The following is a 72,089-nucleotide window of genomic DNA, read 5'->3' on the forward strand; positions in this document are numbered from 1 at the left end:
TCGCCGTTTAGGAACCTCACCTCCAAAGATTGCTGACTTTAGTTTTCCACGGCGGCTAGGGGACCGTTCCTGCACGTAACCGTGGCCCGGCTATGCAAATCGGGCATTGTACTGCGATGGGGAGCGTGACAGACATCTTGGCGACTCGCTGCGCAGGAAGTCGTCTATTTCCTGTGGCCATTCGCCAGGACGGGGTCGTGGGGCGTTGACAACGGAACCACGGAGGGCAATCCGCCCATACGGGCAGTGACGGAGGACATGTTCTGCTTCACCACAATGGAAGCAGAGTGGTCGATTGTTAGACGTCCTCCAGGCGTCACATTTCTTTGGCTTGGAAATTGGTAGTAGAGTTGGTGGGCGGGGGCCAAGGGAGAGATTTCGGGAGCAGGATGGTAGCGACGAGGGCTTCGGAGATCGCGTCGGGAAGCAGGACGACGTCTTCTCGGTGGAATCATTTTGTTTGCGTTAGAAATAAGGACAAGAACAGCACGAGACACCATGTGGGAACTTCGCTTTCTCTATTCACGTTGAAGATTTGTTTTATAACACTCCGCAGCCAGAAATAATTGATGCAATGCGCGACCTCACAGAAAACGGGGGCGCAATATAATTTCAAAAAGTCTGTGGATTGTCTATTAGCAGCTTTCTGGATTTACTTGCCTTTACCTAAGAGCAACAGTCGTGCGGATTAGAGATGATTGTTTTGTCCATAAGAAAGGAATATATATCGGTTCAAGTCTAGCTCCAATTCTGAGCGAATATTTTTAACACTCTATGACAAGCGGATTGTTGAGTGTTCAGATAGGAGTATTGTAAAATGTTTTAGATATGTCGATGATTATCTGGTGTTTGTTAAACTGAACAGCTGCCAGCAAAGCGGGTGTGTTATAACTTGTGTCATAGAGGCGTGTGATAGTTGCTCTGGGGGCTTCGATTCACGCATGAGCTTCCTACAAATGGCTGTATCCAGTTTTTAGAATTGTCCCTCTGCATCACGTAAGAGCGCACATGCTCGCCCTATAAACTGCGTTCCAAAAAACTGGTTTTAAACTATGCTGCGGCACGTTCGAAGTTAGTGCAGCGTGGCATAGTGATGAATGACCTACGTGCGGCATTGCAAGTTTTGCACGCATAACATGGAAGCCAGTGGTCTAGAGCAAGTTAACCGTTTCGCCAAGGCGTACTATCCCCATGAAACGATGACTGCAGTGGTGGAAGTATTGATAATAGAACTTACTTTCCCCCTTGGTGGTGCCAAAGCGAAGGCATCTGCTGAAAGGCAGAAGCGACAGGAGGCAATCCCTTTTATCGACCGCCTTTGCCACCACCTCCAAAGAAAAGTGGCGCAGAAGGGTGGTCTGGGGGTACAGTTCACGGCTCCCAATAAGCTGGTTCTGCTATGTTCCGCAGACACGGAAACGAAGAAGCCATGCTGAAGCAAAAATCACCAAACTAAATTTGTGACATGCAGAACGGGAGTTGTGTACGCAATCCCGCTTGCCTGTGGCAAAGTATATAATGGCCAAACTAGAAGGTGTGTGAATGACCGCATGAGAGAGCACCATAAGACTTTGAATCACTCGCCGGCGGGTTGGAATTGGTGAAACATTGCAAGAGTTGCAAAGAATCTTTTCCAGTATGTGATGCTACGCCTCTGATGTATATGTGGGGGCCCAGAAAAAGAAAGGTAAATTATTGAAGCCTATCAAATTGACAAGGCGGGCGACATGTGTTAGCACCCCTTCCCTTGCGTTGACAGGTAAAGAAATTATTTATCTTCGTAACCGCATGCCACAAAGGAAAGGGGTGGGAAAGGGGTGATATCACGTGTGAATGACGAGGCACCAGAGTGTGCTCACTGATTGTCATATATATATATATATATATATATATATATATATATATATATATATATATATATATATATATATAGATATATATATATATATATATATATAGATATATATAGATATATATATATATATATATATATATATATATATATATATATATATATATATATATATATATATATATATAATCATGTATTTGTACAGTAAAAACTTGTTGCAGTCTAGCGGGTGTCCCTTGGGTATCGTGTTCTTTGTGTCTGTGTTTTTACCGCAACAAAATGATTCTATCAAGAAATTACCAACAAGCCTAACTTGAAGTTTAACGAAGTCTTCTCGATGGTAGAGGCTTCGGTTTCAAATACCGACATAGGTTCTGGCGAATTTCGGACAAGACCTGCAAAAATCGACTCTTTAACGGCTCGCATTAAAAACTTCACTCTCTCAACTTCGGTCATGTTAGGGTCAGCGCGGCGAAAGAGGCGCTTCATCTCCTCAACGTAAACCAGGACAGGCTCATTTGGGAGTTGAAGTCTTGAATGAAGGAGGCCTAGGCTCGTTCCTTGCGGATGGCACGTGCAAAGGCCGTCAAAAATTCAGTCCTGAAAATCTCCCAATCTTTCAAAGCTACAGAGTTGAAACTTGGGTCAGTTGGTACATGTTCTTGAAAAAAAAAACAGTCAAAAGACGAAGAACAAATGTGTGTGCCTCCTCTTCCTCTCTGTCCTTCTTCTTTTGACTGCTTTTTTTTTTTTTTCGAAGCTGCCTCCTCATTTTCATACCATTTACGGGCAGATCCTTCAAGAACCAAATATACTTGCCTTAGCTTAGGTTCATCGTTCCAGACACATTGCCACGTGTTCGCACAGGTAGAGCCAGTCTCCTGCATCCTCCTCCGGTCGTCATTGGAAGCAGGGGGCTCACGGGGGTGGGAGAAAACCAAGGGTGCTTTCAGCTCGACGGGTGCCATCTTCGGGCTCCGTCACGGTGTCGGGATACAGTGCCCCTACCAGATGTAACGTAGTGGTGACAAGGCCGCAGACACAAAAAGAAGGCACAGGCTTGATAGTACTGAAAATACCTCTTTATTGGGCTGACACGCGCCCGCAGATAAACTAAGCAACTCGGCAGCGGTTATATCAACAAACGTGCTCATTTATCGTCGAACAAGGAATGCCTGTCGCTCACATCAACGCTCAATGTAAAGGCGGCTCAGAACCATCTAGATAAAGTCGAGAACTGTCACAAGCACAACCTGGAACATTGTAGAAACATACGCGTGTGGCCGGAATCTTCGAGACTGATCTCGGCGCATCTGGCACGACAAATATACTGATAAAGGTTCGTCTCGCGACATTGAGCATTAACAAACAAATACAGAATTGATACGCCTGCCAGAATCACAGTGATAAGGCTGCATGCCGGCGGCTGCAAAAAAAAAAAAAAAAAAAAAAACAAATACAGTTTGAAGTTTTCGCGGCAATATGTTTCATTTTATATATTTTGACTTCATGTTCTTTTATATCTAGGTTCTTACTTGTTTATTTCCCTCGACCTGCACGTTAAAGAACCCCAGGTGGTCGAAATTTCCGGAGTCCTCTACTACGGCGTCTCTCATAGCCTTAGTCGCTTCGGGACATAAAACGAACAGACCAACCTATTTCCCTCAACCCTTTCCACCCTCCTCGCGATAGACAAAATAAATTATGAACACGTTCGCAGCAAGTCAGTGTAGAGTAACCGTTCATAGTCAGAAGATTCCTTTCTGCTGAAGCCAATTCTTAACAGGAAAGGTGTTAGAATGCCTCTGGAATAAAAATTGTTAAACAGACGATCTCACGGGAATCATTTGGACTTGTTGCAGTACACCTTTTCTTGGACACCGCAATGCATCATAATATATGGTGTAAAATCACATAATTTACTGGGTCTGCATAAAACTTTGTCTTTGGTACTGAATTCAAATAGTCTAATGAAAAATATCCTATATTAATTTAAAGGCCATAATATCACGATAACCCGTTACTTCCCAGCTGATGACACTGGATGGAGATGCGATAAGTTCCGGAAGTGATTTTGTCATTCTTGCCGGAATTACCGTACGAAGGAATAGATTCCTTTCATGACGCAGGAATAAAACGCGTGATGCTATCTGTGTTATAAACTAGTGAGAAAGCCCAAGGCCTACCTCCAAAACCTGTGGGAATACTATATAAGAAATCAACAAACACGCTATGTAGCTTTTGAACCTTTACGGAAGACGTGAACGTTACTTGCAGCATATATAGCAAACATTGGAATTCAGAAAAACATTGCAAGGTGCAGCTCTGGCGAACACTCAAAGCTTTGTAAAAACTCGAAATATTTGAACATGCTTTCATCGATTGTTTTGATAGGGTATTCTCCAGCGTGCTCTCAAAAAGCACTTCCCATAACCACTTATGGATTTCGGTACCTATCGGCTGAAAGGAACGAGGGTATACGCTTTTAACGTTTATGATCCTTGGCCTTCATAGCTCCTGGAAGACGAGGATGGCTCTTCGTCATTGTAAAAGTAGGTACAGGACCTGATAGCTTCATTGACATTGCATCGTTTATTAGTTAAGTGTACCGAGCCCAAGTTGAATCCCCTGAATATGTGAGCACGTTTGATGACCCGATGATAGGAAATTGTATGTAATCATATACTCTTGTATGGCGTTTATATATTGTGCATATTGTAACTTGTATACTTCAGTTACACCGCTGTCCTGAGTGTACAAGACTGCCGTAGTCCGAAAGTGCTCTGAGCGCCAGCGCAGATAACCAGCTTAGTCTTCTAGGTTGACTACTCCTTGACTATATCAGCTTTGTCGTCGGGTGCTGTCTGCATTAGTGCTCCCCTCATCTGTAGCATAGATTCGATGCAGCATGTTTCTCAGAGAGAGAAGTCAGTGAAAGGGCCCATGAAAGTATCACAGCGTCGGACTGAGCGGTGGTTGACGAAAAGTTCGAGCACGCGAAATGGTACACAGAACTGTTACTAGGCGAGACCAAGCGGAGGTTAGCGAAAAACTCAGTGATGCACTTCATCCTAAAAGGGCTTCAGCCAAACCAAGTGCATGAGTTCATAATATTTCGATGACCGCGATGAAGGAGTTGGGGCCACAGGAGCAATGGCGTAGGTGAGATCACTGACGCGGCGGACAACCTTTTAAGCGCTGAAGTATCGGCGCATCAGCTTTTCAGGTAGGCCGCGGCAACAAACAGGTGTCCACACTCACACAAATTCGCCACGCTCGTGAGTGACAAATCTTCGGCCAAGGTTATACCTAGCGCCTTCAGTGGCTTGCTGTCGGTAGATTCGCAGGTTTGCCAGTTCCCGCGTTACCTCAGCCCGCTGAACAAAGATGTCGATATGAAGTTCAGCTTCAGAGCGGCAAGAAGGATCAAGTAACAGCATTGCATCGAACGGTGTACTCCCTTGACGACCGAAGGAAAACTAGAACTGGGTCTGTCGCGTTGGATCTCAAGTGATGGTATTATACGCGAAAGTTACAAAATGCAAAATCTCATTCCATGTGCGATGCTATGCGCCCATGTATCTAGAAATCAAGTCGGTGAGTGTGCGATCGAGGTGCTCTACCAACCAGTTGGTCTGAAGGTTATACGCCGTCTCATGCCTATGGCTACCGTGAGTTAGCGTCATTTGGTGGGCTCTCGTCACGTACCGCGCTTATCGAGCGTTACAAGAAGTCTTGCAGTTTGACCCTACCATGGTGGGCTCTCATGGCGTAGGACAATGTTTTATGGACAAAAAATTGCTCCACTTCGAGTGCAGTGACTTTGACAAGGGACACAAGGGACGCAGTCTCTGCGTACCGTGTTAGGTAGTCGGTTGCGACTACTAACTCTTCTCAGGCGAGGGCGTCAAACAAAGACCGAGGAGATTCGTGCCAATTTCATGGAAAGGGGTCTTCGTTGGGGCAACAGGCTGACAAAATCCGGCGGGATTCAATGACGCCGACTTCCTACGTTGGAAGTTACGGCATGGGCGTAAGTAGGCGTGCACCAATGGGAGGAACTTGAGCCGATAAGTACTTTTCCCGGATTCTGTTGAGTGTGTGACTAATGTTCGTATATCTAAGCATAAATTGCAGGACAGAAGGAGAAGCGTTTCCTCGTTGTTAGCAAAGTTTCGCTTGTAGAGCACTTTGTCACTCAGAATGAATGTCTGCAGCCCCCTAGTAAAAATTATAGGAAGACAGATGCCCGCGCCCTGCAGATAGCCGACGAACAGCGCTAATCTGAGCCCGTCCACTGAAGGGAAATCATCGGCGGTTTTCTTTGGATGTATAGCGATGGGCAAGCGCGACCGTCAGCATCCTTATGCTTACGTCTCGAGTTATACATTACCGCGCCATTCACGTCTTGCAATCCAAGAGTCTATCTAACGATCTCTCCAGAGGGTCCTTTGTGGCCCGCTAGCCAGCCTAATGTGTGGTAGTTGCTGAAAAGGTGGTACGGTCGCCCGTAGAGGCACGGTCGGAACTTAGGGCCCATATTATGGCCAGCATTCTTTCTCAGTTGTGGAACAGAGTTTTGGAGCGGGTGTGATTGGCTCACGTAAGCGATGACCCGTTCTGCTCCACCTTTAAATGAATAAGTAACGCGTCAACTGCAACGCTGCCGCCATCAGTCTCAGTGTGGACGCCAGTTGAAGCGTTTTCGTCAAAATGGCCGGGTACTGGGGTGCTCTCTAGATGGCTTAAAGCGCGAGGAAAGCAACCTATTGTTAACTTCTGCATACAAGCGGCATGTCACCCTGGGTCAGTGCAGGTAACGGTATGGCGTTGTGCGAAACGGCTTGTACCAAGCGCCTGCAACAGAAGCAGATATCCAAGAACGGTCGAGCATGCAGTTTTCTTGTCAGTAGGTCACGGAAAACTAGAAACGGCGGAGGTGTTTTCAGGCTCCGGGCGAACACCTTGTGCGCTGACCACGTGATCGAGGAAGCGCATTTTCTCAAAACCAAAAAGACGTCCCTCTCTACAAATAAAGGCAGAGTATTGTCGTTCTTTCTGACGAGCACCACCGGTGAGCTCCATGGGTTTCTAAAAGCATTGCGTTAAGCTCTATTTAATTTTATGTTCGTTTCGTTGGAGAAACACAGTAGGATGTTCGCAGAATGGAAAGACCCAGCCGTTGTCGACTACCGTAAGTATCAATATGGATCTTTATTTCTGTGCTATTCTCTAAGCAAGCAATAAAGAAAAAAAAAAAGACTTTCGGCATAGACTTTGTGATCATTGCACTTGGCTCAAAAGTGTAAAGATTGTGGTTTAATTTCTGGCGTGCAAGCGGTTCTTTTTCCTAAGCCTTGTTTTTTAAGGACACGCTTTCATGCAACACACTGATCTTTTTTGGCTCTTGTTGCGCTCATCAACGCGACATACCACACCGCCGGCTTCTGGACTGGCGCCTGCTCGTCGAGAGCGCAGCTGCGGGGCGTGCACTTGGGAGCCGGCGCGCGGTGCGTGCCTTTTCGTTCATTTCCCGTGACCCTGGATCGCGGAATGCCTGGCTGGCGCGGATTTCAAGTCGCCCACGCAACGCCGCCCGCAAGACGACTCCGGATATCCCGCGTCGGCAAGGCGAGCAGCACTATTCCGGACCGCAGATCATCCACGGTGTGTGTGTGTGTGTGTGTGTGTGTGTGTGTGTGTGTGTGTGTGTGTGTGTGTGTGTGTGTGTGTGTGTGTGTGTGTGTGTGTGTGTGTGTGTGTGTGTGTGTGTGTGTGTGTGTGTGTGTGTGTGTGTGTGTGTGTGTGTGTGTGTGTGTGTGTGTGTGTGTGTGTGTGTGTGTGTGTGTGTGTGTGTGTGTGTGTGTGTGTGTGTGTGTGTGTGTGTGTGTGTGTGTGTGTGTGTGTGTGTGTGTGTGTGTGTGTGTGTGTGTGTGTGTGTGTGTGTGTGTGTGTGTGTGTGTGTGTGTGTGTGTGTGTGTGTGTGTGTGTGTGTGTGTGTGTGTGTGTGTGTGTGTGTGTGTGTGTGTGTGTGTGTGTGTGTGTGTGTGTGTGTGTGTGTGTGTGTGTGTGCGCGCGCGCACGCGCGCTGGGCTCTTGTGTAAGGAGCAGCGGATGTCAGGAAGCTCATTCCCACGGGACTCTGGCTGTCCGGCACGGACGTACGTGACCACGGCAGCGGATTTGAACTCTGGAATGTGCACGCGTGATGTTGTGCGTACAGCGCTACGGGTGTGAGGAGGAACTATGCTGGAGCCTATTGGCCCCGCCCAGAGAGTTTACTTCGTCTCTATTGGCTTAGCGATATGGTCTTTGTTTAGCGAGTCTATTTACGAGCTGTCAGGGGTGATTTCGGGGGGAACAGACCATGTGCAATAAACATGCTGTAAGCTTGGTTCGACTCCCGAGTAGTTCTCCAAGGTGCTCAGCAGGTACACCTCAACAGACGGCCGGTCAGCGCAACCGAGCACGGCGAGTTAGAGGAGAACCCTTTCAAATGACAGCAGCTGAACAGACCGTCGCTCTCTGGACAACCGAGCACGGCGAGTTAGAGGAGAACCCTTTCAAATGACAGCAGCTGAACAGACCGTCGCTCTCTGGACGAGCACGGCGGGTGACAGCTTGGAGAGCGGCTTCGAAAATTAACTGTTCTCGTTTCCAGTTAATTTTCATGTGCGATGTTACGTTTACTTACCCCTCTCTTCTAAAAAACTCGTGCTGCACACATCAAAATATTTTTCCCGCCTGGCCGGAACTATTGACCTTTTCCTATCAACTGCATTTACCTTTGTATTCTCGTCTGCTTTTAGATTGCTGTGCTCTCTCGAACCAACCATAAAAATGTTTCTCGTGAGGCTGATCGTTCAAATTTGCACATACATTTATTCATTTACAAAATAGTGCCAGGCTCAGTTTTAAGCCTTTATCGTTTATAGACCCTTTCCCATTCTGGAACTGCTCCTCCGAAAGCGCCCGCGCTTTGAGCCGAGGCACTGAGGTGGCGCTGCGGTCGGAGTTTGCACCACGCTGGCCGCGCGCCGATACGGCAGCGCTGGCAACGCTGAAGCAGCTGCACGCACCTATTTCGTGTTCTTTAATTAAATATCTTGCTTTTTTTCTGTGAGTGTGCGTGCATTCTCACCAATATTGCAAAAGTTAACCTGGCATTGACCATGAATTATTAATCGACGACCTATGCGTAGCATGCGCTGCCGGACATTATTTCTCGAGCGAAAAATTTTCATGATTACTCTAGAAAGGTAGGTTGTGTCTTTCACTTATCATTTTGGAATATTTCAGGCTGGATAATCATGTTGTCACGCTGATGACGACGATGAAGGATGGTGATGGTGTGGCAGAAGAAGAAGAAGAAGCGTTGGTTTTCTGGGCGCTAGTAGGCTTCACCTTGTTCCGCTACATCAGCACTGTAAATAAACACCCCTTCTTATTTCATCGTAACAGCTTGGTGGAGGTGCTCCGTACGATCCCCTCGATCCCTACCTACTGCGCTGCAAGACCAACTGGAGCTTCGACGTAGTCGCCGCATCGCTGGACTGCCACCGCTCACGACCATTATGGACCACACCGACACAAATCATGCAAGCCGCGACGCTGCAAGCCAGGCTGGCGGCATGCCTGCCCACTCCAACCCAATTCCGTCCTAGCCTTACCGGGAACCACGACCTTTTGCCAGAGAAGAAAGTGAGGACGTTGAGAAGTGGCTACTTCATTATCAACGAGTTAGTCGGTACAACCGGTGGGATGCTCTTACCATGCTAACAAACGTCGTTTTCTTTCTCACTCACACGGCTATGACCTGGTTTGAGAATAACGAGGATAACTTAACGACTTGGGAACGATTCGCCACCGAGTTAAAACTGCGTTTTGGCGACTCTGTTCCCAGCAAAAAGCGGGCTGAGCAGACCCTTGCACAAAGGGCTCAATTGCCCGATGAAACTTGTACAACTTACACAGAAGAGATCCTCAAGTTATGCAAATGCGTCAATTCCAACATGCCCGAGGAAGACAGAGTCGGTCACCTTTTAAAAGGTATCGCGGCGGACGGGTACAACTTCTTAATCGCCAAAGACAGCCTTGACACTGTCTCCGATGTCATTAGACACATCCGCGCGTTTCAAGCTTTTAAAACACGTCGTATTGCGCCGAAATTTGGGCGGCTGGCCAACGTGCCTACCGTGGCTAGTTTTGATGACCATGCCCGACTAGATCTTCCGTCAACTATCCGGCAAATCGTGCGCGAAGAACTTCTACTGATCAACACGCTTCCCCTGCATGAATCTGCTGAGGTTTCTGTCCAGAGGGCCTCTAGACGGCCGGCTTCACCACCACAAGCGATTCAAGTGCAGCATTTCTCTCAAGCTCTTGAAATTGCAGCTTCTATTGACTACCCGCCAATGCATTTTGCCAACCCGACTGCGTCGATGCTTGAAGCCCCAAGGTATGACGTCACCTCAAGTGCACCTAGATCTTCTATTCGATCTACAAGGATTCCTGTGCAGTGTGAGCATTCAGCCAGACATACGATGCGCCCTGCTGTGCCTGGCTCGTATCCACAACAGCATTTTATACCTTCCCCACCGATATGCTACCGCTGCGGCGTCGAAGGTCACATCGCCAGGTATTGCCGCAGTAGGTTCCCGCCACGCTATAACCGCCCGTTGCCTCCAGCAGTACCCAACAATCGGCAATACGGCCCCGTTTTCCAACAATCCAATACTCCCCGTGGGTACTTCGGCAACATCCAGAACGGGAATCTCCGCGACCGTTCCCCAGCATCTGAGCGAAGTGTTACTCCTCCACCCGCCTTCCTTGCACGTCGTTCTCCATCACCGCGGCGGCGCCCCATGTCGCCCCATCCGGAAAACTAACCAGCGCGAGCGATGGGGGTGAGGCCGCTGGAAATGTGCTGTGTGCCAACATCCCTCCAACTGCAATGCTCAAAAACAAAATTCGTGTGTTCATTGATGGTGTGTGTACATTAGCTTTGGTAGATACGGGTGCGACTGTGTCTGTGATGAGTAATCAGTTTAGGCGCTTGTTGGGACGCAAAGTGATGTTTGAATATCACCGTGCTTCAACGTTTTGTGGTGTGAGTGGAGAGGCGTTGCGACCACTGGGTGTGTGTAGTGCGCAAGTGTCTGTTGGTGGTGCAAGTTTTCAAGCCGAATTCTTAGTCTTACCCCACTCTACGCATGACATCATTTTAGAAATGCACTTCTTGAAGTTTTGTGGCGCTACCGTGGACTGCCGAAGTCAAGAGGTTCATTTTGATGGCCCGCATCTGCCGACGCTTTTTGAAAGTGGCCGTGATGAAGAAACAGTTTTTAGTATTACCGCAGACACCGTAGTTCGACCCTTGTCTGCCATGTTCGTCCCCGTATCCGTTCCACTTCTTGAGAAGGTTTCATTCCAGGCCGTGGTGCACCCAGTTCACTCAGCATGCCTGAAGAAAAATGTAATTATCCCTCACTGTATGATCTCCGTGCGTCACGGTAGTGCCTCGTTATGGACCATCAATCCATCGTCCGAACTCGCAGTTTTACCAACTGGATTGAAGCTTGCCTCCTGTGGACCCGATGCGCCCCACGTCGTTGCTTTGGTCACAGATGCTACGAGTGCCACCGTACCTCTGCCTGCTGATGAAACTTCGATCATCCGCATGATCAGCGCCGATCTCAGCTCACCTCAACGCCGTACTCTTGTGGATATTCTTCTACCTTTTTCGCCTATGTTTGACTTTTCACAAAAAGATTGACCAACCTCTCGCCCTGCACATCGGACCCATCATAGCATCGACACTGGTTCGGCTCGTCCCATTCTTCAAAAGCCATATCGCGTGTCCCCATCTGAGCGCAAAGTCATTCATGAGCAAGTGGAGGACATGCTACGGAAGAAGGTGATACAGGAGTCATCTAGCCCCTGGGCTGCCCCTGTTATTCTTATTCGTAAGAAAGGCGGTTCGTGGCGATTCTGCGTCGATTATCGGCGTCTAAATTCTGTTAAGAAAAAGGACGTCTATCCTCTTCCTCGCATAGACGATGCCCTCGACTGCCTCTCTGGTGCGTCCTATTTTTCTTGTCTTGATCTCAGATCTGACTACTGGCAAATTCCAATGGACCCTGCGGATAAGAAAAAAACAGCCTTCGTAACGCCAGATGGGGTTTATGAGTTTAATGTTATGCCATTCGGGCTGTGTAATGCGCCAGCCACATTTGAACGCTTTACCCTACTGAAAAATCCTGTATAAAATTCGTACAGGAAATCGTATACAGGTTTATTGTACAGGATCTGGGATACAGGATTGGGGGCTATTTCGGCAAATTCCTGTACTGCCCTGGAAAGTCCGGAATGAAGCCGCGCGGAGCTCTGATACGGGAATGGCCTGTATGGTTGATGGCCCTCGTTCCCGGAAAGAAACGCGTCGCCAGGGTGGAAAAAGCATGCAACAATATAAAATAAAACGACTACATTTCAAATAATATATAAAATTAAAAAAAAAATGAAAACACTTTTACGTACTCAATGTGGAATCGAACCTCAGTCCTTATGATCTTCAGACAGGCACCTTAACCACTACACTACGGCGGCTTATAGTTACCGTGGTTGTTATTCAGTATATGTAGCTACTTTTGCTCTTTCGTACTTGTATATTTTCCTTGATAGTAGAATTTGTGGCCGTAATTCACCGATCGCCCTTTAAACACGCTGAATATCTTTGCAGGCTATCACGAGGGTTCACAAATGTAGCGTATCTTTATAATGCGTCGCTTTATTGAAGGCAAACCTCGAGATATCATAATTTACTAGTGCTGATGTGTTTTTCATCGTCTACGAACGCTTGTAAGTTTTCCTACATAGAGATATCCGCTGCACTAATACTTGTAATACTGGGCGTTTTAGCTTCACGTGCTACCAGCAGAGCATCGATGCCAATGAATACACTTCCGACTAAGCGGTTTCAATATGTAAACATTCGAGAACGCGTCGCGCGGTGTGCGGCTATCTGCGCATCTTTCGATGGTCAGCGATGTTTGTTTATTTTTTCTCGAACAGCTTTTTGTCATCGCTAGCGAAACGATACGTTCGTGCTTCTACTTTCGTGTTGTAGGCGGCAGATCTTCAGTCGCAGATATGAAGACGCACCGCAAGATCGTACGAGCCGCAGCGACTGTTGTACGCACAAAAGCGACGCGACGCGCGTATATGCTTGCTAGCGCACACTTCGACGGCTTAGCATTTTCGAGGTAATTGGGAAACGAAGCGCGCCCTTGATATACAGAACAGTTGTATAACATGTTTGGTATCATGCTGATTTAGTGCGCTGGCGTGTCGGCATGGTCATTCTGGTTGAGCTTCGTCGATCGGCCCGGCTTCTGTTCAGAAGCGGAATACTCTGCCCGGTATCAGTTCCAGAAATGACGCGTTCGTCCGGTTTATGGTTAATTGATACAGGCTGAATAATACATAACACTACTACATTTGAAAAAGAAAAGAAAAGAAAAAGAAACAAAGAAAAAATAGAAAAGGAAAAAAAAAATTCCATGTGATTCGAACTTCGGTCTTTCAGGCCGGCAAGCACGCACTTTAACCACTGCACTACGGCAGGACACAGTGATGGCGGTTATATATTTACTTATGTAGTCGAGATTGCTCTTTTGTAGTTTGTGTATTTTCGTAGGGTGTAGAATTTGTGGTCATAATTGAACGATCGCCCTTTAAACACGCTGCATCTTTTTCCTCGCTATCACGAAGGGTTATCCGTGTCCCGCATCTTTACAATGTATCGCTTTCTTGCAGACAAACCTCCGAATGTCACAATTTACTAGTGCTTATGTGTTTTGTGATCGTCTTCGAACAAATGCAATTTTTGCTACATATAGATATATGCGGTGCACCAACACTTGTAATACTGCTTGTTTTAGCTTCACCTGCTGCCAGCGGAGCCGCGACGTCAATGAATTTACTTCTGACCAAGTGTTTTGCATGCGTAAACACTCGAGAAAGCGACTCCCGATATTCGGCTGACCTGTGCATATTTCGATGGTCAGCGATGTTTCATTTATTCTCGAGCGCATTTTATCCGCGCTAACGAAACGCTACGTTCTTGCTTGCACTTTCGCGTTGAAGGTGGCAGATCTTCAGTCGCATATTATGAAGATGCACCGCAAGATCGTACAAGCTGCAGCGACTGTTGCACACGCAAAAACAAAACGCGATGCATGTGAGTTTGCTAGCGCACACATCCACGGCTTCATATCTTCTAGGTATGTACGAAACAACGCGTACTTCACATATACAGAAAAGTTTTAACGTATTTTATGTATGGTTTCATGCTTATTTCGCGTGAAGGCATATTCCGACATGGTCATCCTGGCTGAGCTTCACGATCCGCCCGAGTTGTACTGAGAAGCGGAAATACTCTGTCCCGTATCAGTTTCATTCATATCGGATTTGTCCGGTTTCTGTTAAACCGGACATGACCTGTCCTGTATATGAGCTCAATACAGGACTGGTCCGCCCTGTTTCATATCCATACCGGACTGGGATGTCGTGTATAAGTTGCATACGAGAAATGGTCTGCCCTGTATTATCTCGATACCGGACTGGATCGTCCGGATTGAGATTCATACCGGACATGACCTGTCCGATATAAACCCGTTTAAGCTTGATACAGGACTGGTCCGCCCTGTTTCACATCAATACCGGATTGGGATGTCATATATAAGATGTATACCGGAAATGGTCTGCCCTGTATTAACTCTATACCGGACTGGACCATCCGGATTAAGATTCATACCGGACATGACCTGTCCGATATAAACCCGTTTAAGCTTCATACAGGACTGGGCAAACCGGTATCAAATTTATACGGGGTAATACAGGACCGGTTCAAACCCGTTTGTCGCGATACGGGATTTTTCACTAGGGTATGGACACAGTTTTGCGCGGCTTAAAATGGGACATTTGTCTTTGCTATCTGGCGATGTCGTCATATTTGGGAAATCCTTCCAAGAACACAATGACCGTCTCGTACGTGTCTTGAATTTTCTGCACAACGCCGCCCTAATTCTGAACTCTAAAAAGTGCCGCTTTGGAGAGCGCCAAGCGCTGGTGCTAGGACACCTTGTCAATGGTGATGGTGTAATGCCGGATCCCCAGAAAACTGCCGCTGTTGAGTCTTTTAAACCCCGCAGACAGTGAAGGACTTGCGCAGTTTTCTAGGGTTGTGTTCCTATTTTAGACGCTTTATACATCGCTTTGCTGACGTTGTTTACCCATTGACGTGCCTTCTCCACAAAAACTCTACTTTTCACTGGCCACCAGACTGCGACGCGTCATTCCGTCAACTGATGTTTCTTTTATTATCGAAACCCATCCTACGTCACTTCGATCCTACTGCATTGACAGAAGTACACACGGACGCTAGTGGAATCGGTCTCGGTGCAGTCCTTGTCCAACGGCACGATGAACGAGAGCATGTTATCGCGTACGCAAGTCGTACCCTGAGCAAGCCGGAGCGAAACTACACAGTCACCGAACAGGAATGCCTAGCTGTAGTTTTCGCTGTGCAGCGTTTCCGTTCATATTTGTACGGACGTTCGTTTACTATCGTAACTGACCATTATTCACTCTGTTGGCTGCAGAACCTTCGAGACCCATGTGGTCGCCTCGCACGCTGGGTCCTCCGGTTACAGGAATATGACTTTGCCGTGGTGTACAAAAGCGGGAGGCGTCATGCAGACGCAGATTGTCTGTCTATGATGCCAATGGCCACGACTGGACCTGAAAGCGACGATTTCGACAATTATATATCGACCCTCGAGCCAGCGTTCCCCGACACGAATGTTTTCAAAACGGAACAGCAAAATGATAGCAGTCTGCAGCCTCTCTTTGTCCAAGCCAACGTACCTACAAGCCGGTTTTGTGTGCATGATGGCCTCCTATGGAAAAAGAGTTATTCGCCTGTCGGCCAGTAATACCTGCTCGTAGTTCCCAAGACGTTCTGCACAGACGTATAACGTACAATGCGTTATGAGCTGGAATATTTCAATATGCGCCGGCGTAACAGAGAGAAAAAACGCTCTCTCCGGCCCCCGATAGCTGTTTCTGTATTGGATGCGCGAGAGAAAGAAGCGCGCGTAGACAAAGTGTTGCGAACGGCATGGAGGGTGCGCAAAACGCATTTTCGGAAAGGGGATATTGTTAAATGTTAGAAACATATAATAACGATCGGAGAAGCGGTCAAAATCTAGTGAGGATCACGAAGTCCCTCAGTCGAGATGAGGAATACTGGATTGTACTTCTCTCTAAATCACGAATGGCAGTATTCTAGAAAAAATCAGCAAATATATACGTGGTACAGTATAATCTCATTTCAAGAGACATGGTTACAAGAGACATTCGGGTATAAGAGACACTTGAAAAATTGCTCGGTTGGTTTTCGTATGTTTGCTATGTTAACAACATTGCTATAAGAGACATTGTTACAAAAGACACTCTGTTACTAAAGACAACTTTTTCAGGTCCCTTGAATAAATTCTTCACTATTTAGAGGAGACATAAATCAGATACGCTCATGCAATGCAGCTGACTCATATCAACTTGTATAACTTGTATGTGTGACAGGTTACATTTCCTTGGCGCAATTCTCTCCCATATCAGTGTCCTTTTATTCTGCAGTATGTCAGGAACCAAGAATGAGTGCCTTCTCTTTACTGGGAAATCAAAATGTTCAGGTTGTTTCAACCACTGGTATCACATTCCTGTGTGGCTGAAACAAGAGCAAATTTGACGTCCCAGTCAAGATGAGGCACTCCTTTTCGGTTTCTAACATACTGCAACATAAAAGGACACTGATATGGAAGAGAATTTCACTAAGGAACTCTAAAGTACTGCACGTACTAGTTCGTATGAATTTTTGTTTACAAGAGATCTTTGTTAAAAGAGACACCTTTTTTGGGTCCCCTTGAGTGTATCTTGTAACGATGTTCTACTGTACAACGCAAAGCAACATGCGCAAGATACCGTGCAAATCAGCTAAGTGAATTCTAATCAGCTGGTGGAGAAAAAAGCACTTTATTTGTTACCGAACGTTGAGCGCTGTCGGGACCTGCAGCTAAAGAAAATGAAAATGGGCATCGACAATCTGTTTTTTGTTTTGAAGGTAGGCAGAGTGCCGGGGCTCCTGATGTCGTGAGTTGGAAAATATATCTGCCCGTGGACAATTGCTGTCGACGTTGTGCATATTAATCTAGCAATTACTTCGTTAAGAGATATGTAGTAGCGATTCTGCAGACTTTACAAACTATACCTGGCCTGTTGCACCTCTAGCAGTGACGAGACTGGCTACCAGAGCAAGTGAGAATTTATAGGAACAAAATGGGTTTAAATATTTGAGAACAGCGAAGGCCCTCAAAAGAAAAGGTGCACTATAAACCGATGAAGTGCGCCCTGCGGCACCTCATTTGATGTCTGGCTAAATCGTGCCCCTTAGGCCGCAGCAAAAACAAAAGGATTAGCCAAGTCAGGGGAGAGGGAAGAAAACGCCAAAGGTTTTTGTGAAGGCGCACAAAACCTGTCTTATTAGGATAGATGGCAATTTTGTCACGTTTACGAATTTATATTGCAGTTCGCAACATCGTCTCTAACTCGCACGCGCCATGGTACAACGCCCATATCAAAAAATTATTAAACAAGAAAAAACGGCTTTATCGCATCGCAAAATATTCACCAACTGACTCGCGCTGGGCTGCTTACAAAGCTGCCTCCAAAATTATACATAATGGCACTTAAAAATGCCAAAGGACCACTTTTTATATACACCCTACCGGACATGCTACAAACAAATCCCAGAAAATTCTGGCCAGTAATCAATCCCACATCCAGCAATCCTATCGCTTTATTAAACTCATGCGGTGATTCAGTTAATAATGATATCTGTGCTGAAGTAATAAATGAGGCTTTTGTTAATAATTTTAATCCAAAATCTGTACCAGTCTTCCTACTACATATCATCATGATTACCTGGTGATGCCATCAGTGATTGTTGACACAGCTGGTGTTGCTCACTTAATACTCTAAAAGACCATTCTAGTCCAGGATACAATTTTGTTAATGCAAAAGTTTAAAAAAGCATTTGTGCCTATAGCTCAGTTATTTTAACTCATATTTTGCAACAGTCACTGGACACTGGCACACTTCCTGAACAATGGAAAATTGGAAAGATCTTTCCACTTCACAAATCAGGTAGCAAGTCCTCTCCTGCTAATTATCGCCCCATATCCATTACTAGTACATGTTGTAAATTACTTGAACATAGCATATTCGCCACAGTCGTGAACTTTCTTGAGAGTAATTCATTTTTCTCATCTGCACAACATCGTTTCTGCAAAACGTATTCATGTGAGACTCAACTAATTCCTTTTACAAATAACTTACATCATATACTGGATAAGTCATCAGTCGTTGACTGCATCTTTTTAGACTTCTTGAAAGCATTTCATAAGGTTTGTCATCAGTTGCTTCTTCAAAAATTGCTTCCGCTAAATATTGACACCAATTTGTTCAAATGGATCGAATGCTTTCTCACCAATCGCTCACAATATGTCTGCGCTAACGGCTACAAACTCATCTTTTGCTAATGTACTGTCAGGTGTTCCACAGGTTTTCGTACTCGGACCGTTATTGTTCCTAATTTTGTATAAATGATCTTCCATCCTATGTGTCATCTAACGTACATTTATTCGATGATGACTGCGTTATTTTTAGTGAAATAAAAAGCGATAATGATAATAACATTCTACAGCGCGAACTCAAGGCTATAACTAATTGGTGTAATCAATGGCTAATGGAACTAAACTCTAACAAATGCAAGGTAATGCGTGTCACCCGTACTGCTAATTCGTCCCCTTTATACACTCTGCATGACATTGAACTTGATAGCGTCCATTCTTATAAATACCTAGGCATTCACATTTCATCCGACCTAACTTGGAGGCTTCATATAGATTACGTCATCAACAACGCTAGCCAAAAGCTAGGTTATCTGCGACGTAACTTTTCCCGCGCCCCGTCTACTTTGAAATAAGTCCTTTATAAAACTTTAATACTTCCAAAATTAGAATACTCAGCAGCAGTCTGGGATCCTAGCCATGACTACTTAATTACTGCACTTGAACACCTTCAGAATAACTCTACTTGTTTCATTCTTTCTAGCTATAACCGAGGAGCAAGTGTCACAGAAATGAAAACTATTTTGCTTTTTTTATCATTGGCTTCACGACGAAACGTTTGCAGGCTAACCCTATTCCACAAATTATATTATCATTCCGTCTTACACAGCAACTTTTTTAGAGACCCTATTACATACTGCCTCTCATTGATCATCCCTGCAAAGTAGCCATTCTCTTATGCAAAACAGATACTTTCTTACGCTCATTTGTTCCCCGCACTTCCAAAGAATGGAATGATCTTTCCAATGAAATTATATCGTAATAGATATAAATTCATTGGAAAGATCGCATATAAATAACTTTCGCAAATCTTTAACCTGCAGTGTATAAGTACTACTAGTTTTGTGTTTACTAATGCAATTATTGCCGATTTCATAGCTAATATTGTATACATGGGATCTATTATTTATGTACCCGCTTTTTACAGTGTTTTTTTCCTGTATTTCTTTTTACCCACTCCCCTCTGAAATGCCTGTACGGCCCTGAGGGTAATTACAAATAAATAAAAAATTAATTAAAGGCGTCCTTTTATAACGTCGAAAGCCCTTGACGACATTAACGGCCAGAGGCTTCACAGGTTGTACCCATTTTTTTTCGGGGTGGCGTGTCTATTACTGCTAAATTAATAATGATGAAGAAACGTTTATTTGGACTGAACGTGAAATGAGGGCGACCATAGCCAGCATGCGCTAGCTATGGTCGCACTTCGGAAAATTTAGCACTTCGGAAAATGACACTCCAGTTTTTTTGCCGTTTTTAATTTCATAACTTTTTATACGCCGGTTATAGATCTGCAAACATTGACTATCCATTCTCAGCAGTTTGACCCCTTTCAACGCAATTTTTATTTTTCTCAATTATTTAATTGATGAATTACATATTTTAAATTTTATTCATTAACACCATTAAGCATTACATTTTCATCCTCAGTAATTTGACTACTTTAAAATCAATATTTCAATTTTTTTTTATTATTCAGTAAATTACAGCAATTTTATTAACTCATCGACTATCGCAGACCAATCAGTCATCAATTCCTAGAACCATAAATTACCAAGTATAATAGAAGGAGGAGTGCTAGTTGGCGACTAGTATTAGAATGGATCTATGCAAAAAGACAAGGGACGAGGAAGAAACCAAGAGGACAAAACGCGGAACTTCAGCTTGTTCAATACAATGGTGCGTCGCATTTTATATATTCATCGAAACCACTCTGTAACCTAACAAACGATCATCCCATAACACTGGTGCGCAGGCGTGAACGGGACATCATACTATTCAGATGTACGAACTCTATCAGACAAGTTGAACGAGATCTTGCTGACCCACGAGTGCTAGTTTCCTTATTTATACAGTAGGCCTCGTACAGTTCTTACTTAGTTTAGACGCGAACATTTTCGAGACTGCTGTCTCGCGGAACCGAGGCGTGCAACCACGGCAGTGGCAACAATGGTCGGCCACATGCCCCCCCACCCCGCAAATGCGCCTACTCCTGCGTGGGGCTATAGAAGTCTGACATTCATACAACCTCCAGTTTGTTCAATGTAGCTTTTGCCTCAGGAGAGGGGTATTCTGTATACGATCTCACTTTTGCACGGGACAAATCTGTCTGCGTGCTTGATACTGCATTCTTCCTTATGCTTTCACTGCACCTTACGGCATAGGCCGGCCAGTTTTTGGGGAGAGGTGAAGACCACCGTCACGTCGCCTTTCAGTGCCACTTTTTTAGAGCGATGCGAGATCTGGTGCAAATTTGGGATGGTAACATGTCTCTTGTGTTGCGCCTCTTCCCTGTGGCGGTGCTGAGGTAGGCCCCTAACTTCACTGCAAGAGCCGCGAGCACCTTCACTGCAAGGGTCACTAGCACGTAGGGAATTAGCTCCAAGGGAACACCAGCACTGGTCAGCCTTTGTCGCTGTAAACCCGTGCTGTGTGACATTTCATCATTGCAGGAGTGGTCCAGAGCAGCACACGTGAAGGTTTTTGCAATAGCGTGGCGTTTGTATTGGTTCTTGCATATATAGCCCACTTTGTTGTGCGACATGTTTTTATCATACTGTGACAAGCGAATAGCTGAACGTCTTGATACAGCCTACTCAGCTAAGGTTTTTAGATACTTGACGATTACGCTATTTTCCTGAAAGAGGTTACTCAAGGGAGGGATGGGGGGGGGGGGGGTGTACGACTGCGTTGCACCGGGTTCTAGAAACCTTTACTGAGTGTGCTTTTGGTCTTTGCTTCGCCCACGTGGTGGCAACGCAAGGATTCTTGCAATTCCTGGATATTTGTATTGTTGTCCGCGAAAACCAAGCGTGCTTGAGGTATCAGCCTCACTCACAAAAAGAGTTTTTAAGCCACCAGTCAGCTCATTCCAAGCTTGTAAAGAAGAATACTGCAAACAACCACTTGCGTTTGATGAACAATAATGAGATGTGGGGCACCAAAGGAACATAATGAATCATTTAATGAACACAAACACATTGTTCAGCGTTGTAAATACCTTTTCAAAGAGAGTATGATGATTGATGCTAGTTAAAAATGCGGTAAGGAATTACATTATTTACAGGTTCTTATAAAATACGATTGTGAACATGTCACCGTATTGCAATGGCGCACTGAAATTTTCGGTCGTGGTTACGGCGATAAAAGATGAAGGGTGGTGGTTGCTGCGCGTGCAGACAATGCACAGTGCCTCGTTCGTTTAAATTATTTTAAAACGTATACATTTTTTTACCTAACCAGTTCCTTACTTTTGCGCCGTCGGAATAGGTCAAGATTTTGTACACCAAAGGCTTGTTATGTTGACAGAAGCGCCGGCGGCGGCAGCCTAATCGGTAAGCTAGGCAGCGTGTCTACTCGCTTCGTCATTACTTGCATGTATACAACCCTGAGAAGATGTCTAAAGGGGGCTATTAGATTTGGGGTCCGGGTGCCGCTTGACGGATCCTCGGCCGCATCGACGCATGCTCCCCCCAGGTAAGAAGTGCTGGCGAGCGAAGGTGGTACGGAGGTGAAGGACAATGAAAACTGGGTTTATTTACATCTTTGATGCATGAGAAAAGAACCAAGAACGAGAACAAGAACAAGAAACAGAATAAGAACAAGGAACAAGAACACCAATGCGCGGACACACTCATAGTTTTATAGCCTTTGTCTTCCGTAGTCTCCCTTGGTGAAAGGCAGGCCTGTAATCCAGGAAGTGTCTTTATCAATGCCTTATTGAGCACTTACACGCACTCTCACTCCTGGTGACACGCCCTCCGGAAATTTTTGGACTTGGTGGCGCTCGCCAAAGGTGCTGAGGTGCGCCGTCGGCAATAGGAGGGGCCAACGTAGACCGAAGGGATCTTTTAATCCCATCGCTTGGCTACCCATGACGGGGAATGCCCCCGTGGCCGCCTTGAGGGGAAGCCACCCGTGTGAAGCCACTTGAGCTTTTTTTGTTTCCGATGGTCCGCTCGTTGACCGCTGTTGATGACCAGCCGAACATCGCCGCGTTCTTTTCCGACTCCTTTCTCATGGCTGATTCAAGTCGCTTCTGGCCGTCGCCGTTCTTGACTGCTCCACCTCTTTCGGTCGGGATTTCTTGCCACGATGGTGCAAAGTGGCAGCTCCGGTGCCCGACTCGTTGCCGCCATTATTAACGGGGCATGGCGGGCGCAATTGGTTACGCGTTTTGATGATCGTGCAATCGTTCGTGCAAAAATTCATGGCTGTTGTGCTCGCTTGAGGCAAAAAAAACTCAAATAGCGGTAACATTTGTTTCGGTTTTCGTACACGTAACTTGTCCGCACATTTGTTTCCTTGCTTATCTCATTCGTCCACTCGGTCGTTTGCACGTTAGTTAACGGTAGGGGCGCTGTCGCATTAGATTCGTTGAAAAATTTTCCGAAATCACTGCAGTATCTGCACTCTCTCGCACTCTCGCACAAACTGCTCTCCAGGCAGTTGACGCAACGAAGAATCTAGTTTATTTCACAGTTTGACTGTAAAAGGAAAGAGAGCTTAAAGCAATAAAAAAAACGGTATAAACTGTGATTGACTCGGGCGGAAGAAATAGAGAAGAAAAAGAGGGCGTCAACAAAAATTTGTTGTTAATGATGTTGCGAAGAACAATAATGCGTTCACACATGCATCTGTTTTGAAGTGCGTGAAGTTATAAATGCGAGCATAAGAAGAGAGTGAGAAGTGGCGTTATACCTCTGATATATAAACTTATCGCTTTTTGGATGTTTTCAAGCTTACCAATATCTTTAACAAAGTACGCCAACCATACTGCCGAAGTATGTTCAAGCGCAGGCCTTATTAATCATTTGTATGCTGTCAGCTGGCAGTTTTTGGTTGCAACTTTTAGTCTACGTATGTTTCTTGAGTGTTTTGGAGCATGTTAGATTTACGGGTCCCGATCGTTTCGGATTATAACAAAAAGTTACACCGAGATATTTGAATTATTTTACGTGTTCTACTAATGGATGTTTATCGTTAGCAAAAAAAAAACGGAAAGGAAGTTTTCTATTAATAAAAGTAATGGACACTGTTTTGCTAAAACGTATCTCTATTTGTAAAGTATTACTCCAATCACAGAAGAAAAAAGAACACTTTGTTAAGAGTGTGCGGGTTCCATGTGCTATTGTGTTTGGTTGTGTTCGGTTTAATGGCTCATAAGCAACTGAGGCTTTCATGCGCCAAGCTAAAGGTGTGCATACTTTATTAATATTTGAATACAGGACCCGGTCACCTGCATAGAAACGGAATTTAACTGATGTGTTTAGTAATCTCAACGACCTCGTCAATATAAACGAGAAATAAAACAGGCCCTAAAACTGATCTTCGTGGGAAGCAAGATGTTAGATGGACAGACGATGAGGATGAAAGTTGACAGGGCACCTTCGAGACAAGTCTAGAAAAAACTACAACAATCTGGAACAATGTTGAAGCAATTTCTCGAACTTCGATCACTCCAAATATAGGCTCCGCTCTACGTGCGCGAAAACGGAGCTAAGCGATGAGGCGGAGCGGCGAAGGTGGTCGTCTCTCACTTCGTCCCTTAAAGAGAAACTTCTGGTTTAGTTTCTAGAGTTTACCATCCCAAAGCGACTCAGGCTATGAGAGACGCAAAGGGAAGCGTCTGTGCAAATGAAGCCGACAACGACATCCATAGCAGTTCCGATGTCACTCCGCACATTCGTAAACAGAACCATAACCTGTTCTCTGTTCTCTGTTCTCTCTTTAAACGTTTGCATGCCTCCCTATTAGCTAAGGCAAACCAAATACTTTCCCTCCTGAAGCGGTGTGGCTACAGCGGTGATGCACATGCAGGCGTGCTTCCGCGGAGGCTGACAGATCCTGGATTCGCGGGGACGGTGCACTACCATGCCGTGCCAGAGAGCTCCAGCTTAGTAAACATACACGTTAAGGGTTCCTCGATCTGGTTGTGAGACACGAAACTATGCACGCAAGTATATGCACCGGAAAAGATTCTTCACCTACAGCTGTAGCACAGTCGGGAATCTAGCATTCGTACGGCGTTGACTCGAATGCTCACAGGTGTAATTTTCCAAACTTGCAGCCCGCCGTTGGCGACAAGCAGATTGTTTCCTTTATTTCATTAGTATGGCCGCCTCACAGACAATGCAAACTGTGTACGGCACTGATGCCACAGCAAAGACGATGGTGAAGGCAACGCGCCTAATTCAGGTGAAGACAGATCTCAGGCCAGAACCTTTGCCGCAACTGGATAAGGCCAGCGAAAGTCAGGTTGACTATAATCGCGAGTCGCAAAGTAACGAAGCCGGGTACCGGCTGATTCAAGCCCAAGTTACCTTTAGGCATTTCAAGCTACAGAGATGCAGGTTCCTTCTTCACTTAGAAAACATGGTGTCGGGCGACAACTATGTCTTAGCTAAACGTACGTTAGGGGAATCAAATGCGAAGCCACTAAGTTCTTGCGGATAGCACGTTTCTATTTCTGTTGTAGCCCTACGTGAGTAGGGGGAAGAAAAAAATTGCCGACGATTACGTTACGGCCTAATGCGAAATTTGAGTGCAGCTCATGCGCCATTTCAGCATTTCAATAGATTTAGGCAAAAAATTCGAACAAGACAGCTATGTACAATTACAACTTCTAGGCTCTGGCGGTGCACGTATCGATATTCGCCGCCTGATTGCCGCCGCACAGCGGTGTCATTGGAGGAGGAGCGAACAGAGCAACTAAGTTATCAGAAGGCAGTGCGTGGACCCATAAGAACGTTGCGCGACGAACAGATAGCAGCGACTGACTGATGCCGCTGACGCCGCTAGCGAGTGAAGTCAACGTGGCTATTTCGGCTTGGCATGCACGCACCGTGATCCGGTGTTGCAGAGCTGACGCTTCGGCAACCGGAGAACACCGTCGTTGCCTCGCGAGAAGAGAGGGGAGGTACTCGCAGCGGCGAACGGTGGCGCTAGGAGCACGCGTAGCAATCGGAGAACAAGCGCGGTTGCCGCCACGGAGGAAGAGGGAGGGTGCTACAAGCAGCGGCAGGACCGCGCGCTTCCTCGGCGGCGGAGCTGGTTAAGCGGCATTAACCAACACCACCTAGACTTTTCTAGTCTAGGTGGTGTTGCATTAACACGAGGGGCGTCATCAAGAGCAAGATTGAGAAAAAAGACGCAGGCAGACCGAGAAATAATATTCCAAAAATTAGAAAGCTTGATTTGAGGAAGGCACTCCAGTAGAGCCTGGAAAGTGTCAATCTTGTTCTTTGCTTCTTCCTCCTGGTGTGTCTCGAGTGACATGGCGATGGCGTCTCGTAAAGAAGCTGCTTCAAGGCGCATCCTCTTTTCAGCGGGTGTCTCTCAGGACGTAGTGGCGGGCACGGAAAGAGGTACGCGGGACAGTTCGGGAATACACTGGGAACGGCGTCGGAGCTAAGACGTGCGATCTTCAATTTTGCCTCGACGACATTGCCCGTTTTTGAGTCCACATACCTAGAAGTAGTCAGAATGTCTGACTCTCAGAAGTGCCGTTCGCAGACCTCTAAAGCCAAACGCAAATAAGTTCAGCATATTTAAGACGGTCAATTCCATGAGTGAAACAGCAAATTCAATACTGACTAGCGTAGTGCAATATGTCAACATAGCAACGTCGCGGAATAAATATCACGCTATTTCGACTTGCCACTGAGCGCTTTCCGGGTTCAAAATCAGCACGTGGAATGGCTTTCAACCACCGCCTCCTTCTGTCAGGATCAGCTGGGAAAGTGAAGACACGTACAGTCTTCTCTCCGTCGTAATTCCCGCGGCAGCCGGGAACACAACAGTGTCCTGGAATTTTTACAAATGGCTCAGGAACTCTCACACGCACATATCACTTTCACAAACCTTTCCCAGGATTGCCCTATGCGTATTCGCAGCCGGCAACGAAGCTTCAGCAAATGACAAAGAACGACGAAAGAACAGCAGGTAACGCACATGTAGCAAATGTGCGAACAGGACAATGGTGATGTCTATAGCAATGACGATGGCCTTGCTAAAATGATTGCTTTCAAGAGTTTACAAGAAAAGTCCACAAATGTAACTTTTATAAATTGTACAATTTAAAAACAATGCGAACGAAGATTTCTACATTGTAAGAAATATTTTTACGTCTTCTATATTTGTCAAATTTATTATTTTCCATTTTTTATACGAAAGCATGCCTCGGAGTACTCCGCATTTCAATGGTTTGAAACTGCGCAGGAGGAGAACGGCGTCCGCGGCCGCATGGTGGAGCTGCCGCAGCGGTCCGGCGTAAAACACATCTACAGGAATAGATGGAATTCCGATCAAGCTGATTAATGAACTCGGTCCAAAAAGTAAGGAAACGTTGTTAAAAGCTCTGGAAACAGTCATAACGAATAAGCAAATTCCGGACAGCTGGCGGCAGAGTAAAATGAATTTGATTTATAAAGGGAAAGGAGACAGGATGCATAAATCCTACAGGCCGATTACTATAACATCTGTTATGTACAGGTTAGCCATGCAGGCGGTGAAATTAAAGGTGCAAGCATGGGTAGAAAGTAACAAGATACTCGGAGAACTTCAGAACGGCTTTAGAAATGGTAGGCGCTTAGATGATAGCCTTTCGTGCTTACCCAATGCATCGAAATATCTAGAGTGGAAAATAGACCTTTGTATTTGGCCTGGACATAAATGGGGCGTACGACAACGTAAGCAGGGAACTCCTGTGGAACATATTAAAAGAAGAAGGTATCGGTTATGAGATAATAGAGTTCCTACAGCAAATATACCGGGATAACAAAGTAGAAATTACGTGGGAAGGGATAAGAAGTACGGAGGATGTCAAAGTATGCCAAGGATTAAGACAAGGCTGTCCTCTATCACCGGTGCTATTCATGCTTTATATGATAAACCTGGAACGGAGGATACAAGACAGTAACCTAGGTTTTAACCTGTCTTATAGATTAGGTGGAAATGCGGTAGAGCAGCGCCTCCCCGGTTTGATGTATGCAGACGATATTGTGCTGCTAGCTGAGAGTCTGGAAGAATTGCAAACTCTAGTTATGTATTGCGGAGACGAAGGGGATGCTCTAGGCTTCAGTTTCAGAGTAGTTAAGTCGGGTCTGATGATTTTCAACGGCTCAACTCATCAGGGTCTTAAAATACAAGGCCATGAAATACCTAGAGTAGCTGAATATAAATATCTAGGGGTATGGGTAAACGAAGGATTGGCATACATTGGAAAGCATGAGCAATCACTTAAGGCCAAAGGGCGAAGGAATGCCGGGATAATGAAGCATAAGGCATTGTGGGGATACAATAGGTATGAGGTTTTGAGGGGTATTTGGAAAGGAATTAAGGTGCCAGGACTTACTTTCGGAAATGCGGTTTTGTGCCTAAAATCAGAGGTACAGTCGACGTTAGAAACAAATCAGAGATCCGTTGGACGATAAGCACTAGGTGCCCACGGCAAAGCCACAAATGAGGCGGTACAGGGAGATATGGGCTGGGCATCTTTCGAAGTACGGGAAGCTCAGAGTAAAATATTATATGAGAAACGCCTGAGGAAATTGGACAGTAACAGATGGGCAGCTAAAGTATTTAAATACCTGTACTTAAAAAGCGTGGACTCACAATGGAGAAAACGAACTAGGAAACTAACTAGTAAGTATGCTAGTCACAAGGACGGAGAAATAAAGAGCATTAAGCAACAGGTGAAAAACACAGAAGGTGGAAATTTTATAAATTCGATGGAAAGGAAACAGAGTGTGGAATCATACCGTAAGTGGAAAATACAGATCAGGAAGGAAGATTTCTTTGATAACTCAAGAGGCAGTGCCCTGCTTTTTGAAGCTAGATCAGGGTGCCTTAGAACACGCAGCTACAAAAAGAAATTTAACAATGGAGATGACGCATGTGCTATATGTGGAAACTCCAGTGAAACAATTGACCATATTATACTCGAATGTAATGGTATCCATCCGGAAGTTGATGCAGGCGCAATCACTGTTCCTGAAGCTCTGGGGTTTAGAGATACCAATGGCCGGGTGAATAAACCGGCAGTGGAAACTAGCAAAAAACGACTGGAAGATTGGTGGCTTAAAAGCAGAGAAGTCACATAATGTTAGTAATGTAGGAACAAAAATTTAATAAATAGAATGATGGTTTAGTTAACCATTCTAAATCAATAATTAAGATATATGGAGAAAAATGAGCATGATAGCTACTGCTACCACCCCGTTTCAAAGGGGACGCTCCTATATTCCATCCATCCATCCATCCATCGCCGTAAAACCCCTGGAAATTTTTAAAGTAACACAACCTTTGCAGAACGCCGCCTCCCGCTCTCCCGCTCCCGTCGCCTCTTCCCATTGGTCAATGGTTTCACGCGCAAAAGTCCTTTAAACCCCGCGCTGTTCGCGGCGGCAGACGCCATAGTGCCCGCTCCAACCGTGCGCCGTAGGCTCGGCAGGAGACGTGCGGACACTGCGCTTTTACTTCCTGTGAAGAACAGCGGCTTTTGTTTTGCTCGGAACGTGTGTCGCTCGCTTAACTTCAAGCCGTCTATCTGTGCGGCATGACGCGCTGCTGCGCCTTCGGGTGCAAGAACCATCACGACGGTGGAAAGCGGTTCTTCGCGATTCCATCATCGAAAAACGACGCGGGACGGAGGAAAGTTTAGCTGCACAGGATTGGCAGGGCGAATTTTAAAGCAACGCCATCAACCAGACTTTGCGAGGTAAGGGACGTCCTTTCAATAGTTGGTGAGTTTTCCTTTATTTCAAGCCACGCTGTGCAGTGGTTTTTTGTTCGCGATCGAGCGTATGGCCACAGTAAGCTCGATATAAGGGCGCTTGCGTTGAGCGAATCATGATTTCACGCACGCAAACGTTTAAGTGACGCAAGGCACAAGTTTAACTGTAGAATGACGTTCCTTAAGTTCGAGCGCATTAAGCCTGCAAAGCATTAAATAATGTATACTTGCGAAGCGCAGATCAAACTGCGCTATAACATGGTGAAGCGCGCACGTTACATTCTGCCGCAGCATTCGCGCGCGTGCGTGCGTGTATATATATATATATAGATATATATATATATATATATATATATATATATATATATATATATATATATTCTATCTTTACAGAAGAAGACAAAAAGAGAACTATAGCGCCGATACGCATCGTCAAGGCACCGCTGGTGGATGCGTATCGGCGCTACAGCGCGCGCGCGCGCATTGGCTTTTTTTTTTTTTTTCCTTGCGACTGCTCGAAATTTGACCAGTAGCTGTGGGTATGCGTGATAATGCCGATCGTAAGTGGGTCGCGTTTTTCCTGTCACATATTTCGTGACATCACTTCTGCATTCTAGCTTCCCCTTGACGCTTAATAGTCGATCGGCGCCGCGCTGCCTTGTTGATTGCTGGCTCTGTTAGCACTACCGATTGCCGCAACTGCAAAAACCGCTTTCTCTAGCCGCCCGCACGCGGCTTATTACCACTACTAGCTAGATAAAGCGTAAGTAAAAAGTAAGCTTGTAAAAAAAAAAAAGTCCACTTGTGCACGTGTCAGCGGTGTGTTCGAGCAACTTATGCGCAACACAACACCCAAATGATTTTTTCATGGTCGCATAATTGCTTTTCATTTTATTTAGGATCACTTCACTAGCGACCAGTTTGACCCCCTGGTCTTTCAGAAATTTGGTGTTAAAAAGTTGAAGCGCGATGGTGTACCGAGCATCTTTGCGCACCAAAAGCAGCCCCTGCCTAGGAAGCCTCCAGCCAAACGTAAGAGCGAAGCGCAACTACGCTCTATAGAAAAAAAAAACTGACCATTTTCAGTAGGGATGTTCTTGCAAAGATAGAATGGTGCTATCTTTTTGGCCACTGACAAAATAAAAATTGCGACAGTATTTGGAACTTTTGATAGTAAGCTATGGTCACTGTGAATTGAAATCTGCTGTAATAATGTAGTACCAAGATGAAATAATGCGTAAAGGTGAAGCTGACTCATTTATTGGGAGTTCCACATTTTATATGGCTAGCCAACACTTCTTATTTTTTATGTTACCCCACATCACCCATAGTTATTTGTCAGGTCTTATTCTGGAGCATATATGGCTACATCATCATTATTTTCTATTTCATTCCTGAAGGTGCAGCTCCTAACAATCCCAAGGGCCAAGAGGAATGTACATCAGAAGGTAATGCTATTAATGTTTAGATCTAGTGCCCATTTCTCAGTTTTGCTCATTTTTCTCTCATTGCATTTACCGACTCCTTTTCGCAGGCTCACACGCTCTGTCATGATCAGGTAGGCTTGACATGTTGCTGGCAACTTCAATGCATGTTAACTGTGACCGACATCCACCACTATATTTTACCTAGGCATTATGTGATGTAATTAGCTTTTCCATTTTTGTTCTGTATTCACAGCTCCTCAGCCACCAGATAGGGATGAGGGGCACATGCAGATTACCGACCACAACATGCCTGAGTACTGTCTGGCATAATACCTTAAGCTTGCCTGCAGCTCGCACCTCATTTTAACTGTTCTGATGCCCTTCTCTTGCAACTTCTCAACCTACCCAGGAACACGCTGAGCCGCAGTGCTCCTGGCAGTGTAAGAGAAATTGCAATTTAAATTTCAATTTATTTATTTTCCTTTTGTGGGTTTTGATAATACTGATATGAAGTTAGAAGGATATTAGCAGCCGTGTATCACAATTTCCCTACTTTCCTCTTTTGTGTGGCAATGAATTCTTCCCATCACTTCTGTGTAGGCTCTGCAGTAGCCTCCAACTTTGACTCCCACAACAATTCTAAGTGGCATATTGTTGAGTGCACCTTTATTAGCCATAACTGCATGGATTTATTTTCACTGTCTGTTATTTGTATTTCTGAAGGTGCATCCCCTTCTGACCTGTCTGAGTGCATGGAGGAATACACATCAGAAAAAGGTAATGGCCATAATGATTGCAGCCAGCGCCAATTTTTCTGTTTTGCTTATTTTTCCCTCAATGCATTCACGGACTCCTTTTGCACAGGCTCACATGCTCTGCCACATACAAGTGGACTCGACATGTTGTTAGCAGCTTCCACACATGTTGACTGTGAGTGATGTCCACCAGTCAGCATTCCCTGTGCATTCTTTGGTGTATCTATGTTCATCATTTTTCTTATTTTCAGCTGTCGAGCCACAATAAAATGTTGAAGGGCCCATACAAGCAGCATGTCAAGATACCTGTAAGTACTGTTTTGCTTAATATCTATGCCTAAGCCGAAGTACAGTTTGCTGTCACAGTATGCTGCTGCCTTTCTCCTGCAGCTTCCCAACCTACTCAAGAATACTCTGAGCCGCAATGTTCCTGGCAGGATAAGCAAAGTGGCGGTTTAGAGAGGCTTTTCATAGTAAAGTTTCGGACTTTTAGGTTTTCAGTCTTATGAACTCTTTTCCTTGTGCATGATTTGCTACTGCCTGCCCTCAGCAATTGATGCCAGGCTCATATGTGAGCTCCTGTGAGTTGCACCTTATTGAGCGGTATCATACTACACATTTCAGGGCCAACTTTTGTGGTTTGCTTTTTGTCTTTAGTGCGAGCACCATCCCCTGAGTCACTCACAGCCACAGTGTTCCTGGAAAAATACAGACAGTAAATTTCTAATTGGTTGCTGTTTATTTAAAAAAGAAATTAATTTAACCAGATTATTGTGGTATATTGCATGGATAGGAGGAACACAAATAATGGTGCTGCATAAGAACCTGTATTACACTCAAAAGAGGTATAGATATTCAATGCAAAGATGAGAAGCAATACTTGTTACAAATAAAATGGAAACAAACCAAATATGTCACCTTATAACAAAAACGCAAATAGAAAAAAAAAGAATTTCAAATTACGAAAACAAGGACAGGTACAATGACACGTGAGCACATATGCTGCTAAAATTTGGTTCTTCAGAATCTGTGGAATTTTCTTTAGATAAGACGTCCCATTCTTTCTGTGCGCATAGTGTGAAAGCATGTGCGTAATGTAATGAGTGCAACTTAATTTATTTAACTTTATTTTGGGTACTATGGAAAGCTGACTGAAAGGATTCATAGACAAGTGTTTGATGAAGATATGGAAAAGCGATAACAGGGCATATAGATAGTGGTGGGCTAAGTTTTCCAACTCTCCTTGGTTTCATTTCGGTGGCATTGATGGCACTTGCATAATTTGAAAATGTTTATTAATACTTTCATGGGTTTTTAATAATACTGAAATGTCAGGCCATTTGATCTCTCGTGGAATCACCCCTTTGTCACTTGCTCACTGATTGCTGACTTTTGTGCAGGTTCTTCTGTGCTTGTGAGTGGTGTAACTGAGGAGCCTCCCTTAGAAGCTTGCTCTCCTATTGACTGTGAGTGATACCCACCACTGACACTTCTGCCTTGTTTCACAATTTCTGTCACTTTCCTTGTCTTGTAGACACTATTCACGCTCTAGTGCAACTGCTGGTCATGAAGAAGAGGGATACAATGCTGTGAGTGGTAAACAGCACTACTGAAATTTTGCAATAATTGAGGCATCAACAGTGTGGTTTTACTTAGTGCTTTCATTACACTGTATTGTTAATAGGGGACTGCTCAACCACCCAGACTCTGTCAGCTGAATATTGTGGGATTACGCGGCGTCTGCAGGCGCAGCCTGTGCTGTCCCTGCGACACACGCGAACCCTCTTCCGTGAGGCGCGGCAGTACTTTGTCTATACGCGGCTGCCCGGTGCGCTCTCCGGGGTGCCGCTCTGTGCCGGCCCTCTCATTGGGCACCATGAACGTGACGTAGTCACGGGGTTGCGTCCTGGAGGCCGGGGTTGAGGGGCGCGGGGGAGTTCGGATGCGGAGGCGACGAACGCGGGTCACGGGTAACGGGGGCCAGCCGCAACGACAAGGTACGTGAGCGACCATTTCCGCTGTTCCAAAGGCCTGTGCCGACGGGCATTCGCGGGCCTTGTCGGGCGGGTTCCTTCCCTCATATCTGCCGTGTGGCCTCCGCTGCTGAAAGGCCCGGCGACGGGGTTTTTCCCGCCGCACCAGTCTGCATTCTCCAACCGTTGTCGGGGTGCGCTGCTGCTGTGGTCCGTTTCGAGCAGGTGGACGCCTAGGAAGAGTTACTTAGGGGTGTATTACCGCACAGTGTTTTTGTACCGTAGCCCTCGGCGATTAAATGTCTGTGTCGTGAGTGTCGCTGATTCCCTCGGTGTGAGAGGGCCCTAGCGCGGCGAGAGCAGACCGGACCCCTTTCAGCTTGGTGCTCGAACTCTGCGGTGGGTCTCCCTCTCCGCACGGCGTCGGGATACGCAGAGACCCACTTTTGGGCTGCATGCGAACGCCGGACGCGGAGGGATCTAATTAGACACCCACAAGATGCGGCTGCGCTACAGATGAAGATAAGGCAACTGGAGGGTCAGCTGGAACAGGCTCGTCGTCGGGTGGCGGACGCACAAAAACAAAAAAATAAGGCAGTCGAGCAGAAAAACGCCCTACGAAGGCAGGTACAGCACTTCTTGGCACCCGTTCAGCTACGGTGCTTGGAGAGGCCCACCATCAAGGGGATACCATGGTCAAAAAGCACGATAGAGAAGGCTCTCAAGGTGCGTCTCATTTGCAGGCCGAGGCTACAATGTTGTCCGGAAGCTTGGTATGCCGTTGCCCACCGAACGGACATTGCAGCGCCACCTCGAGCATATAAAGTTTTCTCCTGGCATACAGCATGAAATACTACGTTCCCTTGCTATCAAAGTGAATGGGACAAGCACTGCCAGTCACTTCCTTGCTGTCTTTAGACTTCATCTTCAGATTAATTCTGCACCTGAGTTACTTATTTATTGAGTAAGGCAGTGTCACCGCAAATATTTAATGGCACGCTATTAGCTTTGGTCCCAAACTCTTCCCAATACAGTTCTCTGAACACCTTCTCTAAACCTGTCACGAATAGTACTGTAAATATAGTGTATCCTTGAGCGATACCCCTCTAGACTGCTGTTTTAATCCTTGTGAAGGGCTGTGTTTGCTGTGGCACCGCTATAGATATTCTAAGGTATCTTTATGTATGCCTCTGCACCGTGGATGCACAATGCCTGCATGGCTGCACAGGTTTCAACTGAGTCATGCTTTTCTGGTAATCAATGAAGGGTGGAATAGTGGCTGGTTACATTCTGTGTATTTCTCTATCACTTTATTAATGGTGGGAATGTGGTCTATTATCACGTAGGCTAGTCTTCTGACTGAATGTTTAAGGTTGCACTTCTTAGGTTAGTGATCACCTTAGTAAAAATCCTGTAAACAATGGATAATAAGCTGATCAATCTCCAATATCTTGAAGTTCATAACACGCATTTCTTATGGATTAATATAACATTTGTCCAAGATTCCAGTACTGTCGATGTCATCACTTTGCTTTTGGTAGGTTAGCCAGATGGATGACTCCGAGCGGCATGCTGTTCTCATGCTAGATGAGATGCAGCTGACACCAGGGCTTGCCTATGACCAATCAACTGGAACAGTGATTGGTAAGCCAACTCTCCCTCTAGCAGACGGCAGCTTGCCAGAGGACGCACTGGCTACTCACGGCCTCGTTTTCATGCTAGGGGGTGTTACAAACCGTTGGAAATAGACTGTTGCATACCATTTTACTGGAAATTCTTTCAGTAGTGATGGCACAAAAGATCTTATCATTCGTATCCTGCAAGAATGTGAAAAAATTGGCATTAAGGTTGACGCCATTGTCAGTGACATGGGAGGTGGGAATCAGAGCTTATGGAGGTCATTTGGCATTCTTGTGGGCAAGCATTCAAAGTATAGGATTTCATTTCCTCACCCCTATGAACCAAGCCGGCAGCTATATTTTATGGCAGACATTGCTCACTTACTGAAGAACTTACGCAACCATCTTATACGTGGCCAGTGCATCATCCTGCCAAACGATATAGTTGATAAACATGACTTGCCATGCAATGAAGTTCATATTGAACACATTTAGAAGCTTGTTGAAATTGATTCCAAGCTACAACTAAATATTGTTCCCCACCTCAAGGAAGCTTGCCTTGATCCGGGGCATTTTGAGAAAATGAAAGTTGGGCTAGCCTTTTCTTTATTTAACCATGACACAGAAGCAGCTCTACGGTTCCTCATTCAAAGGGGGGACATAGAAAGCGATGCACTAACAACGGCCTGGTTTTTGAAACTGTGTTTAAATGGTTCAAAATTTTAACTTCACGCACAACAAAGCTTGCTGTTAGTAGATTGGATGAGGAAAAGTACAGTGATGCAGTGGCATTTCTTGAAGATGTTATTTATCTCTTCGAACATCTCGGTATCGGCAGTACTACCAAGCAGTCTTGGAAGCCAGTTCAGACAGGCATTATTTTGGTTACGACTGTTTCCTTGAAATTACAAGACTATTACCTCAACACCAAGGGCTTCACCTTTGTGCTGCTCAGCCGGTTTGAGCAAGATGCTCTGGAAAACTTTCACATTGCGTGCCAAAAATCCAGTGCCAAGACCATTAGAGTTTCACTGTGCACTTCGAGCAGCAACTGTGGCCCAGGTTTTAAGGCCAAGCAAAGATGGAAGCTACAGTCATGACTCTGGATTTTTCCTCACTGGTTTGAACACCGCAACTGGAGAGGGAAACAGTAGTATTGATGCTGACCCAGTTTCTTTTCCTGAAGAAATTCTAACACTTAGTGTTCCCGAGGAAGAATCGCTTGTTTACCTTGCTTACCTTACAACAACAGCCTTAGCTTCATCTATCTCATGCTGGATCGTTGTGATATTCCTATGAACTAGGATTGCGGTGAGCAAATCGCGCTTCTCCACCACGCCTGATGATGTGCCTTATAGTCGGTTAGTGAAACTAATCCCCTATTTTCCTGAAGTGCTATTATATCGGGCTTCGCCTCGACACTTTGTATGTGAAGGTGCAGGTGTCCCTTCTTCCTTCCGAACCCCCTGCAGTTCCAATGCCACACTGATTTTTTCGCGTTTATTGATGCGCGCCATTTTGAATTCCTAATTTCTGACATATGAGCGGCGTGAGCTCATCGAATCTTCCGTCCATGTACACAACTGCTCCATTTCGGTTTTTAGGGCGGTGATCCTAACCTCCATTCGATTTTCGAGGGTGGTGATCCTAGCATCCTGAGCATCCATACGCTCCTTCAGCTACGTTAAGAGGCCTGACCTAGCCTCCAAAGTGGACCTGCCCTCCACTGAGGGTACCTGCCTCTTCTTCGGCTCGTTCTGGTTAACATCCTCCTTGTTCTCGGGAGGGGCCTGCCTTTTTAGTGTGTTCGCCGTGTCGGTATCCATTGCGTTTTGGTTTTGCGTTTCACCAGCAGCAGCACCCGTGGCGCTGCTCTGCGTTCCCATCGGGTGGGCTGCGTTCGTTATCGGATCTGGTATAACTGCTGGCGCGCATGCCACCGCTTTCTCGCTCGCTTTTTGCTTTGCCTTGCTGAGTTCCTTAATCTGGGACTGCAGATCTAGTATGGTATTAGACATCTCCCTCACCTATTTACGAAGGGCTTCTATTTCCTGGTCCTGTTTCCAATCGACGGACTTGCGTCCAACGGATGGGCTTCTCTCCCGGCTGGAACTCCTCTTCCTCCAAGTCTTGTGGTTCCCTGACGAAGACCGTCCATGATCGTTAACCAGGGGAGGGAAGGAGGATGAACGGCCCCTGTACCCGTTCTGTTGTTGGTGATGGTTCCGGGATCTGGCCCTGCCTCGCTCTTCTGCTCGACCATCCTTGCCTTGCTTCCCGGTGATAGCGCTGATCCTTTGCTTGCCGGTGTCGGCGCTGCTGCCATACGTGCGCTTAATAAAGCGGTACTTGCAGTTTCTGCTACCAGCATTGTGGCCCCCAGTGCATATGATGCACTTAGGAGTGCATGTATGCTGGCCTCCTTCCTGGGGCGGTGAATGCTCTGCGCCACAATGACGACACAGATTACGGCGAGGAAGCCGGCATACATCTGTCCTATGCCCCGTCTTCCGAGAGTTATAGCATGCCTCCACACGGTCGTGAAACGGAAAAAGTCGAAGGTCACACACCATGTAACGAATCCACTCGGGTAGCTCCGTTCCTGCTATAGTGATGATCATGTGTCTTGATTTGCCCAGCCGGCGTCCGCCGACCACATTGAGGTTGGGGTTGCGTTTCCGGAACTCGGCATAAATCTCTCTCGTCCGTTTCATAGCTGTAAGCAATAAAGACGATTCCTCGCCTTGAGTCGTCCGGTGGTGGAACGTACGCGTTCATCTCGTACGCCTTTTCTCCGACGCTAATGCTCTTAAGCTCTGCGTAGGTTCGGGCACGCGTCTCGTCCGGCGTGCTCTCGGTGAAGGTGTTGTTCTCCGGGTGGATCCGCAGGTGGTCGTTTTCTGCCGCCACAGGTCCCGGAATCTTCTGTGCAGTGAAGACCGCGTGCAGTAGCAGATCCACTCCAAAATCCGTGAGCTTGACTGGGCAGCGGGGACGGAACACAATCTTGTACTCCCCAGCTGGCAGCCGTGGTATAGGGCCCTTCCTCGTCTTGGGCGGCGGTCGGGGCTTTGCTTTGCTGGCGTTGTTGGATGTCGCATCCTTTCCATTAGTTGGGTCAGCCCCTGTATTTGAGGCTCGCTGCGTCGCTGGCAGAGAGGAACGCGGCGGCAATGGCGTCCCTCCTGAACTCTTCGGCTTGCGTCCAAATTTCTTCTGCAGAGAAAGCATTTTTCAGCTCCCGTCGAGGAGTTCAGCTTCGGTTATGGTGGTTCCTTCGACTACATGGCCTGCTCCAGGGCCGGAGTGATTCATGTCGGTCGTCACGGCGTCGGAGTTAGCTCTAGCCATGGGCGGAGGGGCCGGCGGCGGTGCCGGCTGCGCCGTGCCCGCGTCGGCGCGGTCGAGAAAAGGCCGAAATTGCCCAACGTTCGCTCGCCAAATCCGAAAGTGGTATCCGCAGGTGCCGCTTGACTTCACGATTCTTTCGGTACCGGTTTCAGAACCGTGGCGCAAAAGGGACCACCCAAAACGTTGTAAAAACTGCGGAGCCCATGCGGTACACGTCCGCACAGCTCCGACGCCTGTGGCCATCCCTGTCCGAAAGTAAAATAACCTTAGATATTACTATTGAAGAGGGGTTTATTGGGGGTTATTTGAAGAACTGGAGACGGCGACCGGCGACACAAGACAATCGTAGAGCGAAGCACAATCTCGTCCGAACAAGGCAGTCCGAGCACTCAGTGCGCGCGCCAGCTGATCGGCATCTTCATCGTCGTTAGTGTCGGTGCTGTATCATCTTCTTTCTTACAATTGCCCCGGCGGAAAGAGGGAGCTATCCTGGCGACTTAAGGCGAGGGTATGACAAGGGGATCGTAGTATGGCTCAGTCGACTGACGTGAACAACTCGCCCGCGATGACGGTGGTCCGAAGAAGGCGTTGCCGGCTCCACGAGGTAGTTAACTGGTGATGTGCGCTCTAATACATGATAAGGGCCATTATACTTTGCAGAGACTTTGGAATAAGCCGGAACACAGAGCCAAACGAGGGTTTTGGTAGGAAAGTCAGAAGCGGGCTTGCCCTGATCGCTCTCATGTCGGCGAAGATCTTGTATGTCCGACGTAAATGAGCGAGCCAGCTGACGGCACTGCTCACCATTACGGGCAACAGCAGAAAGAGGAGTGTACTCTGAACTGTCGGGGTGGTAAGCAAGTATGGTAAGCTGTGGTGGTTCGATGTATTGTTTGGCCAGCTTCCGACAGCTCGTTAACCACTTCAGATAGGAAGACGCGGCCGCGGTCACTGAGAAGTTCACCAGGAGCTCCGTGACGTAGAACGAAGGGACGTAGGATGAAAGAGCGACGTCACGAGCACTACCCGTAGGCAGGGCTGCTGTCTCCGCGTAGCAAGTGAGGGGATCCACGGCAACTATTATCCAGCGGTTGCCTGATGTCGTAGATGGAAGGGGGCCGTAGAGCTTGATGCCGACACGATCAAAGGGTCGTGCTGGACAAGGCAATGGCTGTAATGGGCTGGCGGAGGGGCGCGGAGATGACTTCCGCTGCTGACAAGCAGTACAGGAGCGAATATAGCAGCGGACAAAATTGTACATCCCCCGCCAGTAGTACCGCTGGCGAAGCCGCTCGTATGTCTTCAACAAGCCAGCATGTGCGCTTTGCGGGTCGGCATGGTGATGGGCACAAATTTCTGGGCGAAGATGGCGAGGAATGACCAAGAGCCATTTGCGACCATCCGGGCGATAGCTTTTGCGATATAGCTGATCACCCCGGATTGTAAAATGGGAAGCTTGGCAACGAAGGTTTCGGGGGAATGAAGACGTTTAGGACGCGGTTAGGACGTCTAGGAGCGAAGATATCCAGGGATGCCGACGTTGTTCAAAAGGCAGGTCGTCGGAAGTGAGGGCTGCAAGGGAGCGTTCAGATATCGCGTCGGAGGGTGCAGAAGAAGGCAGCGGCGAGCGCGACAAGGTGTCAGCGTCGGAGTGTTTGCGTCCCGATCGATATATCCCGTCGAAGTCAGTCTTGAAGGCGAAGAGCCGAGCGGCCGAGGTGTCCAGAAGAGTCTTTCAGAGAAGCCAACCAGCAGAGGGCATGGTGGTCGGTGATGACGTCGAAGCGGCGGCCATATAAGTAGGGGCGAAACTTTGTTAGGGCCCACATGATTGCAAGACGCTCCTTTTCCGTGACAGTGTAGTTAGATTCAGCTTTAGTTAGCGCTCGGATAGCGTAAGCAACCACATATTCGGAACAACCGGGTTTGCGTTGAGCGAGGACAGCTCCGAGGCCGATGCCGCTGGCGTCAGTGTGCACCTCTGTAGGAGCTGATGGATCGTAATGGCGAAGGATGGGCGGTGAGGTTAGAAGACGTCGGAGCGTAGTGAAAGCATCGTCGCAGAGTGTGGTCCATGTAGACAAGTCGGCGGGACCATTCAGCAATTTTGTAAGCGGTGCAATGATGGTAGTGAAATATCGGACAAAACGGCGAAAATATCAGCATAGGTAGACGAAGCTGCGCAGCTCTTTATCAGAAGTCGGTTTCGGGAATTCATTTGCCGCACGTAGTTTGTCCGGATCGGGCAGGACGCCTTCTTTGGACACGACATGATCCAGTATTGTCAGCTTGCGGGCGCCAAAACGACATTTCTTCAGGTTAAGTTGAAGACCGGCGCCAGTGGGACAGCTCAGGATTTGGTGCAAGCGCACTAGGTGCGTCGGAAAATCGGGAGAGAAAACGACGATATCATCCAAATACCAAAGACAAATGTTCCACTTGAGGGCGCGTAAGATGTTGTCCATCCTTCGCTCAAACGTAGCAGAAGCATTGCAAAGAACAAACGGCATCACAGTGAACTCATATAGTCCATCAGGGGTAACAAAGGTTGTCTTGGGTCGGTCAGACTCAGCAATAGGGACTTGCCAATAGCCAGAGCGCAGGTCGAGGGATGAAAAAATCTCGGATCCTTGGAAACAATCGATGGCGTCGTCAATACGGGTTAGTGGTTATACGTCCTTACGTGTAATTTTGTTAAGACGGCGGTAGTCAACGCAACGCCTTATGGAGCCATCCTTTTTTTGCACAAGTACCACGCGAGACGACCACGGACTAGATGAAGGCTGAATTACACCACGTTGTAGTATGTCGTCCACCTGCTCAGCAATAACACGGCGCTCCGTAGGCGAATACAGTAAGGGCGCTGGCGAAGAGGGGCATGACTGCCGGGGTCGATGTGGTGAACAACCTCGGTCGCACGGCCCAAGGAAGTCGTCTGAGCGTCAAACGAAGAACGGAACTGGTTGAGGAGAGTAAACAGTTGCTCATGGTGAGTCGGGTTGAGGTCACTGGCAACGGACGATTGTAAAAGCTCTCAACTCAGTATATCGGAAGACGCAGTAATCGGCGTTAGGGAGGCTCCGTTGGCACACTGTGGTAAATACCCATCAACCTCATACGGCGAGATGAGCTCAGCAACTTCAATATGACCATGGCATTCGCCACGAAGTAGCGGGACCACAGCGGTTGAGGCATTCGCAACAACAATGTCAGGGGCACCGCAGGTAATATCGATGATAGCAAAGGGAAGAAGGAGGTGACGGCGAGAGGCGAACATGGCAAAAGGCGAAAAAAGAACAGTCGCATCTAAAGAAAAGGGTACACACACGGGAACAATCACAGCACAGTTGGGCGGAATGTCGGTGTCGTCGGCAAGTTTGGGGCGAGGATATTTGTCAAGGCCAATTAAATGGCCAGAAAATGAGCAGCAAAAATAGGCGTATAGACAGAGACCCAAAATAACTGCAGTCCAGAGCCCGGGAGTATATGCCAATAGCGGCTTTTTCATTCTGCGGGGAGGCGTCTGTAAAAATGTCAATTTGGCTCGGAAAACTCTCTAGATACTCCTTTATGAGGCCATTTAATACTTTGGCAGGAAAATTCTCAGCATTCCCTGGAAGGATGTCATCAAATAAGATTATATTATCAGGCCGCCGGTGGTTAACTTCTGCTGAAGAATTTATTGATAGAGAAAGTTTCGACAGCGAGCAGTTCGTAAAAACAACCTGAGGCAGCTTATACCAACACAAAATATTATCAAAGAGGTATGATGGGATCCAAGTAAATATGGGGTTAGACAATCCAGGGACCGGCTCCAAAGGCCTTAAAAATGTTCCCACAGGGACAAGTTCTGGTTATCACCAGCGTTCTCTTCATCTTTTTCTTCTTGGCCCAAGGTCATTCGTGGAGTGGGCGCCGCGGTGGAGGTACGACCACGCTTAAGAGGCGAAGTGACTGGCGTAGTGTTTCTTTTGCAACAAAAATTGAGGCAAGATTTCCAGCTGTTTCACATTTCCCTGGTGATGTGCAGAAAAAAAGCGCAATGCATTTTGCGTTGGTAATCTTTCGTTGATCTGCCCCACTCATTTTCACAAGGCATGAAACAATGTCACTCACGCCACACTGAATTTCACAATACATTCAGCCGTTTATTTACGGAAACATGCTCTAAACCTCACAGCAATATGCTCGCGAAATGAATAAAAACCGGAGGACTGCGAAATAGTTTAATATTACTCACTATTACAGACCGATAAATTAAGGTGAAATGAGGGTGCTCGTTATAATACATGAAGGAAAGAAGCCAACAGTCGGCGAGGCCAAGGAAAGCGTTGGGGATTGTACTTTGTCTTTTTTTTTATTTTACTTCGATAATCACATAAATTAGTAATGTAATCTGTTTAAGGGTAAGAGAATTAAACACAAAGTAGACGAAAAAACAACGTGCCGGTGGTGGGAACCGAACCCACGACCTCCGAATATTCTATATATACATACATACATACATACATACATACATACATACATACATACATACATACATACATACATACATACATACATACATACATACATACATACATACATACATACATACATACATACATACATACATACATACATACATACATACATACATACATACATACATACATACATACATACATACATACATACATACATACATACATACATACATACATACATACATACATACATACATACATACATACATACATACATACATACATACATACATACATACATACATACATACATACATACATACATACATACATACATACATACATACATACATACATACATACATACATACATACATACATACATACATACATACATACATACATACATACATACATACATACATACATACATACATACATACATACATACATACATACATACATACATACATACATACATACATACATACATACATACATACATACATACATACATACATACATACATACATACATACATACATACATACATACATACATACATACATACATACATACATACATACATACATACATACATACATACATACATACATACATACATACATACATACATACATACATACATACATACATACATACATACATACATACATACATACATACATACATACATACATACATACATACATACATACATACATACATACATACATACATACATACATACATACATACATACATACATACATACATACATACATACATACATACATACATACATACATACATACATACATACATACATACATACATACATACATACATACATACATACATACATACATACATACATACATACATACATACATACATACATACATACATACATACATACATACATACATACATACATACATACATACATACATACATACATACATACATACATACATACATACATACATACATACATACATACATACATACATACATACATACATACATACATACATACATACATACATACATACATACATACATACATACATACATACATACATACATACATACATACATACATACATACATACATACATACATACATACGTGTGTGTGTGTGTGTGTGTGTGTGTGTGTGTGTGTGTGTGTGTGTGTGTGTGTGTGTGTGTGTGTGTGTGTGTGTGTGTGTGTGTGTGTGTGTGTGTGTGTGTGTGTGTGTGTGTGTGTGTGTGTGTGTGTGTGTGTGTGTGTGTGTGTGTGTGTGTGTGTGTGTGTGTGTGTGTGTGTGTGTGTGTGTGTGTGTGTGTGTGTGTGTGTGTGTGTGTGTGTGTGTGTGTGTGTGTGTGTGTGTGTGTGTGTGTGTGTGTGTGTGTGTGTGTGTGTGTGTGTGTGTGTGTGTGTGTGTGTGTGTGTGTGTGTGTGTGTGTGTGTGTGTGTGTGTGTGTGTGTGTGTGTGTGTGTGTGTGTGTGTGTGTGTGTGTGTGTGTGTGTGTGTGTGTGTGTGTGTGTGTGTGTGTGTGTGTGTGTGTGTGTGTGTGTGTGTGTGTGTGTGTGTGTGTGTGTGTGTGTGTGTGTGTGTGTGTGTGTGTGTGTGTGTGTGTGTGTGTGTGTGTGAAATAGACGTACGTAATTGGTTGCTCCAGGTGTACACAAGCGATAAAGGGATTCATACTGCTTCTAGTTTCCAGTCTTGAGAAAGGCAGGGCTACGCCGAAATGTCGCTTTTTTTTAATGTTTACTTGGATAATCACAGAAATTAGTAATGTAATCTATTTAGGGGAAAGATAATTAAACACAAAGTAGAAGGTTCGGTTCCCACCATCGGCACGTTGTTTTTTCTTCTAATTTGTGTTTAATTATCTTTTACTTGGATCACAGAAATTGGTAATGTAACCTGTTTAGGGGAAAGATAATTAAACACAAAGTAGAAGAAAAAAAAACGTGCCGATGGTGGGAACCGAACCTTCTACTTTGTGCTTAATAATCTTTCCCCTAAACAGATTACATTGCTAATTTTTGTGATTATCCAAGTAAACAAAAAAAGACAAAGTATCATCCCCAACGCTTTCCTTGGCCTCGCCGACTGTTGGCATCTTTCCTTCACTATTACAGAGCCACTTGAATTATGGCGCAGTACCTGCTAGTAGAGTGGTAATATCAATACCCATTTAAAATAAATCTGCATGTAACCTCAAGTGCCACACAAGGTCACCTTCGGAACCTGCATTCCTGCCCTTGCTGAAGTCCCTGGCCGCAACGTGGTGGAGTTCAGCGGGTGGTTTAGTGCAACTAGAAAAACAATATTTTCATGCATTCTTAGGGTCAAACGTTAGGGAACATTTACGCATACATCACGCATTTACTATATTGCTTATTATGATTTAGGCAGATATACTCCTTACTCAACGTTTCCGCATTCGGTTTGACGTTACAATCGTCAAGACAGTGCAATAGCAAGTGGCTGCAGATGCGGCATTAGCGGATTTATTTTGCTATTTATATAGCAATAGGGGCACTTGAATCAGGGAAACCTTCCCCAGTTTTTCTCTCTCCTCCAGCTCAATGAAGCATCAGCGCTGAAGACTAGAGAATCGTGACAACAACCGCATTGATGTTCTGAGAACCGTGCTCCATCTTACTTTGCTACCACTCCAAATAGGATAACAGTACGCGTTTTCCAACTACAGGAGCTGCGTACCGATGTTAAACGCGCAAGGTGTTGTAACAAGGAGCGGATGGTTCACGGAACCTGTAATAAATGATCGTTGAGCGAGTTTTGCTGCAAGCAGCGACCTTTCTCAGTATTCGAAGGCGCGAAATCAAAGCCCTTATGTTATCCACTTACATTTCATCATTGCCAAGAAAAATAGCGAGAAAGTAGAATTGCGTCAGCCACTTTACACTCGCGGCAGTTGTGCAGCGGCCACCGATCGCGACCCCCGCTCCGCTGCTCGGCCCTGCGCCTGCTCAGACAGCCAGTGGGCTGCTCGGTTACTTTCAGCAAAGACGTATGCACGTTGGTATGTGGTACGTTGGTATGTTGCCACGTTGGTATGTAATCACTACCATGTGTTTCCACATTACTGCATCAACTAAAGGAGGGGTGTAGACTTCTGGAAACAATGCCACATCCAAGCAGCTGCAGTAGGATGTCCCAAGTAGAAACGTCAATGAGCTGTTATTTATACTGTCTAGTTGCTGTGTATCCATAAGGTCGGCCAGGTTTCTTCCTCAATTGCTCATTATGACACTACCCCACCCATGGTTGCGAGCATGGCACGCGACAACATTGATATGAGGCGCTGCCGAAGACCGCTATGAATGGCTAAAGTCACACTCAGAGGAATATAATTGCGCCAGTCACAGAACGTATTCGTCCTTTTTATCATTAATGCCCAAGAAATGTACTGGTTCGTGTTCTGGGTCTGTAGGTATAGAGGACGTATGCAATGTCTCGGCGTTAGACACGAATAATATGCTCGATTCTTCTTTTTTCCCAGATCATAGCAGCACATATTCAGAAATGCAGACGGCATGCTGGGCTCACAGATCACAATTATAGGGAATCGATACTTCTGCACCTGCTCACGGAAATCATCCAGACGATTCGAAAACATCGAGCATTCCAGAGCGTTAAGGAACTGCGGTGAATGTGCACAGATTAAGCGTTAGTTTTTTGACACCTAGTGAATTACTACAGTGCCGCAAGAGACACTAAAAGGCAACCAAAGAGGGACCAAATGAGAAACTTGACTCCCAACACCAGCACTTGCACTGAACGCAAAATCTGTTTCAGACTTTTTCCCCCAGGTGACGGACCAAGTTGTCACTATTGTCAGCTGTTATTGCAATTAAACTGGAACATGTAATTGCGAGAGTCGCTGATGATAAAAAGGGCCACTCGGCATTATATGATGCGGCTAATGCATCATCTGTCAACTAGAGTTTTGGCTCGAGCTACGGCGGTACCTGAGCCAACGTTTTTAGATCAGGTCAGTTGGGAAAGAGCGCACCCGCGCCATGTATACGGAGCGGGCGCCACGCGTATCCCGCAAGGCGGCGGCGCTACTGTTGCGTTAGGATAGCCCCTTCTGGTATCGTCTGCTACTTCTCCGTGTTGAAAGGCGGAAGCAAGAAGCCTGCGCATCAACGTTAAGACCTTAAAGCCACTGGGGTCCGCTGGCTAAATGAAATTTACACACAAAAATGAATTTCGTGATAGTACACAGGAAAAACAATGCCCAAACTAGGCAACGACCGACTTAAAAAATCAGCTTGAACCAACTGTTGGATGGTAGCGGCTGCACTGCACAGGCGTTTTCCACGCTCCCCTCCACCTCCAGCGCGGTCCTCCTAACACAAACCTTGTTAGAGATGATCTTGTATCGTGGCATCGATAGGACACATCTGTACATCAGTCGAGTATATTCCGATAAGCGGCTGTGTTTTTAACAAAACTGGTGCGCGGTTCCAACCTACTAGAATTCAGCGCATGCGCGTATTTACAAAACCGACAACTACGTTAAAAAGGTATCGTTAATCACCGTTCAGAGCTGCGGTTACCTGTTTTATACTATATGGCGCCGCGGTGATATGAATTAGGTCAGTAAACTTGTCTCACTGCGGGGATGTTTATAATTTTACACCGCATTTACTCTACAGATGCCTCATGTACGCCGACCTCTTGGCTGTTTGAGTTATTCTGAGCAGCCTAAAAAAAGCTTCTAATTGTAAAAAAAGGAATGACTCCCGGGTAAGTGAAATACAAAGCACAGCTCAATACATAATCATAACCTATCTTTATTTACATGCATCCTTTTATATCCCGTGGATGTATTTATTTGTCCAAAAGGCCAGTCTACATAAACTTCATCTTCGTTCTCACAGAAGCAATTGTGCCACAACCAGTCAGCTATTTGCAAGCATCCTTTACTGCAAAGTGCATTTGCAGGACTACATAGTACTGTAGAATTTCCGCAGTCAGAGTGTCCCTGTGAGTGCAGCACCCAACACCTACCACACCACAGCCTTTCAGTCAATCTAGAATATTCCAGAAAGTGTCCACACAGAGGTTGTTTTCTTGCAGTAGAGTTGATATCTCGTTTTCAACATTTCTAACTAGGTTAAACAGCTCCCATAAAAGATATTTAAGGCATCCTTCCTTGAACTCTCTTTCAAGAGTTAGAAAAGGTTCTGGGCATTGCGTACGTGATGACTGGATTTCGCTTATGCAGGCAGCACACTTCTCATGCTTCAAAAAGAAGTGTGTGGCTATAGCCACACGCTCCTGTGGCTATATCTGTTTGGCTACAGCCATACAGGTAGTACACAACACAGTCTTTTGTATATGGCATGCTGTATTCATAATCTGGAGCAGTGCTGTCCTTTGAAAGAGCCCTCTTTGCAGGAGTGCAGAGCTTCTGCAGCTTTCATTTTATCATACCCTTGACCTGTTTTCGTGTTGCCAGCCGTTCCTTCTTCCTTGCCTTCATGATGTCTTGGACAGCAGCAAGCACGAGTGTTGGCTCTGCCACGACGTTACCAGTGACGCAAGTCTTTATAGGTGTATACAGACCTAGTAGTCTGTATATATGCTAGAAGCTTATGATGATCGGGTGGTCTTCACCTCCAAAGCTCCAGGTGACTAAAAAAATCTCTACAAGTCAGACAAAAGATGATGTGAAGTCTTTTTTACTAGAACATTTCCAAACATTTGCCCACCTGTAATAGCAGATATGTAACGTTGATAATGATTCCAGACTTCTTACCTTCAAAGGATCTTGGTTCAGTTTTCTAGTGACAACATAGTGTGCTCCATTGGAAAGCAGGTCAGTGATCAGGTCTAGGACAGATGACAACGTCACTCGGAGAGACTCCACAGTCACCTGTGACGCAAACATTGCATTTCTTTTCCTTATAACAATTAGTATCAAATATCATAAAGTTAATTTTTACATACCCCAATTTCTTTCAATGAGCTTTTGGTCCAAAACCGTGGTGGCTTAACCTTTAGGGAATCAAGGAGACTGCTCACCATGAATGTGAACTGAGCTGTACCATCACAATTTTCCAGCCCGGGTTGTCGAAGACTTTTGTACAGCGTCAAGCCATTTGCAGTGCTACGGCTGAAAAGCTGCAATTATGAAATACGTTTTGATAGGTTAAGCACAGGCATGAAATAATTTGCATCAAGTGCAAAAAATTATTAGTGCGCACCAACCTGCACAGCCAGTCTCAAGTTCATTTTCCTGAAATTATCAGGGTTTACATGCTCCTTTGTCAGTTTTGGTACCACACGAAGTGGATGCTTGCTCTCAACTTCCTGCAGTACACGGCAATGATCGAAGTTGACTTCGTGTTCTCCAATCTGTAAGTAAAACGATTATTTAAGAGTATGCACAATACCTTAGGTTTAGAGGAAAACCTTAGTGTAAGCTAACTTAAAATAATGCATATTCACCATGCCATACTTATGGCGAAGAAGATGGTTCCTTACACATTTAATAATGTGAGGCACATCCCAAAGGAAGTATTGTGAGGCACATCCCAAAGGAAGTATAGACTCTTGCCCGGAATGCATGAGTGTTCAGTTTTGTGCTTAGGTGCGTGAAAGTTGCCTCTGATGCCGAATGTCGACCACATGACCTTGTTAGTGCTTGCTCCATCACTGATGACTGCTACAACTGTGGCCTTCTGTTTATAAAGTTACATGACAGCTTCTAATACCATCCTCGCCAGGACTCACCCAGGAGCTGCATTCTTTGTTGCCAAGCTTGCAATCGGTTGTACCCAAGAATGAAAGAAGGGTACAAATGTAAGAACAAGTGCATGATCTGCTACTGCAGTTGATTCCTGGTCATCCTCATAATCAACGAACTAATCAACCTTATAGGGTGCTTTGTTGAATGCGACCCAGTTCGCCTCACTTTCATCTCATCTAATATGAGCGTTACACAGCGCCTGACTCCTTCTTGCTGCATGAATGCACCAATGCTGGCAAGCGAAACCTTATTGAGGCCAAATTCACAAGGCATTCCCTTGATAATTTGTTTCAGGCATGAAGAGGTAAGCATTGGCAGGAGGTTCATTTCGACGTCAGCTTATAAGAAGGAGGGCTTAAAATCTTTGGGAGGAGGCATGTCATGAGCCATTCAGATTCATAGCGCTTTTCTCTGGTTGACTTCGCTTTGGACGCTTTCAGTGCTGAGCGTAGAGCTAGCTGTGCATGAGAAAGAACCTCTACGACTTCATCAATTTCTCTGCTTGAAACTTCGGACAGGCGCACCTTCATTGACCGAATCTTTTCCTTGGCTTCCTGTCGGAAAATTGCACTCATAACTTTCTTTCTCAAGTTTTTTAGTCTTGAAAAAGCCTTTTTCTCAGGTTTGGTCCATTGCTTTCCTTTTCTTTCTTGGTTCCTCTTCTCTCGTGCACATAGAGCACAAGTTTTGCTGAGAAAGCCAAAAACACTTTGTGCTTCTCCACATGTTGTGACTCTTGAGAGCAGTTATTGCGGACGAAATGGACGGTAATACAGTATAGTGACAACCCAGACAAGCTTTTATGTTGCCAACATAATTTAGAAATGACGAAACTTCCTTCAAGCTTGACAGCTGTAGCTTTTCTCCCGAACCGTATTCGATATATATACACGGAGGAACAAGTTTTCCTCTTGAGCTTCACTACCACTGGTCTGTCAATTGCAACCATACCGCTGCTTTCATAAATTATCAAGAAAATAACTTCCTCGGTGACGAGCTCTACATTCCAGGATTCAAAAAAGGCAGCAAAGCAATTTTCTTCATCTGAACTCAAATCTGGCTCGGAAAATAGCCCAGCTTCGTCCGGAAAGACGTTTTTGACGTTTACACAGCCTACGCTATCGTCGCATTCCAACATCCGAACATCGCGGTTCACTGTATAGCTCTTCGTTTTGAGGGTTTCCGTCCAGACCTCGATGCCTTTGGCTTCGAAAGGTGCACTGGAATATTTGAAAAAAATTCGTGGCACCGCACTTTGCTTAAGTGTCCACCTTCCTTGTCGAATCCGAACAGTTCTGCGGTTAATGATGCGCTCGTAGCAAGTTACGAGGTCCTCCGGTTCGAAATGTACATCGCAAATGTAGGTCTTAGGTGTTACTTTGAAGTCTTTTCGCGGAATAGTAGCTGTCCACGCCCTGAGCAGTAGGGGGTCATTGGGAGATTTGAAGAAATGCCGCTGATCGCAACTTTTTTCTTCAGAAGCGTATCCACTTCGGCAGCCCGGCGCGCTGCACGTTGGCATGTTGATAAAGCTTACAACATTATGACACATGGTCGTATGTCACAGTCTTATAAAGCAACACATAAAGACGCAATCACAAACACCTCAAGAGAGTGCACCATCAATCAACGCCAAAACACACAGCAAACGAAGCAACGAACACATGCGTCGCGACAGCGCTGACAGCGGCGATGGCCTCCCACCCAATCTCAACGCCACGGTAGCGTCTCCCTTTGGATAGGATACGAGTTAGGGCCGCCTCCGGCGGGGTCTTCTCCAACTGACCCTAATCTAAAAACGTTGACCTGAGCTGTTGCTAGTAGAGACGTTGGATTATCTAGACTTCGCTTGATATGTGACTCGTCGTGTCGGCGTCATGACCGGCGCTTGCGGCGACGAGTGGATGCAGCTGCGTACTGATTGGGTGAATTGCCTTTAACCATCTTTAAAAAACAAGTATCTCATTTATCATTTTCGGGCAGTATTGATCCGTCGCTTCAGGCCACCCGATCATTTGGCGCATTTTACAGTCTATATTGAAACTGTCATGCTGGTGTGTACTGCCTCATCGATAGCAGAAAACCTTGCTGCGACAAACGGCACACAATATGCCATCATGCTGTACCTGTGGCACTGAACAGGCCGGGGAACATACAATAGGCCTGGGCGCTTCCTGTTACCACTTTAACGTAAAAATGTATGGATTCAGTGTCAATACCTAATTTACCACACTTGCAGCTTCGAAATTGATGCACGTAGAGAGTCGGAGCCTTAGATTTGATCAGCATTCGCAGGACGGACTTACATATCTCAAGGTCAGCATCCGTAAGGACACTTGCGTAGTCTTTTTTCATGACGCAAAAAGAATAGACTTGCATGTTGCCAGCATACTAATTTCTTTCAGCTTGTTCACTGTAGCCTGGGATTTAACATCAACGGTCGGGACATCCTTCCAGGGATTGATTCGTTCCTTTTCGACTTGACTCGGAACCAGGTGGTCAAAAACATATGTAAGCCACGGTCTGTAAAATAAAAGCATGCATCTATTTAGTCAGACAAATTCAGCTACCCATCTTAATTATATTTTATATAATTCATAGCTAAAGTTGGCCAAAACAGCAAACAAGATAAGCTTGCCACTCAACCTCTTCGTCATTATTAATTCCCTGTGCCTCGAAAAAAATTTGGTAACAAAACAAATTGCAGATCTCTTCTTTTAGTTATCAGACAAGAATACAATTTTGAAAGAAATATAAAAGGTCGACCTACTATCAGTTGTACGATTTTACGTGGAAGCACCCTACCTCGGGTTCGATACTTGGTCCACTTTTAGTTTTAATTTATGTCACTGATCTACCGAAGCGTTTAAGCCGGGCTTCTGAGTGTATTTTGTATGCAATACCACTATCTTATCACCTGAAAAATTTTTGAACTCCCTTACCATGACACTAAACCACCACCTCAAAAACATCGCCAATTGATGTGCTAGAAATAAAGTTACGAGGAAAACCAGTCAAAGAAACGAGGATGAAAGAGAGATGCACATACAACGACGACTGGCACTATCAACTGTCTATCACAGTTGTTAGTTCAGTCGACTGTGACAGACAGTTGATAATGCAGTGGTCGTTGTGTGTGCATCTCTAGCTTTCGTCCTGTTTTCTTTCACTGGTTTTGCTCGTAACAATGTACCAACTGGCCCAGGCTCCCACTCTTCTAGAGATACATTTCTGATGAATCCTTCTAAATCAAGTTTGTGATATTTAGCTACCGGTCCCTAAGTCTTGTCAATTCATCAGCATCATGTATTTATTCAAATCATATACACCCTTCTTATCACTGCTTATTTCATGGTGTTATACTTGATAGTTGCCTGGAGTTCAACTTGCACATTCCGGACTTAGAAAGGAAGATGTCATATAGTATTAGAACGCTGCTTCAGGCTCTTCATTTTTTAACATGAATACATGTGCTGCAGAATAAAGGCCTGGGGGGCGAGTTGGTGCATGATGAACATGAGCGGCGGCGCAACACGGACACAGACAAGAAAGGGCCACTAAATGCGCACATTACCAACAATTTATTAAACAGAAAAGTTGCATGCTTATACGTACAGCTTAAGTATCAGACTCATCGCCAAATAATCGCTGCGAACCCAGCACGTGGAAGCCAGACGGCAGCATCAGGATACCAGACAAGATATATCTAACCCCAGCAGATAAAACTGACAGAAATAGAAAAAAATTGAAACGGAAGGCAGGTCATCTCTTAGCAAAGTCAGTGTGAATCATTCGTAGCACCAGCAGAGTATGACAGGGAAAGCAAGCCAGCACGAATACTAAAAAAACGAAAAATAAAACGAGAAAACAGTCGTAGCAAAAACGGAGGAAACAATTGAAGCAAAAGCAGTCTAAAACCTGAAAAACCTAAACCAACAACAAAAGACGACTGTAGCAAAAGCAAAGTCAAACAAATGAAGCAAAAGCAGTCAGAAACCTAAAGCAACAACAAAAAAACAATCATAGCAAAAGCATAGTGAAAAAAGGGAAGAAAAAGCAGTCAGAAACCTAAAAACAAGAACTAAAAACTATCGTAGCAAAAGCAAAGTAAAAAAAAAAGAAGCAAACGCGGTCTAACCTAAAACAACAGCAACGAAAGACGCTCGCAGCGAAAGCCGAGTCAAACTAACAAAGAAAATAATAACCAGTCCGCCTAACAAAACAACAGAAGGCCGCTACAAAAAAAAAAAATCAGGGCTTAAAGTCACACAGTACATAAGGTTACAAAAAATTATCAAGAAAGGAAATTTCATTTCTACGGAAAGATACAGAAGAGTAGCTGACACCAGTGCTTCCCTCCTTTTTGATCATAAAAGCTTCAAGAATTTCACGTACCACCTGATCGCGTCTCCTGCCCAGAACCCTTATACCGTTAAGCATTGACTCACAATTGCACTCTTTACAATGGGTACTAATGATTTCTCATGCTCCCGTGCACTGTGGTTAATGCAGCGATTTGTGTGACCTGTATAGACCCCTCCACACGTCAGTGGGTATTCGTACACCAGTCCGACAGCACAACAACTGAAATGCTTGCCATGCCACTTTTCACACAGAACTTTCTTCTGCCCGATTTGCGAGCATAATCCACTCAGCTTTTTGGGTGCGGAGAAAACGACAGATACGTCATATCGGCCCGCAACCTTCTGCAAGTTGTGTGCCATTCGGTGAAAATATAGCGAACCACTTGTGGTCGCCTTGTACCCGGCTTAGCATGAGATTTTTTCTTCTTACCTTTCATTATTTGTAGGAGGGCCTCCACTATGCCTCAAACAACAAAACACGGGAAACCAGCCATTGGAAGCCTTTCGATCTGATTGTTGAAGCTAGCCTCAGACATGTGAGTACAAGACTTAAGAAATGCGGCCTCTATGCAAAGCGAAGTGATCGCCCCTTTTTGCTGTTTTAGAGTGTGCTGATCCGTACGGAAGCAGTTCTTTTTTGCACGGGGGGAAAACATCTCGTCTTTGTCCGTGTTGCGCCACCGTTTATTTTCACAAGTGCTACACTTTGCCATTATTTATTTATAGTCATATTAACTATTATATAACAACAGGAGGCTTGAAAGATAGTTCTTATCTCTCCTCCCTTCGACACATTCAGAATCAAGCAATAAGATTAATGACGGGCAAAAACAGCAATGTCCCACATACAGACTATTCTATGAGCTCCAAATGTTTCGTGAACATGACCTAGCATGTTTCAACATTGAAGCATTCGGCTATTTCGTCATCAATAATACCAATATTTAGCAATCTACTAACATTACTAACCTTAATGTACGCATTTCATGGTTCATGAAAAAATTTTACTTCACAAAGTTCGTACTAACTTTGGCAATAAATAGTCGGGTTTTCTTTCATCTCACTGGAATTCAGTACATCCCAAATGACATCAAACATGCATCGTCTTTATTGTCTTTTAAACATCTACATAATATGCATATTTTAGTTATTTTGGTTTTACAGTTTTGTGAAATTTTATATATTTTGTTATATTTTGTGATTTTAGCCAAATAATATCTTATTTCTTCAGCTTAGGTGGTGTCTAGCGGGCTAGTGTTGTCGATAACAAATGTTTAATTTGGTCTCATACTCTGGGATCTCTTGTGTAACATGAATTGTATATTACCCTGTGGAATTTGGTGTAAACTTGGAAGTAGTAAGTACTATTTCATCGGCTCTTTAAATTCCTTCTGTAACATTTGCTAATAACCCTTTGAAATATTACATCTTCTAAAAATGTCGGAGGAGCTTCTGTACATACCTTGGAAGCAAACTTATAGGATTCTCGGCAACAAAGAGTGTACTTGAGAACCGAGGACTCCAGGCCTCAATTGCTTCCTACCTTTCTGTTATGGAGGATTTGTCACTGAAGATCTGCCAAGCAGGCCGAGAGTGCAAGGAGACAATAGTTCGATTCTGCTCAAGGAATTGAAAAGAAGTTTTCAGGCGAAAGTCTTTAATGTCAATGCTCGCGGCCACAATCGTGTCCGTCCGTCCATAACGCTTTAATTTGATGACGTCATCAGTGGTGTATACATGTTGTGCCTTGAAATTATGTCATTATCAGTGATGTAGTATGTCGTACCTTGAAATAAATGATGACGTCGGGGGACCACACACTGGACTGACTATGCAACGGCAGGTGCTTACCATCGATAGACATGAACAGCGCCTACTAGGAAACTGAGATCGACAAAAATCACCGCAAAGCCGTTTTAATCACACCAGACGGTCAATTGGAGTTCACGGTGATCGCATTTTTCATCTCCTTCGCCCCTGCGACATTTCAAGGAGTGATGGATAGTATAATGGCAAGCTTGAACTAGCAAGTAGGTCTGGTATACTTAGATGACGTCGTTTTCTTCATCTCAAGCTCTGACGAACACTTGAAAACGCTTCGGGACATATTGGAAGCAATAGTCACCAGGACCAAAATGGAAACGAGAGATATGCGACTTCGCAAAGTAGGATCTGCTGTTTGTATATCATATTTTAAAAGATTATGGAGTTCTCCCAAAGAAATAGAAAACAGTGGTGTGTTGATGTGGCACAGCTTGCAGCTGCATACAAGTAAGCTGTGCGCAGATTTCTTGTAGACTGCGCACGTATTACTTGTCACCTGTTAGGAACTTTTCGAGCACAACTGAACCTTTCACTCAGTTTTCAGCCTTTCACATTAAAGCGCCGCAAACAAAAGCCTTCAAAGAAATTAAGAAGCTATTACAGTCTCTTCCTTTCAAAGGCACTTTGATCAAAACGACGAGACGGAAATTCATAGCCATGCCAGCATTAGTTTAGAAGGGGTCGTCATTCAGAAACGTTACGGACAAAAGAATGTAATCGCGCACGCTAGCCATTCACAGCCCAAATGCGAAGGTAACTATTCAACAACCGAGAAAATTTCGTCATCATATTGGCACGTTGAAAGTTTCTCGCCACTTGTACGGACGAACATTCACCGCGCTCCATGTGCTTGCTCGCAAATTTGAAATATCTCTCTAAACGCTTTTCTCAATGGAGCCTGCGTCTACGAAAACTCGACATCCCTCTAGTCTACAAGTGGGGCCAGAAGCATTCCAATGGTGAGTGTTGTCACGAGCCCCAATAAACCACTGCGGAAAGAAGACAACAGCGAATTCTTATGTCACCGGCCAGCGCCAACTGCTCTGTACTGCAATAGAGCTCGTTCACGCGTCAGTTTCCACGCGTCAAACAAAACGACTACCTCGTGAAAAACTTCGCACCTAACACCACTACATTTCATTTAAGGCCCATGGACCTTCGAGAGAGAAAAATAACATTTATTTGCACTCGTCGAAAGGTTGGCGAGGATCCGAGGCGCAACTCTGTCCCATCCATGTCTTTTCCCTCAGACGTCAACCTGGATCTCTTGGATCTGAACAGCGGCCAGGGCGAGATGGATGACTTCACTTTGCCCTTTTTCGTCCTGTTTGAGAAATAGCGCCTCCATAGACTCATCTCTTCTGTCAAGTTCTCCAAAATTAGGACACTTCCATATCATGTGGATCATGTCCTCTATGCCATCGCCACGTTTTCAACTGGGGCTGAAAATTTTCAGGTGCCACTTGCTTAAAGCTGGGGGTTCGGGAATACTCCAGTTTGTAGCTTACACCACATAGCCTCCTCGTTTCCCAGACAGCATTGGCCGACTGCCAACCTATGGCCGATCATCGGCAGCTGGTCGGCAGCCGATCTACCAGCATTCGGAGCTCGGTCGAATGACGACCCATGGTTGGCCACATACCAGGTAAGGCGGAAGTCGGCCATCTACTAAGGCCCAAGCTCGGGCACCCGACTGAACGCCAACCAATTCGGCCATGGTAGCTCGGCCATTCGGCGGCCCATGGTCGGCCATGTACTCGGTTGGGCAGAAGTAGGCCAGCAACCATGGCCCGTGCTTGTAACCCCGAATGAACGCCGACGTGTTTGGCAACGGTTGCTCGGGAATTTGGATGCCCACCGTCGGCCACGTGCCATGTTAACCAGGAAGCCGGCCAGCACTCACTACCCAATAAGCCTGTATTGGATGCCGATTACTACCCCGGATCTACTTAACCTCTAGTACAAATCCAGTTGTTAGTGAGAACGCGCATACAAAACGAAACCGTGTTGTCATAGCACGATCATGTGACTTTAAATAAGCGATTAGAAGGTAGCTTTTTCATTTTGGAGAACGAACCCGTTGCCTCAAGTTCATCGAACAAATGATCGTTTTCACAGCCACTTCTCTGTTGTAGTGCTTTTGCCTTATCCATAAGGAACTACCCGCAGCATCATCTGTTCACCTGGGGAAAGGACCGAATGCGATGTGTGTACTTTAGACGCAATCCCTGGAAAATGAAAAGCCGGAAGACTCTCGAGGTTACCATTTTAGTTTTGGACAGTCACACGGTGGTAAAAAAAGAAAAACAAATGGCAGTTTTTCGCGCACACTGCGAGCATAACAAGCCCCGATACATTTATATTGCGCACAACATATATATCGGCAATAAACAACAAATTAGTTTGTTCCGCCTAATATTTTAAAGTTCGATCATTCCAACAGCGCTAGGTGGTGGCAAAGGAATAAAGAAATAGTAGAATGTTTCCACGTAAGATAAAAAACAGATTGTCGGTGGACCTTTTATATTAATTTCAAAACTTTATATAATGTTGTCTGATGACTGGAAAGAAGAGATCTGCAATTGGTTCCGCTGCCAAAAAATTTTCCGACCACACGAAATTAATAATGAGGTGGCGGAGTTTCGCGCTTATTTTCTCTACTCTTTTGGACAACTTTGGTTATGAATTACGCAAAATATGTTAGAGTTAATTGCAAATTTTTGGACTAAATATATGCATGTTTTTATTTGTATTCTGTTATTTTTCGCTTTTCAGGGTAGTGTAGATGTTTTTATAAAAGTTCACAAAATCAGCTCACGAAACGAAATTTTCCTACTTCGCAGACCTAAATATTCAAAAAAGGTTTATGGCAGAGCAGCAATAATTCCACACTATGTTCTCAGCATAGTTATGTATTAAACAGCTAAAGCTTATAATACCGTTTCAATACAGCGATATGATCGCACTAATTTAAATAAAACAGCGAACATTGAAAATTGACGACAACGCTGCGGCCGTGACTCGCACGCGTGCTGGTTCCACTGCTGTTGTGCTGCACTGTACCGTTGCCCTGACTCCGAACCATTCATTGCTCTGTAAATAACAGCTAGTTTGCAATGTCGAGACAAAACGTGACTGGATGATGATGAGAATGATGAGGTCGAAGTGGCGGCTCATTTGTCGAAGATTAAGAAAAACAAGGGCGTCGAGCGGGGGGCTCTCATTGCCTGGCTCCTTGGCTGTTTCTCATTGTATATATCTTTAATCCTCGTTAGTAAATATGTTTCTTCCTGTTACAACAATATGCCAAAATTTAAAAACCTTGAACGATTCACAAATTCCGTAGGATCTTCAGATCTACGCGATGCGCTATAATTGGACAAAGGCTTTATCTAAGCGGCCATAATTACTAGCGCAATAAAATTATGCAAGGTGGTTTAATGATTTTGAAAGCTGAGGTAGTGTAGAATAGGTGGAAAAAGTTTAAACAATGTTAAAACTGATTTTTTTTTAATTTTTTTTCCTAAGACATTTGCAATGTTCGCTGTTTTCAGTAAATTAACGCGATCGTATATCTGTATTCAAATGTCATAAATATAAGCTTTAGCTGTTTGCGGATAACTATGCTAAGAAGATAGTGTGGAATTATTGCTGCTCTACCATGAACCTTTTCTGAAATAAAGGCATGCAAATTAAGAAAATTTCATTTCCTGGGCCGAAGTTGAGAATTTTTTGTAAAATCATCTACTCATACCCGAAGAGCGAAAATTAACCTAATACAAAAAATATGTATTTATTTAGTCAGATAATTTTCAACTAGCTTACTTGAACACAATTTGCGTAGTCTATAACAAAAGTTGGCCAGAACCGCAGAGAAGCTGGGAACACTGCCTCTTCGACAGCCCCGCCGGGGTGGCGCAGTGGTTACGGCACTCGACTACTGTTCCCAAGGACGCGGGACCGAATCCCGGCCTCGGCGGTCGCTTTTCGATGGAGGCGAAAAGAAAGGTGCCCGTTTGCTGTGCGATGTCAGTGCACGTTAAAAAACCCCAGGTGGTCGAAATTTCCGGAGTCCTCCACTACGGCTTCTCTCATAGCCTGAGTCGCTTTGGAACGTTAAACCCCACAAACCAACCAACCAACCATTACTAATCAGTCATCACGCAAAAATATATAATATTTGGAAGTAAATATAAAAGGTCGAACGACCATCCTTTGTTCGATCATAGGTGGGGAACGGGAGGGGAGAGAGATGACGCGCTCATTTTTCGATGCACGAACTGTATGGATTTACGCAAGGTTGTGGATATAGATGGGGAGGCTTTCTATTTTTTTAGAAAATGATATAAAAAAAACTATTTATTAGAACTCACCAAGATACTTTGTTGGGCGAGTTGGTATTTATTCATTAATAATATAAACAGCGCGAACACGAAGACAAAGGACAAGATAAAAGAAAGCCACAGTACAAGCGCTGACTCACAACTATGCCTAAGCCCTTTACTCCAAGGCCCAGAAAAAACAAACATGAAGAAAACGAAACAGTCACGTGAAACAACCCCTGGGTTCACCTGCTGCACAAAAAAACACTTAAAAAAGACACCTCTTTGCTTGAAAGAGCAAGAGAAGTCTTGCTGACACACTTATTGTCTGTTGAAATAAAATATGATTCCACTATCTCTCTCATCATCTTCTCTTTGTGGCGATACAAAATCCTAACCTTGTCAAACTTAGGAGTGCACTTCGTCTCCTTCTTCATTATTTCACATGAATGGCAATGTGACACCAGAAACGTTTTGTCCTTTCCACTTTCCAAGTTGTTCCGGTGTTCCTGTAGTCTCTTATTAACACATCGTCCTGTTTGTCCTATATAACTGGCTCCACAAGAGAGTGGAAGTCTGTACACAACACCTGTCTTGCATCCAACATATGGGTTTCTATGTTTCACCCCCCATTCTTGCTTCTTCGCTTCTCTTTCCCTTTGAATAGCCGGGCAGATCCTCTTCATCCTGAGCGGGGCGGTCAATGCGACGTCAACATCATACCTCTTGCCTACATTTCTGAGGCCATGCGAAATTCTGTGCACAAACGGTACCACTGCAACCTTCCTCTTCCTCTCACCCATGCTGGGCAGGGATTTCAGTCTGTGCGTTCTTTTAAGGCTCTTCAGTACCCGGCAACTGGCCTCATAATAACAGACTCCCGATAACCGACCTTTGCAATTCTTGTCACTTGTCCTTCAAAACTCTTGCCCATGCCGTGGTGACAAGATTTCTTCAACGCATTTAATAAGCATGTGTTGATCATCCCATTCTTCACTAATTTGGAATGCCCCGAAATGGAGCTTAGCAACGGCTTCATCGATCTCGGGTTGTATTCCCAACAAACATGATCATCACCGAATTGAATCAATAGATCTAAATACTGTAACCGATCGTCCACTGGTTCATCAACAGTAAATTCCAGCCCGGATCCACACTCAGTAAAAACATCCATAATGTCCTTCATTCGTTGATTGAATCATTCACGGTCTGTGAATACTAAAACGTCGTCCACATACCTGAAGGTGGAATGATGTAAGCCTCCAAGTTATCCTTCAGGTGTCTGTCCACGTACATTAAGAGGATGTCACTCAAGACCGGTGCAACACTCGACCCAATGCATACTCCAGCCTTCTGCGTATACAGCTTGTTCTTCCAGCCTATGAAGGTGGACTCCAGGTAGAACCTCAAAAGTTCAAGGAAACTTTTACATTAGAACTCGACACGAGCGGTGCGCGCTGGCGGCCGCTCATTGGCGCGGTGCGAAGTCATCTCTCTAAACACGGCTGGCAGGTGCAGACAGGAGAGGGCTGGGTAAAGGAGGAATGGAGCGTCGAGATGGTCGTTGGTCCTTCGTTCCCAAGCGCAGCCCTTGCGAACACAATACCGCGGCGGGAATCGCGCACTAGTTGAGCGGTTCATTGTTCCCCCTCGTCTACGCGTCTACGCGCAAGACACAACAGAAAGCATACCCAGCTGCGCGGCTGTGTGGCCTCGTCCCGGAGCGTTCATTTCAGAGGTTGTTGAAGACGCTACAAGACTTGTGACAGCTTTTTATACCTTTCTTTAATTTTTTCCCTCATTAATTTCCTTTTTCATTGTGTTGTGCATAATTTTCTCTTGCGCCTATATATGTTACATGTACTCCGGTTTGTGCTTGCTACATATCCGTGAATAGCAGGGCTGTGAAATGTCGCCGCAGTACGGATTACAACAACGGCGAGAAACCATCGGCACTGTCAGACTCAGTGAACGCCGTTATCTTAGACCGTGAGTATATATCTTTGCAGTATGCCATTGCCTCATAATTGGTTCTATATAATATTCTACCAGTCCCAAATGTTCTCTTTCCGTATTCTCCTCGAAATAACTACGCGAAGCATGACCTCACGAACTAAGCGGATTTTCGTCCAGGTTACATGCAAGAAGTGCGTGGACTTATTTGCTGGCTGCGATATGAACAGCATTTGCGCCGAAAATAGAGAAAGCGTGCCGAACAGGTGTGTGTGTGTCAGCAACGCGCGACAGAACACTGCAGGCAGCCATTTGCGCGAAGTTTTTTGACTGCGCAGCGCCGCAATCAATTAGTAACCAGATACTATGCGCCCGGCTTTGTACATATATTTTGGACAGCGTCTCTTCTGCGAGCAGGAAACCATGTTCGCTCAGTTTTTGGATTAGGTTAACAGTTAAGGGCAGTATTTTGTTTTCAGATGTACAGACGATGTTTTGAAAACTGTCCGTTGAGTCTGTGCAAGCGAATTTTACAGTTGGACGGACATTTTCTGCTTGATGCCGCTTGATGATTAGGCTATAATTTATTCATAATGGTTAATATCATATTGAAGAATTGAAAGCCGTGAACAGCGCAAGTGAGCCCCTTTTCAAAACTCTTTTTAATCGACGCCCCCCTTGTGAGCACGCGCCTTCATGTGAGGGCTTTGTCAGGAAGCGGCGACAATAGGAGACCGGTTTCGCAGACGCGCTTCGAAGGCGGAGGAAAATAACAAAACAAGCAAAAAGGCGCATAAGCCACGTGTGCACTGCGCCCCTGTCACTGCAAAGTAAACAACGTGCACGCGGGACAGATTGTACAAAACATTGTCGGCCGGTATGAGGCGACCGTATCATCCGAGATATATCGCTCGCGAAGCGCTCGATCACGGCGCGCACTTTCTGGCGAAATGGGACAGGACGTACGTCAGGTCCGCCTGTTCGGCAATTATAGCTCTTTGTGCCTCACGTACTGTATGCATGAAGCGCACGTCATAGCAATCATACAAAAATTTTGAAACCCAAGCAGCGATCCACGTATTCAAATTCTGTAGGAAATCATTTGGGAGTTGAAAAGAGCAATGGGCATGGTTCTTTAATGAACAATATGTATAAATGAACGATTTAATAGTTACAGTAATGGAGTTTTGTGCTAGACTTCTTCATGGTCGTGACCGCAATAAATATTACTCATATTGCTGTTAGCTTTAAGCTCTGCCATTGACGACCCTATGCAAAGAACCGACTGGCAGTGACAGGTTGTTTACAGCTGTTGATGAACAGTTAGGCCATCATGCTATTATTAGAGGCATATTTGCTCCTTTTTGTACCTTGGTTTATTACAAGCAAAACTTAATTCTGTTCTCTATTCCTAGGGACACTGCACCTCTTGCAACACCCACTGTTCAGTCGCATTCGTTCAAAATACAAAAAGGAGGAAATGCGCATGCACTCATAGGACAGCGTGTCTTTCCTATAACAGCTGCAAATAACACGCAACTGCTGCTCGGTACCTTGGATGAGGTTTTCAATGGGGTTACCTATGATGGGGGGGGGGGGTAGCAATTGCTGTAATATACCAACCACTGCAGTGAAAAAAAAAAAGGTAACACTGCTTCACTGTAACTGCTGCATGCACTTTAATCGTGCCTTAATTTTATTGCCTATTCCTATAGACGCAGGACTTCTTGCTATTGCCTTTGTTCAGTAAGCAACTGTCTTTCATTGCTTCAATTCCTATCTCTCCACCACTTTGTTGTTGCTCTGGGTGTGATCGTTTGATTTCATTGTTCAAATCATAATATTTTATCACAGGTGAATGATTTCGCCTGCACATACATGCTTTCATTTTTTTAGATGGGCATCGAGAGTGTTTTCTACGTAGAAATGGATCGATTGAGTTATATCACTGGTGTTAAAACCAACATGAGCAAAGTAGAGTTCTGGGCTAGTTGGTTCTGGGACATGATTACTGGGAGGCTTAGCGCGGTACAGACAAGGACGAGAGAGGCACACAGGACGAGCGCTAACTTACAACTGAAAATTGGAAGGGGAAATTGTACGAACTCGAGGAAAAATATGTGCGCATGCTCTATTAAGCGCTGAATTTGCATGACTGGAAAGATAATTCAAGATAATCTAGGGCCTCCCAAAGGCAGATAAAACAGAACAAATAGAGAAGAAATACCGGAAGCATACAAAACACTTACACAGCATTTAAAAAACGATGCTTCCTTTTTCAACAGAACAACCGACGTTTCACTTACGCACTTATCGGTTCCTAATCTATGGATGAATGATGCCTCAAGGAGCTCTCTTGCTAATTGCACATTAGACCGACCAAGAACTTTCGTTTGCCCGAAAAGTGGATGGCATTTGCAACTTAAACAATGCCTAGGCAGGTTATTAGATTGGGACGATTTAAACAATGCAGCATGTTCCCTTAAGCGCTCATTGAGACATCGGCCAGTCTGGCCTATATAGGTTCGGCCACAGCTTAGAGGGACTTCATACACAACACCCACCTTACAGGCAATGAACTTAGTTACATGCTTTACACTACATGCCGGTTTCTGGTGGCTTAGGCTCGTCAGAGCGCACAGACTAGACAGTTTTCGAGGTGCCGTGGAAACAACGTCTACATCGAACTTTCCCGCTATTCTCTTTAGGTTGTGCGTTACGCGGTGAACGTAAGGCACCACCACGTATTTCTTTTTCTGTCTAATATCAGAGGCAGTTCTGAGTGCAGGTTCGCTCTTTTCATACTTCCGTAGCGGCTTAAGTAAGCTTTCCGCGACTGCCGTCAGCAGAGAAACAGGATAGCCAGCATCCTTGAGCCGTTCGGCCTGAAGTGCAAAACTTGGTTCCACTTGGTGAACACAGGACTTAGACAGCGCGGATTTAAAAGACAATGAGACAATACCACGTTTAACGAGCTTAGAATGTGTGGAATGATAAGGTAGAGGGGTCTTCTTTGTGCGTGGCATATAGGCCCAACAAATGTGGCTTGTCATGTTAAAACACAGTCTTAGATCTAAAAACTGAAGTGAATTATTTTGTGCTAATTCAAAGGTAAAATTCATGGAACTGGTAACGGCAAAAAACCGCCCCAGGACCGAGTCAACAACAAAGTCAATGTTATCATCCCTTAGTTGTAAAAGGACTAGGAAGTCGTCAACAAATCTAAAAACATGCGCCACATAATCATTACTCACATTCTGGCTTAACTCACGGTCAAATTTAGCTAGAAAAATTTCGCACAAAACAGGAGCTACACAAGAGCCGATACAAATTCCGCGTTTTTGGACATAACATTTTTTCTCAAAGCTAACAATAGTAGAATTGAGGTAAAACGTCAGTAATTCTAAAAACGCCTCCATGGTGAGGTCGCACTCGTTCTGAAAGGCGACACTACAAGACATATCAATGCTCTCCCGGACTGCAAGAAGGCGTTCGTCGTGCGGCACCGAGTAGAACAGTTCCTCCATGTCCACCGAAAAGCCATTGTTCGCTCCACGCGGGTCTTCCCGCAGCACTTCCACCACTTGGACCGCACTGCTCACTTTGTACGGATCTTCAATTTGAAGCGTACTGAGGTGACGATGCAGAAATTTGCTGACTTCAGCTTGCCAGGAATTTCGTTCAGTAACTATAGCTCTTAGTGGGCACTGTGGCTTATGCGTCTTAGCACTGAAGAACACATTCAGTACTAGGCCTTCGCTCTTCTGGACACTCTTACTCAGTTTTTCCAAATTTAGTTCATTCAGCAAAGCGATGGCCTTGGTCTTGACCTTTCGTGGTTTTAATGTCGTAACTTCAAAGTTTTTTTTGAATGGCAAACTGGCCCTTTTCTTCAAATAAGTCTTGGGGCAGAGCGACAAAGCCGCCTTCTTTATCCGCGAGCAAAAGGGAAAGGTTTGACTCACGGAAGTACTTTGCGACGTCGCGAAGCAGCTGCTTGCCGTCCTTCTGGGGGCCGACGCTCTTGAGTAGCGTGTCGACGCCTTGGGCATGGCACCAACCTTTGTCTTCGTCCTTAACCTTTGCAGCAATACCTCGAACAGAAGCCAATTATCTGCCTTTGGGTGGCCCTAGATTATCTTGAATTATCTTTCCAGTCATGCAAATTCAGCGCTTTATAGAGCATGCGCACATATTTTTCCTCGAGTTCGTACACTTTCCCCTTCCAATTTTCAGTTGTAAGTTAGCGCTCGTCCTGTGTGCCTCTCTCGTCCTTGTCTGTTCCGCGCTAAGCCTCCCAGTAATCATGTCCTTAAAACCAACAGTTCGGCACCCCCAGATGATCTGTGTCCTGTAATTGGAAGGGGAATAAAGAAGAAGATAATCAGTGAAAAAGCCTGCCTAAAAACTTACAAAGATGGCGAAAAAGCAAAATGCTGATCAGGGTGAGTGTCTGATTACTTCTGTTATCCCACTTCGCGTGCTAGGTGATGTGACAATATATGAAGCAACTTTGTATATTTTGTGGTATACTCGCTGAAAATTGTGGAGACGCTAAATTTTTCCTCGTTCAATTATTTTGAGTGACGCACGAATTGGAATTAAACGAAGTCATCCTCACATCTAATGCCCATAGACATTAGAGGCGTGGATGACCTCATTAGTTGTGCTCCTATGTGTAAATGCAATAGTTTGTAGAATATATTGTTATCTTACAAATCGACTTTTTACTGTGAACCAGGGTAATGCATATGCTCCATATCATAGCATTATTTGTCTATAGTTAGTAACTGCTATTTTTAAAACAGTATTCTACTTCAGTATACATGTGTCATCTCATACGTCCATTTATCTCGCGAACAATTTGCAATCGAATTCCTTTTGTGATGTTTCAGCTACAAATAACGGATGACAGTTGTGACAATATAGGTGGCTTTAGGTATAACGTATAGCGCAAAAATCTTTAATATCTGCGATGATATTTTTATTCATCGCATTGCCTAAACCAGCCTGTTTGAAGAGACGAAATGAAAACAAATATGAATGTCTTCAGACAGGAAAGTAATCGTGGTGCCATGACCATTTTTTTTTTCAATGAAATTTTTATATGTCGTGGGCTAATGTCATGACACAAAGGAATGATCCTTAGGTTCGCAAGATGCGGCGTAGTTTTTCCGAAAAAAAAAAAAGAAAAACGCCTATCACTAAAGCTGGAAAACGCCGTTTTTGTCATTTCGAAAAGTTGCACGTTTGGAGGCCTGCTGCTTGCGCACTCAAATTTTGTCATCCATTGTTTTTTGCTCACCGCATCTACATAATTTTTACTTGTATAAGAAGTATTAAAAGCTTGTTTCAATGATGCCGTTGATTTAGTAAAAAATTGTAAACTATGGTTTAGGAGCAACGCACTACAAAAATGTTAATTTTCAACCTTGCATATTAGCGTGATGCGTTACGTTGTTTGAACTAAAAAGTTCTGTGTTTATTACGCAGGTTATACTTGTTGTTAATTTAAGGCAGAATCTGGAGCTCTAGGCTGCTATGTGTGTTCGCTGTAAAGCCACCAAAATTATTAGTCTGGAAAGCGATTTGCTTTTGATTGTAATTATAAAAAATTACACAATGAAAAATCATCGTCAAAGATATAGTATTATTAGTTATGGTCAAAGCTGAGAAATGGAATAATATAATAATAAACTAGATTTAATACTACTTAGCAATAAAAAAGAATGCAGCACAGAGAAAAAGCTCAGCCTTCACTTGCGTTCTGCCACGAAAGTGACAGAAATAGTGAATTAATAACATTTTGAGCTATATTACGTATTTGCCGACAAGGCGAAAAAGGGTTTACAAGCGCTGACAAGGCTTTAAATTTTACTTAAGGTAAAATGTAACTAAATTCAGCAAATACTGAATTGAAGTTTTGATGCCTACTCCATAAGGGGGAGCAACATAAGCACATCTATGAAAAAAACAGGCATTTTTATATTTCTAATACTACATTTTGCAGAATTCAATATATTTACTGACTCATATTAACAAAGTACTGTGCATTGTTTCCAGAGATTTCGATAAAAATCGATATTGTGGCAGTTCCTTCAATTCTAATCAGTTTTCCTTATTTTAGCATTTTTTTACTTTTGCCCAATTTCAAAATATTATGCAGAAAAAAAAACAAATCTAGAGCTTCAAATTTTTCTATAAATAATCTAGAGAAATAGTTTCAGTGCCAAGATATTATTGGATCTTGCAAGAATGCAGGCTGAACTTGGCTGGACAAGCACTCGGTTGAATATTTAATGTTACATTTTTAAACAGTATAACGCAACACTTTTTAGTCCGTTATATTTTTGAGGTACTGAAGATTTATGAGAGGGATTTGAAAGAAAATCGAAGATGATCTTTTTTTTTTTTTTATTGCAGCAAATTTGCCCTTTACTGCTGTTTCCGAATTTTGGGCAATTTTGAGGCATTGTGGAGAACACACAATGGAGCTCCAAATATTGCCTGGAAATAAGAACTCATTAGGAAGTGAAAACATATTTAGTGCAACCAACCTAATGCATGATATGCTAGTATATAAGGTTAAAAATGAATATTTTTGCAGCGCATCGCTCCTGAAGGAAACTTTGCGATTTTTTAATAACACAACTGCAAAAACAAAACGGGTTTCTAATAGTGTTTGTAAATGTAAAACCTGCATATATTTATTTATTTATTTATTTATTTCAAATACTTTCCAGGCCCGAAGGCATTACAGAAAGGAGTGGTACAGACAAAAACAAAATATACAGTGCATAGCTATACAATAATGAAGTTATATGATGGCGGAAAATACAGTTTTCTTGAAATTTGCAACATCAGTAATGGCAGCAATGGAGGGAGGAAGGTCGTTCCAGTCAACGCTAGTTTTAGGAATAAAAGAATAATGACACATTTTTGTACTCGAAAATGGAACACCAACTTTAAATGCATGATCGGAACGGGATGAAATGTATGAAGGGCTCTCAAAAAGATGATTCTTTAACAGAGGGTTATGATGATACATTCTCTGGAAAAAACACAGTCGAAAACACTTTCGGCGTGAAGAAAGGTCGGGTAAGGCAAGTGTGTTTTTCATGGAAGTAATGCTAGCGTGATAATATGAAACGTGCCGCACGATTTTGAATGGATTCTAGTGTGTTTATCAGTGTGATTATATTAGGATCCCAAACTGCAGATGCGTATTCTAACTTTGGTCGTACTAATGTTTTATAAAGGGTTAGTTTTATCGGCAGAGGCGCGGTAGAGAAATTTCGACGCAAGTATCCAAGAGTCCCGTTGGCGTTATTGATGGCATGTTCGGCGTGTCTATGCCATGATAAGTTAAGCGAGATATGAACACCTAGGTATTTGTAAGAGTTAACAGATTCAAGGCGAATGTCGTGAAGAACATAAGTACGCTTGTTGTCAGTGATGCTAGTGCGACGCGATACATGCATTGTTTTACATTTATTAATGTTGAGTAAAAAATAGTAGATGACAAAATTATGATATCCAAACTTGCAACATTTTGAAATGGCAAAAACAGCGTTTTCTGCCTCTAAAGGTATACCGTACAATTGTTGTTTTTTTTTCGAGAAACTACGCCGTAACTTGCAAACCTAAGGGTACTTCCTTTGTGTCTAGATATTTGCCCACCACATATAAAAATTTCATTGGAAACGAAAGATGGTTCATGGGACCTCGATTATGTTTCTTATCTAAGGCACCTATGCATACGTGTGGGACAGCCAATATCAAGGGCTTATTCATAAAATTCCATATTTCGGACGGTTGTGCCATCTAAGGAAATTTGAAAGCTGGGCACACCTTCTGTGTCGCCAGCCCTCACTTTCTGTTACAGCTGCACTTGCTAAGCTGAATTATTACGTTGAGTACTTTATTTTAGCCATGAACATTGCACTGTTACGTGTCAATTTAAAAAAAAAGGCAGCCATGACGCGATTTTCGTAGTATTTGTAAGTGAAATCTGTAAACCTTACAAATCTACCCATATATATGATCTCATGCAGGTTTTATTCAGGCTACATTACACCTGCTGTACCCGATAGCTTGAGCCAAGGGTTAGAAATAAACCATTAGAAACAGGTGATGGAAACCGGTGGCGAATAGCTGGCAGCCACATATGACAGCGCAGTAGTTTTCTTTTGTATGTAGGGAAGTGAGGGTATTCGCTCTAAGTACTAAATATTCACTTTAGACAATCAGTGAGACTTACAGATTCGGTGAGCACGTTCGGAAACCCCTGTTTTAATGTTTGCAGTTAGAAACCTCATTAGTACCTTTTTTTCCATCTGCAGAGAAATTCCGGGTTATGTAGATACCGAAACCGTTACCAGCCCATTCGCGCACCTTAATTGTGCTGCTCTCACCATGAATTTGAGCGGACGAAAAAATCTGCCGCTATGATGACTGGCCCCATGCATGAGTAAGGGTGATATGCTGGCGATGGTTGCTCCGCGTTGGCCCTTTGGTGCACATGAAGGCGCGAGTTACAGTGAGCGCGCCGAACTTTGCAATGCGGATAATGACTACAAAGCGGTAAGGATATAAATGAGTGGAAACTTATTTTTCAGCTGAAAAATGCAAATACAGTCTTCTTGAACGGTTGTGCTGGCGCGGACGAAGAAACCATAGGTAACTTATAGTTCTAACGCTGCACAGGGCTGTCGAGCCAAGCCAAGGCCGCAATTGTATAGTCCTGCAATCTGATTTTTGTATTTTCGGGGCTTCCTATTGTATCTGGGGAACAAAATGCAGATGTGAGGGTTCTTTATCGCAAATAATGAAACTTGGTTTGTGCCGGTTCTCTTCAAAGTAGCAACACCATTTATTGTGTAAGTCATTAATCAGTAATTAGGTAAATAATGTCAATTAAGGATTCCAAGCGAAACTTTTTCTGTGGTGCTCAAGGTAGCTTCCACCAATATGTATCTGATTTCCTTCGCCTGTCTCGGAAATGTCTTTTTTATCCCTTAGATCAAATTTGCTTGGACAAGCACTATATGTGCAAAAATGGTGCACCTCATATTTCAATTGACTTCAGATATCATCTGATGACTACATCAACACTGATCCCACTGAAGGTCCTTATAATTGCCTGAGTGACAGCCTTTTACCACTTTAACAGGCTAGAAAATTCATATAAATACGGAGTGAAGGATGATATTTTCTTTCGTATATTTTCTAGGATGCCTGAGGAGAGCCAGCGTGTGCTTGAGTGACGTCCTCTCCAGGAAACCCCGGCAGCAATCAAGCGATGGCTCGTAACAGTGAAGTAATGAGACGGCGGGCACAACGAGCAGAGAAACGTGACATCTTCAGCTCAGCCTAGAATCTGCATGCCAGAATAAACTGCTGTGAAGCCTCACAAACTCAGTAAGCTCTAAGTGCCACTTATTTTAATAAGAGGGCTTTGAGCCTGTTTCGAATAATTAAGGAAAACCAATAAAAAGTGGTGTTTAAACCTACATTTGTCGATGCTCAGGCGTTTTTAAACTATACACGTATGGGTTGCTTTTCAACTGCCCCGAGAACGTCATTGCTGATGCCACAAAGTTAGAGCCCGCTTGGAGGAGAAGATACGCATCTCAAAATACTGCCACAGCGCTGATTTCCATACGCAATCGAGCTGCAGACGTTTGAGTTCGTAAACCATAGGCCATAGATGAGTAGACCACTAATTATACATGGATAAACTACCGAGCAGCGTGTATCGCCGAAGTGGTTGAGCCATGTGTGGGTAAGCCATGGCCCATGCACGACCCTAGCGCGGCAGTAGGCTGGCCAAGTCGGCAAGCCATGGCCCATGCACGACCCTAGCGCGCCAGTAGGCTGGCCAAGTCGGCCATACTCGTCGGCCCGAGGTCG

General features: G+C 44.7%; 1 long non-coding RNA gene and 2 pseudogenes across 3 annotated transcripts; 1 reads left to right on the forward strand and 2 right to left on the reverse strand.

The window, feature by feature from the left end:
- Nucleotides 1-22,471: 22,471 nt before the first annotated feature.
- Nucleotides 22,472-30,667, reverse strand: LOC146187643 (uncharacterized; annotated as a pseudogene).
- Nucleotides 30,668-30,732: 65 nt separating this feature from the next.
- On the forward strand, nucleotides 30,733-31,814 carry LOC146187644 (uncharacterized). 2 transcript variants are annotated; one of them, XR_014707140.1, is made up of 4 exons: nucleotides 30,733-30,786; nucleotides 31,489-31,542; nucleotides 31,630-31,695; nucleotides 31,772-31,814. It is a non-coding gene; the product is annotated as an uncharacterized LOC146187644 (long non-coding RNA). The 2 variants fall into 2 exon arrangements; XR_014707139.1 differs by lacking the exon at nucleotides 30,733-30,786 and adding an exon at nucleotides 31,133-31,205.
- A 17,102-nt stretch (nucleotides 31,815-48,916) lies between these two features.
- On the reverse strand, nucleotides 48,917-57,655 carry LOC146187645 (uncharacterized; annotated as a pseudogene). Its single transcript, XR_014707346.1, has 4 exons — nucleotides 57,545-57,655; nucleotides 55,622-55,695; nucleotides 49,174-50,624; nucleotides 48,917-49,086 (listed from the first exon to the last, which is right to left on the reverse strand). The product of XR_014707346.1 is annotated as an uncharacterized LOC146187645 (transcript).
- Nucleotides 57,656-72,089: the final 14,434 nt, after the last annotated feature.

This window comes from Amblyomma maculatum, chromosome 5 (assembly GCF_055883805.1).
Source record: "Amblyomma maculatum isolate TAMU_Amacu chromosome 5, ASM5588380v1, whole genome shotgun sequence".
Lineage (NCBI taxonomy): Eukaryota > Metazoa > Arthropoda > Arachnida > Ixodida > Ixodidae > Amblyomma > Amblyomma maculatum.